Source organism: Lissotriton helveticus, chromosome 5_1 (genome assembly GCF_964261635.1).
Source record: "Lissotriton helveticus chromosome 5_1, aLisHel1.1, whole genome shotgun sequence".
Classification (NCBI taxonomy): domain Eukaryota; kingdom Metazoa; phylum Chordata; class Amphibia; order Caudata; family Salamandridae; genus Lissotriton; species Lissotriton helveticus.
This window is the reverse complement of record NC_136065.1, coordinates 1,259,710,812-1,259,782,900: the sequence shown is the minus strand read 5'-3', so window position 1 is coordinate 1,259,782,900 and position 72,089 is coordinate 1,259,710,812.

The following is a 72,089-nucleotide window of genomic DNA, read 5'->3' as shown; positions in this document are numbered from 1 at the left end:
CGTTGATAGACACTGAAGTGAAAGTAGTGGGCTGTGTCTTGTTCAACCAATTAATGGAATGGGCTGCTAATAAAGAAATCTTATCTGACACTTAATACAGTTTTAGAGTGGGACGAGGTACAGTGGAACAGAACCTGAATTTATATTTACTAATTAGTAACCAGTGGGGAAGGCGTCCATCTGACCTTCATGGACCTCAGCACAACATTTGATAATGTGGTTAGATCAAAACTGTGAGCTAAGCTGAGGGGACACAGGGATGGACGAGGCCCTCAGCATTTTTGCATGATTTGCACTTGGGGCTTGGAGCCTACGTTCAATAGGTTCCCATGGGAGCATGCAAAACACACTTTAAACTAGGTAGAGTGTTCGACAGGGCTGATTATTGGCTCAGATTATTTTTTATTTAATGTATTAACCAACTAGAGCAGTAATATTGAGTGGTCCTCGCATAGATGTGCCTAAGGTGGGAACCAAACTGATATCAGTCTTGCTGTTTATTCTGTTTTAATTGCACAAATATGACAAATTCTGCTATCTTGGCATTTTGATAGATCATAAATTGAGTTGGAGTACCTTGATGAGTGCGCATGTTCAATCATTTAACAGGGTAGCCCACAGAATTGATGCTTTCTCTAAATGTTTAGGCTATGGTCATATGAAGTCTATTTTATATCTGTATAAAGCAAAGTGTGTGCCCACTTTATCATTTGAGGTGAAGATATTGGGGTACACAGCTTGTTCCTTGATACAAACAGCAGAGAACACATTTTAGGAGGATTTTAAGGATACCACAGAGTGTTCCTTCAGAGATTGTGCATGAGAAGCTGAGTGTTGGTTTTATAGAGGATCTTATAAGAATACGCCCTATACTTTTGTGGTCCTCAGTCTGGATAAAAAGCGGCCTAGAGTTCAATAGGAAGATTTTAATTGGCTGTCTCTGTATAGACCATTGTTTACAGATACTATAGTTGAGGTACATTAAGACCATGTTGTGTGAGCTTAGTCAAACTCAACTGTATAGTGATCCAGGGTCGATTTCCACTACAGACGTTGCTCGAGTCAAAGGAGCCTGATTGACACACAACCAAAGGGAAAGGGATGAAGGTTCACAGACTAAAAGGAGCTGTATGCACCACACAATGTTTTCCTCCTCGAGTATTACAGAACCGTACCTCACTTTGGATATACCGGTTTCTCATAGAAGATTACTAACCTATTTCTGACAGAGGGGGTCATTACGATGTCAGGTGGAATCACTTCCGCCCAACACTGACTCAGTCATGAGACCGACAGACACTCGGTCGGCAGTCACGACCGCTCCATTAGGATGCGATCAAACACTGTTCGGTCGCATTCCTATATTTCACTATGGGAGCATGCATAACGGCCACAAATCGCCTGTAATGCATGCTCCCATGAAATGGGTGCAGGTCATCCCTGTACCCCATGGCAGGCACCTCCAGGTACCTGCCACAAGGTGCAGGGATCAATCGGAGGCTATGAAACCATGGGGGCCTTGCCGGGGGTCCTCAAACAAGCTTACCAGCATGGTTTCCATATCGGACAAACCAGCATGGAAACCATGCCGGAAAACGTCATCGTAATCCCAAGGGCAGAAAGGCCCGCCCTTGAGAGTTCTACCCGGTTCTCTGAGCCTGTCGGAAGCCAACTGGAATGACCAGTCAGTTTCCTTTCCGACCGCCTCTATCATAATGAGATGGTTGGAAAGAAAACCGAGCTGCCCATTACAATGCGGCCATAAAATCTCTGACCGTAGGTAGGAGCCTTTACGAGCCATATCGTAATAGGCCCCTAAATATGTTCTCTCAACTTATAGGAGGATAGCATAAGCCCTCTGACCCCATGATCTGTACATGTGACATGATTGCTGCACAAGACATTTTACATATTGTTCTTATTTCTTCTAGGTGGACGAGTCCCGACACAAGTACATTCGCCCTCTTCTTTTGTCTTTGAATTTTAAGCAAGCTAAGCCAGCTTTATTGTATTTGCAGTTTTTAGAGAAGTCCACTGTGTGCTGTTTTGTTTCGCAGTTTTTAACGGGGTGTTTGATGCTCATTTATCATTTATGATTTTGAATGGCAATTATATGAAAGACTTTTACATTTTTCCTCTTTTATTGTACTTTTATGATTTGTTCTGTCAAATCGATTAAAGTTATCTGACTGACAGACTGACTCACAAACTCAATGTAGCCTCACAGGTGTATTCCCAAGAGCTCCATATGTACTCTCATCCAAGCCCTAGTGACCAGCAGATAACCAGCAGACTTGACTACGGAAATACAGTCTATGGCATAATCCTCAACCACCTACTCCATCATCTTCAGACCATCTAGAATGCTCCTGCTAGACTTGTCCCAGGCCTCCCACAGAACACCCACATCTTGCTTCACTTCAGAGATATCTACTGGCTGCCGATACACAAACATTACCAATTCAAACTCCTCACACACGTATATAGGGCACTGCACACCATTGGACCAGCCTTCCTCAACAGCCGCCGCCACCTCCACCAGCCCACCAGACACCGACGCTCTGCCTCACTCCCTCATACAAACCCCATGCATCTGCAAAAGCAGAACAGGAGGCCTAGCATTCTCCTAACTTGCACCCAAAACATCGGCCCTTCCTCTACTTATAAGGGCCTCCTCTTCACTTCTGAAATTCCTCAAGAACCTGAAGACCTAACTCTTTAACTAACACCTAGCTGACGACCTTCACATCCGCTCCAGGACCTGGATAGACCTTGGGTAATAAGTCACACTTTACAAATCTTGATAGCATACAACTTGGGTGCTCTCTTGTCTTTTGAAGTTGTGAAACTTACCTACAACCTTGCTCCCTTTGTCTCAGCAACTAAGACCATTACACTCACATGGGGTAAAGGAGAGAGAGACCTAATGGTAGACACATTAATGCAGACATTGTGGGTCTTGGGGAATGGGCATCATTTCATCACAATGCATCAGGACTACTAGGTCCAAAAAACTGACATCTGTGAAGGCAAAGTGGTATGAGAATTGAGGTGAAGAGTTCAAAGACTCAGAATGGTCCTGCACCCTATATCAAGTGCATCAGATCTAGCTGAATACCTGCCTTAAGCTCACAAAATGTAACTATATCCACAGGACGTATCTAATGCTAATATGCCTGTAGTTCATGTATTCAGAAGTGTCCCTTTCATGTCCCCATTATATTCAAGAGGAGAGTGACTTTGGCCATATGGGCTGGTCTTGTGGAGCCCTCAAACGTTGGTAGGATGAGATTACTTGATGTCTTACAGAACGGACAGGCAAATGAGATTTGGGGCTGCCTAAAACATGTGTGCTAGGGTTTATGCATGATGATCGGCGAATGATCAGGGTGGTGGCAGCACCTTGTGAGTTTGTTTGGGAAAGGCGAGCAGACTGCGAGAGATTCTCTTCTGCTCACTCGCTCTGCGCTGCATTACTTCATTGCTCATTTTTAAATACATCATTTTACACCCAATTGATTTGAGAATTGCGATGTGTGTTGTATTTTAAATTGTATCGTTTTTATATCCTGTGTGCTGCTTACCGGTCTCCCTGTGCCCCGTTCCACCGCGGCTTGCTAGTGCCGATTGCTGTGGAGGGCCAGGTCGGGCGCCATCTTTGGTGAGTACCGGACCCCGGCTGGACTCGAGTTAGCGGTCCAGCTCGGGGAGGGGCTTGGGCCTCAAATAGAATCAGAATTTGCGGGCCTGCGCGAATGATCAGGGTGGTGGCAGCACCTTGTGAGTTTGTTTGGGAAAGGCGAGCAGACTGCGAGAGATTCTCTTCTGCTCACTCGCTCTGCGCTGCATTACTTCATTGCTCATTTTTAAATACATCATTTTACACCCAATTATTTGAGATTTGCGATGTGTGTTGTATTTTAAATTGTATTGTTTTTATACCCTGTGTGCTGCTTACCGGTCCCCCTGTGCCCCGTTTCACCGCGGCTTGCTAGTGCCGATTGCTGTGAAGGGCCAGGTCGGGCACCATCTTTGGTGAGTCCCGGACCCTGGCTGGACTCGAGTTAGTGGTCCAGCTCGGGGAGGGGCTTGGGCCTCAAATGGCGATGCCTCATCGAACGTGCAGCGGTCGCGCCATCTGCGCGCCGAAGGAGCGCCAAAGGAGGGCCCGTCTGTGCCCGTCCGTGCCTCGGACGGGCCCAGGGCCAGCCATTCTGCCCGACATTCTCCTGGTTGGATCTGTCTTGATAGGATCAGGTATTCTCGCAATGATCTCCTGATGCTGAATCTACCCGCTGGAAGGGGTATTTATTTGCGGGCGGGGTGGGACTGCGCTATTGCGAAGTGCTCGAGCTGTGGTTTTTCCCCCAGCCCTCCTTACCCCCGCGCCTAGTCGATGAGACTAGTTGTGCGATAGTTAGGGCCGGGCTGATTAATGCTAGATCTGTTGTGAAACATGCTGCTGACATCTTTGAGATACTGGTGGATGGTGAGCTTGAGGTTCTCTTCATAACGGAGACGTGGCTGACCAACTCGTGCGCCCTGATTATGGAACTTGCAGTCCCTAGAGGTTTTAAGATTGCCAGGGCTGACAGGCCCTCGGGTAGAGGGGGCGGACTAGCTGTTATTTTCAAGGAAGGGTGGCACTTCGCCTCTGAGCAACCTGTTGCAGGGGCTGATGGTGAAGTTCTCCACTTCTCCCTTATTATCACTCCCCACTTTACCTTGGGGGGGTTCACTGATTTACAGGCCTCCGGGCCATGCCAGTCCTTTTATTGACACCCTGGAAGAATGTATAGTGCCACGGGCCCTAAGCTTTCCAAAATTTCTTCTGCTCGGCGACTTAAACATTCATTTAGACGTCTCTGACTCTCTCGAAGCTCGCCGGCTGGGGGAATTCTTGGACCTTGCACAGCTTAAACAATGGGTGGCCTCGTCAACTCACGTTGGAGGTCACCTTTTAGACGTAGTCTGTTCCAACTTCCCCATCTAAGCCTTGAGAAAGGAACGTGGTCGGATCATGATCTTGTCAGGTTCTCGTGGGAGGTGGAGGGTGTAGGTCGATCAGCATCCTCATTTCCCACGAGTCATACCCAGAAGGTCAACCTGGTCGCGTTCGGCCATGCTCTATCCAGAGCTCGCCCTAAGCTTACTTCTGCGGTGGATGAGGCGCTTAGTGGTTTCAACGGGTGGGTGCTGCAGGCGGCTAATGCGTCTATGAAACGTACTACGGTGTACAGGCTTCGACCCACCCCCTCCCAGCCCTGGTTTTCTCCTGAGTTGAGGGAGTTGAAAATGAGGTGTAAAAAGCTGGAGCGAGCTTGGAGACTCGGATATAGTCTGGAGTCAAAGTCCGCCTTACGCACAGCCCAAAAAGGCTACTATGCCACTATTAAGATAGCCAAAGGGAATTACTACGCAGGGAGAATTGCCAAAGCAGAAAATAACAGTAGAGAGATCTTCTCTATTGTTAAAAGTTTTGTATCCCCTGCTGCTGATACTGCTCTACTCCCCTCCTCGGCGCAATGGTGCGAGGACCTGTCTGATTTCTTTATTAACAAAATAACTAGGATCCAACAGGACTTACTCTCAGCGCTGCCAGCGGATTGCTCAGCGGCTGGCCCTCCCTTTATGCCATGCCCCTGTGATTTGCAACAATTTATGGACTTTTCGCTGGTCGCGGACTGTGATGTACTGCCTCTCCTCCAATCTCTTAAGTCGGGCTCTCCCTCTGACCCTTGCCCTGCCCGGGTGCTTTCGGTGGTGGCAGCCATTGTCTGCAGTGAGGTCACCCACATAGTGAATCTCTCTTTATCTTCTGCTGAGGTTCCTTTTAGTTGGAAACGTGCAAAGCTTCTGCCGCTTCTGAAAAAACCTGGGCTGGATGCTACTGTTCCTGGGAACTATCGTCCCATATCACTTTTGCCAGCACTGGCCAAAATATGTGAGAAGGTGGTCTTTCATCAATTGGAGAGCTTTGTTGAGACCTCTAATGCTCTCCATCCAGCTCAATCAGGCTTTAGGGCGGCCTACAGCATGGAGACAGCTTTGGTTGAGATGGCGGAATCGATCCGGGAATGTTTGGACGGAGGCGGCAGAGCGGTCCTGATTTTACTGGACCTCTCTGCCGCGTTCGATACCGTTCCACAAGAGCTCCTTCTAGCCAGGCTGTCTGCTATTGGCATTGGTGGAGATGCCCTGGCCTGGTTGTCCTCATTTCTATCCGACAGGACACAACAGGTCTGGATGCCGCCCCACGCCTACGAACCTAAACCACTCCTCACCGGGGTCCCACAAGGATCCACCCTTAGTCCCCTACTGTTCAATATTTACATCACTCCCCTGGTTTATCTAGCGGAACAGTACGGGGCTAAGGTTATAGGGTATGCCGACGATACACAGCTGCTGTTCACCTGGCCAGATGATCATCTGGATACTACAACAGTTCAACTGTGTTTGTCCTCAGTCTTTCACTGGTTAAGTTTGGCCCAGCTGAAATGCAATGAGGACAAATCCGAGGTGCTCTTCTTTGGTTCTTTCTCCCGCCATTTCAGGAATTCGTTGTGGCCCCCGAACATTCCCAGCCCCAAGGTGATGGGTGGCCCTGCGAAAAATCTTGGCATCTAGTTCGGTGAGGATCTACAATTCGAGGACCACATAAAGAAGCTATCTGACACATGCTTTGCCACGCTGAGAATGTTACGCAGATTCTTTCCTCTGCTTCCTAGAGAAGCAAGGGAGACGGTTGCTCGCGCACTCATTCTGGCAAGGCTGGATTATGCGAACGCCCTGTTCAGCGGTATCCCAGCTTACCTGGTTAAACGCCTGCAGGTCATTCAGAATGCCGCGGTCCGTCTCATATTCAATGTCCCGAGATGGAAGAGTGTTCGCTCACATATGTGTAATCTTCACTGGCTGCCAGTATCTCAACGCATCCTGTTCAAATCTCTAGTGCTCTCGTTCAGAGCAACCCACGATCAAGGACCTGCCTATTTGAAGAAGAGATTCACCTTTTATACCCCCACACGAGCCCTCAGATCATCCACCTCGTTCATAATGACTCATCCTCGCTTTAAGCTAACTAGACTTGGGGGCCAGTCTATAGCTGTAGTTGCTGCCCGTGCCTGGAATGCTCTTCCTCTTCACTTGCGTTCCATGCAAGGTATTGCCCAGTTTAAGAAAAATCTGAAAACCCACCTGTTCAGGAGTGTGACATAAGTTGATTTTCTCGTCTGTTCTCCTCGGCTTCTTCCCAATCTCGCCAGGATACTCCCAAGTAACAGAGCGCGTTACAAAACGGTTTATACATACATACATACATATGCACAGGCCTAAAGCTAATAGATTCAAAAGCAAATTTATCGATCTAGATTCTCCTCTTGCAGATCAGTAACTAGGCAAGAATTGGAGATCCACAGCAGCTACCAACGTTTAAAGGCGGAGAGAAGATTTGTACAAATTTGCCAAGGTGGAAATGGACTCAGATTCACGCTCAGCAAGGGGCATGGGTAGACCAGGATTGAAATTATTTTGGGAATCGAAAATTAAAACTGTAAACCCCATGACGTACACACACCACCTTGGATGACAAACTGCACAGGTATTTATTTCCATAGGGACTATCTCTCGACTAAGTGAACTTTTTAATAGCAGAGTTCAGACCCTGAAGTGCTCATAAAATACGCATGGATGCATTGATGTGTCAAAATATCCCAATATCATTCTGTGATATATCAGTACCGATGGTTGGATGAGGAATGGAGTGGTGGGACGTTTTATGGATGTGGTTGTAGTTGTAGCAGGATCTGGGAATGTGGAGTATATCTGATTCTCAGATCTGTATTTTACTGTCGGATGCACCTATGTGTGGTTGTCTGTACATTTAGAATGTGTAGCCACATTGCAAGCTATATCATTTACAACAAAAACTCTCTTGGGCCAAATACAATCTGAGATGTTCAGTATGTACAGCTCGATAGGAAAAAAATAAAGATAAATGGAAAAATTGATATGTTATGTTATGTAAGTTGAATTCATTTTTGAAGTATGACATTGTATGTAGTATTTGCTTAGACACGTCTCTTCTCCTACAGTATAAGAAACATTTGAGATGAATACTCTGTAAACATTTTATTCGACGGGTTCTGAAATGTTGGTGGACGTTTTAGCTGACTTTAGAGCCTGCATTAACTGAGGCAACTGGACTCCATTACTTCTGAAAATAAGTCCACTCAATGACCTCCCTCTTTCCTAGCTACATATTCTGTTAACACAATGTCCTCTGCCACCCTGACCGGCAGCGTCAAATCACAAATCAGTCGCTTTGTTTCGAAGTTGCCAAGTACTATGCATGACATAAACATGTCCGATAATCATTGGATTTTTTACTTTTTTTTAGATCTGCACTATTAAGACTAGTTCTAGTATGTCCGGGTGGTGCAGTGGTAGTACTGTCTCCATAAAAGTGCTGGCTGGTAAAACTGTGCATCAGCTGGTAATTTATGGAAACTGCTAATGGAGCATCAGCATAACGTGGTATTTCCGTTAGTTGCTTCCAGAACGACCAGGCCCAGATCAGAAATATGGTGGTAATGGTTGCTAGCAGTGGTCTATCCATCCTAGCTTTTTGCCATATTTATCACAAGAAATCCTAAATTGGAGGTTTGGGGCTAGATGTAGGTAAATCTATTTTACCACTTCTTAAATACCGAATTTTACCGATTCGGTATTTAAGAAGTGGTAAAATAGAGGGGGGGAGATGTAGGTAATTCCAGATGTGGAATTACCGAATTGGTAATATTCGGTATTTACCGAATTGGTAAATACCGAATCGGTATTTCCTATTGATTCCTATGGGCTGTGAAGCCCATAGGAATCAATGGGAAATACTGATTCTGTAATTACAGAATCGGTAAATACCGATTTTAGCAAGGGTGCAGGGGGTGTCACTTTGACACCCTCTGGCACCCCAAAAATTGACATGCGCGCCATATGGCACACAGACATGCCCTAAGGGCATGTCTGTCTGTCACATGGCATAGGTGTGCATGCACACATGTGCATGCACACCTGAATTCGGTATTTTAACACCCAATTGGATTGGGTGGTAAAATACCGAATTTGTAGGGCCTTTGGGACTCTGAAGAGTCCCACCTACATCTGAGATTTACCGATTCGGTATTTTACAGAATCGGTAAATTTACTGAATCGGTAAATTTACCGATTCTGTAAAAAAGTGCCCCTACATACCGAAAACCCATTTACCGGTCGGTAACGGCCGAAATCGGCCGTTACCGGTCGGTAAATGGCTCCTACATCTGGCCCTTGGTCTTTTATCATTTTTTAATAAGTAAATTGAGTATTATTACGTTTGTCGACAGTTATTCCTGCAATCTTAGAGCTATGAAACAGGAAAAGTCTTCAGTGGTGAGTGCCACATAGACACATATTACAAAGTTTGGAGCTCCCCTGAAGGTAATGGTGTGACAGAGGGTGACTAACAGCTGGTATGACCCCCACGGCACCAACATCCAGATGTGTGTTTCTGTTTCTTCCTATTTTATTAAGAATATTTAGGTACCACTGGGTGTAATGTTCAAACAGATACATAGCGCTTCTACCGGGCTACAGCGGCCTTTATGGCCTCTCTAACGTTATGCTCTCTTGGTTGAGGTTCAAGTCTATATACCTTACATTAATTCCAGATGCCTGAATAGTTCTCGCCTGTGCTATTTTATCTTCCTACAGAAATAGCACCATCTCAAACAGCGATTGAAATAGTCTACAAGCCAACCAATCCCATTTACACTTTAAGATGCTTTGTTGTTCTTTCACCCCTTCTTAGAGCCCCTGCATCTTCACTCTGCCGAGTGCGGGAAGAATTACCCCCCCCCCCCAAATTTGTATTAGCACCCCCACCAACCTCCCCTGCCGAAATTTGACTCTAGTTGCGCCTCTGGAAAGATTTGTCGTTGATTGTTGAACACCATACCATATAAGTGTAACGATTGATCTGTTAGTAAAATCACATTTTAATACTGCTTCAAAGTCTTAATTATGACTTCGCAAACAGGGTTAATCATGGGCACATCAGCAAGTCAATCAATCAATCAATCAAGCATTTATATAGCGCGCTACTCACCCGGAGGGTCTCAAGGTGCTTGGGGGGGTCCTCTACTGCTCGAACAGCCAGGTCTTGAGTTGCTTCCTGAAGGCGAGGTGGTCTGGGTCAGGCGGAGGTGGGTGAGGAGGGAGTTCCACGTCTTGGCAGCCAGGTAGGAGAAGGATCTTCCTCCCGTTGTGGCTCGTCGGATGCGGGCAACTGCGGCAAGGGCGAGGCTGGTCGATCGTAGTTGGCGGGTGGGAGTGTAGAAGGTCAGGCGGTCGTTGAGGTATCTGGGGCCTTGGTTGTGGAGAGCTTCGTGCGCATGGGTGAGGAGTCGGAACGTGATTCTCTTGCTGACGGGGAGCCAGTGCAGGTCTCTCAGGTGTCCGGAGATGTGGCTGTGTCGGGGGACGTCCATGATGAGTCATGCTGAGGTGTTCTGAATGTGCTGGAGTTTTTTCAGGAGTTTGGCTGTTGTTCCGGCGTAAAGGGTGTTCCCGTAGTCCAGTCGGCTGGTGACGAGGGCCTGGGTGACCATCTTCCTGGTTTCGGTGGGGATCCACCGGAAGATCTTCCGGAGCATGCGTAGGATGTTGAAACATGACAAGGAGACGGCGTTGACTTGTCTGATCATCGAGAGGGAGGAGTCCAGGATGAAGCCCAGGTTTTGTGCGTGGTCCGTTGGTTTGGGTGCGCTGCCGAGGGCAGGGGGCCACCAGGAGTCGTCCCAGGCAGAGGGTGATGATCCCAGGATGAGGACTTCTGTCTTATCTGAGTTCAGTTTCAGGCGACTGTTCGTCATCCACTCGGCTACGTCTTTCTTCCCTTCGTGTAGGTTGGTTCTGGCAGTGGCTGGGTCGTTGGTGAGGGAGAGGATCAGCTGGGTGTCATCGGCGTAGGAGATGATGTTGAGGTTGTGTTGGCGTGCAATGGCCGCGAGGGGGCTCATGTAGATGTTGAACAGCGTGGGGCTGAGAGATGATCCTTGTGTTACGCCGCAGATTACTTCGGTGGCCTCTGATCTGAACGGGGGAGGCGGACTCTCTGCGTTCTTCCGGCGAGGAAGGAGGTGATCCACTCTAGTGCCTTCGCCTGGATTCCAATGTTGAGTAGGCGCTGTACTAGGGTGCGGTGGCAGACAGTGTCGAACGCTGCAGAGAGATCCAGGAGGATGAGGTCCGCGGTTTCCATTGTCGCGCAGGGCTCGGATGTCGTCGGTGGCTGCGATGAGGGCGGTCTCGGTGCTGTGGTTGGCCCGGAAGCCGGACTGTGAGTGGTCGAGGGATCCATTCGTCTCGAGGAAGGCTGCCAGCTGTCTGTTGACTGTCTTCTCGATGACTTTGGCAGGATAGGGAAGGAGCGAGATGGGGCGGTAGTTCTTGAGGTCGGTGGGGTCCGCTGATGGTTTTTTCAGTAGGGCGCTGAGTTTGGCGTGTTTCCAGCTCTCTGGGAAGGTGGCGGTATTGAAGGAGGCGTTGATGATGTCCCGGAGATGGGGTGCGATGACGGCGTCGGCCTTGTTGAAGACGTGGTGAGGGCAGGGGTCGGTTGGTGATCCGGAGTGGATGGAGTTCATCGTGCGGATGATGTCGTCGGTTTTGACCGGTGTCCAGGCGTGGAGGGTGGCGGTGGGGGGTGTTGGTGCGTTCGTGGGGTGCGTCGTTTGTGTGCTGAAGCTGTTGTGGATGTCTGCGATCTTGCTGTGGAGGAACGAGGCGAGCGAGTTGCAGAGTTCTTGTGATGGGGTGATGTCGTTGTTTCCGGCGCTAGGGTTCGAGAGCTCTTTGACGATGGTGAAGAGTTCTTTTGTGGGCGTTGTTTTCTAGTCGTTCCTTGAATGCGGTTTTCTTGGTGGTGTGGATCAGCTGGTGATGTTTTCGAGTGGGGAGCTTGAGGGTGGTCATGTTGTCTGTGGTTGGGTCTCTGCGCCAGGCTTTCTCGAGGGCCCGGCAGTTCTTTTTGGAGCTCTTGAGTTCGTCGGTAAACCAGGATGCTTTCTTGGTGCCGGGTCTGGCGGGGGGGTCTTCAGTGGAGCGAGGTCGTCTGCGCAGTTGCTGATCCACCTCCTGAGGTTGTTGACGGCTTGGTTGGGGTTCGCTGAGCTGGCGGGAGGGTTCTGGCTCAGGGCTATGGCGAGCTGGTCGGCTGTGATCTTGTTCCAGCTTCTGCGGGGGACCTGTTGCGGGTGGTGGTGGTGCGTGGTCCTTCTGAAGCTGAAGTGGACGCAGCTGTGGTCTGTCCAGTGGAGTCCGGTGGCGTGACTGAAGGAGATGTCCTTGCTGGAGGAGAAGACGGGGTCAAGCGTGTGGCCGGCGTAGTGGGTGGGGGTGTTCACCAGTTGCTTGAGTCCGAGGTTGGCGAGGTTGTCCAGCAGGGTGGTGGTGTTGCGGTCGTTGTTGTTCTCGAGAGACCTGTAGTATCTACCATGCAATCGCTTGAGAAATGGGATTGGCTTTTAAATATGCCTCCTTTATGGCCGGAAGAGTACTTTTGGAACAAGAGCGCAAGGCTTCAGGGCACGAAGATGTGTTTCACAAGAACGGGGAGACCGATGCGGGTGATGGTCACAGCCGCCACTGTGATGGTCCCTCAGCACAACACTAACCAGCTCTCTTGAGAGCCCCAAAGGAATAACCTGAACTGGTGAAAAGGTGCAGCATCAAATGAAGGAGGGGTCTGAGCAGCGCAGATTGGGGAGCACCCAGAGAAGTTACATCAGGTAAAACACATATATACACACAGATGTTAGATCTGAATTGCAGAGTTAAGTAAGTATGCTACTACACAACGTCTAGCAGAGAGCAACGATGTGTACAGTCTATGGGGAAGGATAACATCCTATAGGAACAGCTGTTTATTGTTAGAAGAAAAGCTTTTATCATCAATGCAGGGGGAAGTTACTGGGGCAAAGGACACTGGTGTTGGAATCAGGGATATCTAATTGTTGTGTCTGAAAGTACGAGAGAGATCAGCAAAGTTGGGATCTCATTGTGAGAGCAAGAGTGTAAACTATCCAAGTAGATGAGAACTGAACCAGTTGGACAACAACATGTTGAAGTGGCATAAGGTGGTATCAGTGCAGGGCAACCAATGGCATGCGCTAGGAACACAGGAAACATACATGAGATCAGAGGGTTACAGTGGGTCACAGCAAAGGCGATGCTGACAGGATCGATTGAATAAAGTATTCCCTACCTGACATTAGACTGATATTGCAATGTCCTCCACAAGGTCACACAACATGGGCCTTAAATCAAACCATCACATTTGTTATTCCTCTTCCAAAGCTAGTAGTATTACACTGACAAGAAGCACACAGTGGTAAACATAGACAGCAAGCTGGTAATAGTGTGGCACATGAATCAACTCACACGACAGTAGTTAGCTGGACTATCTATGGCATACAATCAAAAATAGAGAGTCTAAAGTGTGAAGCATTAATTACCCAAAATATTATCGGCTGCTTTCAAGATACTTGTGGCACCACAGATATTAATACGGATGGGTATATTACACATTAAGTACCTGCAATCAAACAAAAATAGGCCATCTCTCTGGTGGTCTAGTTACTTTGGTTTCTGCTAAGTTAAAATTAACTGTATAACTCATAACAACAGTGATAAGTATGCCTATCAACATTGTATGTAATACAATAGTTGAGGATCCATTCCTATGTGAAATTCTAGACAGACCATTAAAGAAGGTTTTACATTACCATTAAGTTCAGTGGAAAAAGTATTCATCTAGCTGTTTCCAAACTGAACTTAGCACTGATTAAGTGTAACAAGATAAACCAGTGTTAGTCTATGGTGGGCCAGCTTTGTCACAGGGCAAAACTAGTTTGAGGAGTTTTTACTGCCAGGATATGCAAAACATTAAATATACATGACCTACATTTAGCTACCATGCCCTCTGCCCTACGAGCATTTAGAGACTACCTTAGGGGTGGCATAAGTATTAACAAGGAAGGTTCAGGCTTGGCAAAAAGTTTATTTTGCCTGGTCGACATGGCAGTTTAAAACAGGTTGTGAAAGCAGGCCTATAGACTTGTTTAGCAGTATTACTATACTGGATGGCACAATCAGTTATGCAACCATTTGTAGCAATGAATGTACAGGCCCTAGGCACACATAGTATCAAATCTTAGGGACTTGTAAGTAAATTAAATGTGCCAAATAGGTGTATACAAATATCACCATGTTTGGAAGGGGAACCACAGTCGCTTTCCCGCTGGTTAGCAGGAGTAAAGTGCGCAGAGTCCTAAAGCTAACAAAAATGGGTTCAGCAAAAATAGGACAGTGATGGCAAGAACCTAGGTAAACACCACACCAAAGTTAGTCATTTCTAACAGGCATCAAATACTCTCGTATACATTATGATTAATATAGAAACTTGAACAATGATTCAGGATATGATAATTACAATTCAGCCTGACACTGACCATAACACCCTCATCACTTTTTTTACCTACAATAAATGTGCCTCACATAGCAATAAATTCATAAGGTGTCTCTCATAAACATGTACCATTAAGACTACTAGTAGCCATTTGAGAAATTTTACATCCTGCCCATGACTTTATAACACCATAAATACTGCTCTTCCAGGTCTACTGACAGCTAGAAGAGAAGTGAGAATAGGAATAGTATTGTTCAAACAAATTATTTAGAATGTTTTTTGTTGTTTGTACCAACACACTTGCTCTTTTGTGGATGAGTTCATGCCCCTCTCTATACCCCTCCATAACCCTGAATAATACCTCTTTACTCCTCCCATAACCCCTCCCCTTTAATACTTGGAATGCCCCTTGTTTAATCTTGTACTAAGTAGTAAACTTACATGCGAAAGAATCTCCCCATAGATATATAGGAGAGGTGGAGCAGGAGATTTTCACTCGTAGATATGTGACTAGGATTTTGTGGCACAGTGGCGTAACACAGGCCACCGCATCCCCCGCAGTGCGGGGGAGGGGGGGACTGACCTGCAGGGAGGGCCCTCAGCACAGTACTTAGGCCTGAGCGCTCCGAATTAAATCTGGAGCGTGGGCCCTCTGTGTACATTGCAGGGGGAGGGTGCTTAAACTTTTGTTACGCCACTGTTGTGGCCCTTTAGAAGTATTACTGTAATACCGCTAAATGTACTGCAAATGCAGTTTGTGATTAGGCTCCAATGATTTTTGCTGCTGCCAGCACAACACTGCTTATGCAAAAGGACACAAAGCAGGCAATTACACTTTTAGTTTATACCTAATACAGGGATAAATAGCACTTCTATGCACATTAGCACCTCCTGGCCAGGTGTTGTAATACAGAAGTCTGAGCTCTATTTTCTCTTATCCAAAACCACTTCCTGTTGCATGTCAAATATATATAAACACAGTGTAACATACTGCGGCAATAAAAAAGGTATACAACGTGTTATTTGTCGCTACAAATATCTTAAACTCCTTAATCCAAGTTAATTTTGATGCCTGCTGTGTAAAATACCATGTGTGGTAATACATTTTACAATATGGTAGTGATGTAATTTTCTTATTACAGGTGAGTACTGATATTACAAGTACGCTGTAATAAGTAAATAAATACATAATTTTAAAGACATATTGAAGGCTTTCGTGTACTATATATAACAGGCAGTTTTACGTAGCGCACACTTCTTCATTGGGAGTCTTGGAGCTGGAGATTTACGTTATAAATAGCTCACCTAACTATAACTGCTAAATTTCACTGGTTTTGCATAAGCGAAATCTGAGTCTAACTATAACAGCCCTGTAACCTTTGTTTTTTTCTGTAGATGTTTAATTCTTTTTTTAATTATCTTTCCTAACCATAACATCCCTGTAACCTTTGGTGTTTTAAATAAATTTGTAAGGTTTTCTTAATTTATTTCCTAAGTGTAACCACTAACCTTTGATGCTTTTGATGCTGAGTGTGTGAGTGATTGTATGAGTGTCCAAGTGGGTGTGTGAGTGTCTGAGTAGATTCGTAAGTGTGAGTGGGAGAGTATGAGTGGGGTTTGTAATTTGGGTTTATGAGAATCTGAGTGGGTCTGTGAGTGGGTGTATCCGTCTCTAAGAGGGTCTGTGAGTCAGTGCATGAGCCTCTGAGAAGATCTGCAAGTGGGTGAGAGAAAGTATGAGTGATTCTGTAATTGGATCCCTGAGTGTCTGACTGTGTGTGAGAGTTAGTGTACATCTCTGAGTTTATTTATGAGTGGGTGCATGAGTGCATGGATCTGTGAGTGGTTGTGAGAGTGTCTGAGTTGTTCTGTGAGTGGGTGCATCAGTGTCTGAGGGGGTTCTGTTCATTTTCTGTAGGTCTGGGTAGAGCTTCACTCCACAGAATTCCACAGGGTTACTGAAAAACTCCAACAAATTCTACAAAGTTCTGTAAGCAAGCAGAGTATTGCTCCGCCACCCCTAAATAAGTCCCCTTGGCTACTGACTGTCATTGGAAGCCAATAACCCCTATTTTTGACATTCACAAGTACCCCACAGCAGGAATGCTGAGCCCCCTTTTTCAACCACTCTGCAAACTCGCCTTATGGTACACTACTGGTTGGGGGATGAAGTCCCCTTGGCTGTTGAGGGTTGTTGCATACCAAACACCCCTATTATTGCCATTAATTAGTCCCACACAGCAGGATTGCTGAGAGCTTGTCAGAGGACCCATACCCTTTCTCAACCATTCTGCAAATGCGCCTCCTGGTGCACTACTGGTTGCAGGATGAACTCTCCTTGCTGCTGATGGTTGTTGGGGGCCAGGAACTCCTATTGTTGCCACAAGTAAGACCTCCACAGTGGGATTGCTGCGATCTCTTCCGAGACCCCAGCTCTTTTTTCAACCACTCTGCAAACATGCTTATGGTACACTACTGGTTGGGGTATGAAGTCCCCTTGGCTGCTGAGGGTCGTTGAGGGCCAAGAACCTCTATTGTTGCCTAAGTTAGTCACACACAGTGGGATTGCTGGTAGCTTGTTGGAGGACCCCCCCCTTTCTCAACCATTCTGCAAACGTGCTTCCTAGCACACTACTTGTTCGGGAATTAATTCACCGTGGCTGTTGAGGGTCGTTGGGGGCCAAGAACGCCTATTGTTGCCACAAGTAAGTTCCCAATTTGGGCTTGTTGAGACCTCATTGGAGGCCCGCCTCCTTTACTTGGCCTATGTCTGTTCATTGCTATCCTCTATTCAGCCTCTTTCTGCTCCTTTATGACCTTTATTCTGACTCTTTCTGTGCATGTCTCACCTTTATTTTGTCTCTGTGACCTCTATTTTTCCTCTTTCTGCTTGATGCTAGCCATAGTTTTGTATATTTCTGCTCGTTTCGGACATTTAATCTGCCTCTTTGTGCTCGCTTCTCACCTTTATCTTTCCCAATCCTTCTTGTTGCTGAACTTTATTCTGCCTCTTTCTGCTCATTTTTTACCTTTATGCAGGCTCTTTCTGCTTGTTTCTTGCCTTTACCTTACCTCTTTTTCTTATTGCTGCCATTTATTCTGCCTCTATGTGCTCATTTCTAACTTTTTTAATGCCACTTTCTGCTACTTTTTTGCCTTTATTTGCATCTTTCGCTCATTGCTTGCCTTTATTCTGCCCCTTTCTGCTTGTTTCTCTCCTTTATCTTGCCTCTTTTTTTGCTAGTTTCTAGACTTTATTTTGCATCTTTCTCCTCTTTGCTCTCCAGACCATGCAGGCAGCATCAGGGGCCAGGCCCAGAGGTCCCAGCCGGCTCCCCGCCTGCTGCAGGAGCTGGCATTGCACTTGCACTTGCTTGCAGGGAGCAAATACAGCTCCCTGCATGCAGGAGCATTGCTTACATCTGTTTTCCTGCATGCACATTTGCGTGCAGAGAAACCAATGAAAACTCCACTTTCTGCAAGCAGCAACTGTTTGACAGCTCCTGCTTGAAAGTGGAGTTCTGTTTGCTTTTGCTTTGTAGGAGCTCTCAGCAAAAGCAGACAGCTACCTCCCGAGGTTGGACACTTCAGGAAGTAGCAGCAGATGGCCCTGGGTTGGTGGCAGTCCCCATGACCATCCATGGCCCCCCTCTATGGTAGTACTTAACCCTGGGGCGGTGGTGGCACCCAGGGCTGTGGGGGGCCAAATGGCCCCCACATTAATTTTATATTTAGCCCTGGGTAGGTGGTATTCCCCCACACTGAGGGAGAGACTGGTCCCCCACATTAAAAGAAAATGTTTTGGCTCAGATAATGGCGGCCCCGGGGCTGCGCAGTCCCCCTAATTAGCTTTGCATGACTTGACCCGGGGAGTTGGTGGTCCCCGGGGTCTGGGCAGGCCCAGAGATGTTACCAGTGATGTCGCTGACCATGTCATGAGTGATGTAATATATAAGATCATAGGCAGTGCAATGCAGGGGCGTGAGTCATGGTTATCTCAGCTTACTATCACTGCTGGATTTCTCTATCTTTTTACAAGTCAAAATTGTTAACCTAATGATAACGTCCCTGTAACCTTTTTTTCCTGTGAATTTCTAAGGTTTTTAAATGTTAATTCCTAACTATAACATCACTGTAACCTTAGTTTTTTTTCAGTGAATTTCCAACTTTTTAAATTCTATTGTATAACTATACAATGCATGTGCGATTAGAAAATTAATTTAACTTTTTACTTGACTGTATGCATCACTGTATCAGTAAGTCTCTCATTTACTGTTTAAGTATTTTATTGGATCCAGGAGACGGTGTATCAGTCTATCAGTGGTTCTGTAACAAACTCAGTGACTGTCTCAGAGCATGTTGGACTGGCTGCATCAGTGTCTCAATCAATCAATCAATCATAGCATTTGTATAGCGCGCTACTCACCCGGAGGGGTCTCAAGGCGCCGGGGGGGGGGGTCTGCTACTGCTCGAAGAGCCAGGTCTTGAGTTGCTTCCTGAAGGAAAGGTGGTCCTGGGTCAGCCGGAGGTGGATGGGGAGGGAGTTCCAGGTCTTGGCTTCCAGGTAGGAGAAGGATCTTCCTCCGGTGGTGGCTCTGTGAATGCGTGGAACGGTGGCGAGGGCGAGGCTGGTGGATCGTAGCTGGCGGGTGGGAGTGTAGAAGGTCAGGCGGTTGTTGAGGTACCTGGGGCCCAGGTCGTGGAGAGCCTTGTGTGCGTGGGTGAGGAGTCTGAACGTGATCCTCTTGCTGACGGGGAGCCAGTGCAGGTCTCTCAGGTGTCCCGAAATGTAGCTGTGTCGGGGGATGTCCAGGATGAGTCGTGCGGAGGCGTTCTGGATGCATTGGAGTCTTTTCTGAAGTTTGGCTGTGGTTCCGGCGTAGAGGGTGTTTCCGTAGTCCAGTCGGCTGGTGACGAGTGCCTGGGTGACCGTCTTCCTGGTTTCGGTGGGGATCCACCGGAAGATCTTTCGGAGCATACGCAGGGTGTTGAAGCACGACGACGAGACGGCGTTGACTTGTCTGGTCATCGAGAGGGAGGAGTCCAGAATGAAGCCCATGTTACGTGCGTGGTCCGTTGTCTTGGGGGCGGTGCCCATGGCAGGGGGCCACCAGGAGTCATCCCAGGCGGAGGGCGATGAACCCAGGATGAGGACTTCCGTCTTGTCTGAGTTCAGTTTCAGGCGGCTGTTCTTCATCCACTCGGCGACGTCTTTCATCCCTTCGTGTAGGCTGGTTCTGGCGGTGGCGGGGTCGTTTGTGAGGGAGAGGATCAGCTGGGTGTCGTCGGCGTAGGAGATGATGTTGAGGTTGTGTTGGCGTGCGATGGCTGTGAGGGGGCTCATGTAGACATTGAAGAGGGTGGGGCTGAGTGATGATCCTTGTGGTACGCCGCAGATGACTTCGGTGGCCTCAGATCTGAACGGGGGAGGCGGACCCTCTGGGTTCTTCCGGTGAGGAATGAGATGATCCATTCCAGTGCCTTCTCTTGGATTCCGATGTTGTTGAGGCGCTGCACTAGGGTGCGGTGGCAGACCGTGTTGAATGCTGCTGAGAGGTCCAGCAGGATGAGGGCTGCTGTTTCCCCGTTGTCGAGCAGGGATCTCATGTCGTCTGTGGCTGGGATGAGGGCGGATTCGGTGCTGTGGTTGGCTCGGAAGCCGGACTGCGAGTGGTCGAGGGATCCGTTTGTCTCGAGGAAGGCGACAAGCTGTCTGTTGACTGTCTTCTCGATGACCTTGGCAGGAAAAGGGAGGAGCGAGATGGGACGGTAGTTCTTGAGGTCGGTGGGGTCCGCTGTTGGTTTCTTCAGGAGGGCGCTGAGCTTGGCGTGCTTCCAGCACTCCGGGAAGGTGGCGGTGTTGAAGGAGGTGTTGATGATGTCCTGGAGTTGGGGTGCGATGTTGGAGTCAGCTTTGTTGAAGACGTGGTGGGGGCAGGGGTCGGTTGGTGATCCGGAGTGGATGGTGTTCATCACGCGGGTGGTGTCTTTGGTGTTGACTGGGGTCCAGGCGCGGAGGGTGGTGGTGGGGGGCGTTGGCTTGGTGGTTGGGTGCGTGGTCTGTGCGCCGAAGCTGTTGTGTATGTCGGCGATCTTGTTGTGGAAGAACGAGGCAAGTGAGTCACAGAGGTCTTGCGAGGGGGTGATGTCGTTGTTTTCGGCGCTGGGGTTGGAGAGCTCTTTGACGATGCTGAAGAGTTCCTGGCTGTTGTGGGCGTTGTTGTCCAGTCGTTCCTTGAAAGCTGTCTTCTTGGTGGTGCGGATCAGCTGGTGGTGCTTGCGGGTGGCGTGCTTGAGGGCAGTCATGTTGTCTGTGGTCTGGTTGTTGCTCCAGGCTTTCTCGAGGGTGCGGCAGTTCTTCTTGGAGTTCTTGAGTTTGTCGGTGAACCAGGAGGCTTTCTTGCTGCTGGGTCAGCTGGGAGGGGCCTTCAGTGGTGCGAGGTTGTCTGCGCAGTTGGGGATCCACTGTGTGAGGTTGCTGGCTGCTTCGTTGGGGTCCGTTGTGCTGGCAGGAGGGTTCTGGCTGAGGGAGGTGGTGAGCTAGTCGGCGGTGATCTTGTTCCAGCTCCTGCGATGGACCTGTTGCGGGTAGTGGTGGTTCTTCTGAAGCTGAAGTGGACGCAGCTGTGGTCCGTCCAATGAAGTCCGGTGGAGTGGCTGAAGGAGATGTATTTGCTGGAGGAGAAGACGGGGTCAAGCGTGTGGCCGGCGTAGTGGGTGGGGGTGTTCACCAGTTGCTTGATGGATCTGTGATTTAGTTGCATGAGTCTCTCAGTCGATATGTGAGGAGGTTTATGAGTGTCTTTGTGCATTTGAAAGTAAGTATATGACTGACTGGATCTGTGAGTGGATACATAAGTGTCTAAGTGCATGTCTCAGTGGGTGAGTAAATGGGTGCATTAGTGTCTGAGTGGGTAGGTGAGTGGGTGTGTGTATATCTGAGTGAGTCTATGAATGGGTGTGTGAGTCTCTGAGTGTATGAGTAACTGCATGCATAAGTCTCTGAGTGGGTTTTTGAGTGACTATATGGGTGTGTAAATGTCTGAGTGGGTCTGTGAGTGCATGTATTAGTGTCTGAGTGAATCTGTGAGTGGGTATACAAGTGTCTTAATGGGTCTGTGAGAGAGCATAAGTCTCTGAGTGGGTGAGTAAACAGGTACATGCATGAGTGTCAGAGAGGGTCTGTGACCGGGAGGGTGAGTGCCTTGGTTGGTCTATGAATGGATGCGTAACTCTGAGTGGGTAGGTGAGTGGGTGTGTGTATATCTGAGTGAGTCTTTGAATGGGTGCGTGAGTCTCTGAGTGTATGAGTGAGAGACTGAGTGCACATCTGAGTGAGTCTATGAGTGGGCATGTAATTCTCTGATTATCTGAACGAGTGTCTGAGTGCATAACTCTCTGATAGGATCTGTGACAGAGTGTGTAAGTGACTGTATGGGTGTGTGACTCTCTAAGTGAGTGTGTCAATGGGTGCATGAGTTCCTGAGTCAGTCTGTGAGTCGGTACATGACTGCCCAAGTGGGTCTGCGAGTGGGTGTAAGAATCTCTAAGTGGATATGAGACTGTGTGCATGAGTCTACGAGTGGGTCTCGAAGTGGGTACCTGAATCTCTGAGTGGGTCTGTGCATAGATTCATCACTCTCCAAAGGAGTTTGTGAGCGGGTGCATGAGTACCCGAATGGGTATGTGAGAGGGTCCATGAGTATCTGAGTAGGTATGTGACTGAATATATAAGTGTGTGAGTAGCTATGTGAATTGGTATATAAGTGTTTGAGTGAGTTTGTGACTGCGTACATAAGTCTGTGACAATGACCAGCAAGTGTACAAATATTTATATCTTTTAAAAACATATTTTCATTAGTATTTTGGTGTCGCCGCAATAGTTGCGACGTCCCCTCGACGGTACACAGGTGCTGCTCTGGTGGTTGTGGAGTTGTTGTGAATATCACGTGTGATAAAAAAAACAATTTTGGACACATAACTTGTGTCACTAATACCACCATTTCTCAAACATGGGATCAGAGTACCTTCACCCTGACCACTTATTTTAGGTTTCACCAACATTTACAGCCCCGGGAAGCGTTCCCGATTGATAAAATGGCAGCCACAACTTTCTTTTCAGGTCGTGTCCAGCCAATCCCAGCATTCTAGCTGGCGCACTTTCACGATTTACCTTGAACACACCATGATTTCACCACGATCACAGCAAAACCACAGAAAAATATTGGCGGCCAGATATATCACTATACAGTTCAGTTTTATTTTCCCAAAAACTACTCATCGGATTTGCATCATCTGTGTAGCAACATCTGAACATCTATCTTTCTGCCAAATTTGGTGTAATTCCGTTCAGCTGTTTGACAACGCCTTCCATCGACAATTAAAAATTACAAATGCACTCTTATTTTGTGCTCATATTTATCTGTCCCTAATGCACTGATCACCCCTAAACTTTCCATGACGCACAGAACCTACTTTGACAATTTTTGGGGAAAATTTCATGCAAATTGGTCAAATGACGCCAAAGGTATAGGCAAGTCAAAAAATGCTTTTACTATGGAAACCTGGTCCTAAATATAACTACCTACTTGTGACCGTCAGTAGGTAAAATATGCATATATATATATATATATAGCCGGTAGATAGTTATAGTTAGAACTTAAGATTCCATTGGAATAGTGTTTTTTATTTTGCCAATAACTTTGACACTACTTGATGAATCTTCATGAATTTTTTTTAAAAACTTTCCCTGTTTGGTATAGCTGCTGTGTGCAAAGATTTGGGGTGATCCGTCAAGTGGGGGCTGAGTAAATAGGTGGGTCCCAAAACATATTTTCCCTATGTTATGTCTATGGGGATTTTTCATTTTTTGAACATTACTACAGCCGAAACGCTGAACGAAATTATACCAAATTTGACAGATGGCTAGATGTCGGTCCAGAAAGTGTGCTTTTTGTAATGTAGTGTTAAGCCGTTCCGTCGTTTTAAAGATATTTAAGTTTTAAAAATATGGATATCTGAGGGACATCCCACATTCCATGGGTGTTGCTGGGGGCATCACCAGCAACATCCATGGCTTTTTGACACTTCCCCAGGTTTACGAGTCTAAGGCAGCGCCAACAACCCATGCATCCCCAGTGGAGGCGTAAGGAAGGCACAATGAGGAGAAATATATTTATTTCTCCCCATTTTTACTCTTTATTTCCTTGTTTTTCCTCTTTTTTTGTGTGCCACGATCTGTAGCACGGATATAAAGAGGAAAAATCCTCTTGTGATTGTTTTTGTGCAGAAACATTTCCCTTCCTGCACAAAAAAAATCATCCCCACAAAGCAGGCACCCTTGTACCATGGTGCAAAATGTGCCTGCAATGGTATACAGCAGCCTATTGTGCCCTGGTGCAGTGGAAAAGGACAGGAATGTGCTGTATCTAATAAATACAGGACTTTCCTGCCCTTTTCTTTTGCCCTAGGGAAGTGCAGCAACAGGGCCGGCTGCACTGCCCTACAGCAAAAAAACATAAATGAGGTCCTCAGTTTTGTCAGTATTCTTGAGACTTCATGGCAAGCTTCACTGGATAACTTCTGGTATTCCAGTTTATTGTCATGTTCAACAGGTAGCATAAATAGTCGATGTAAAGTAATTCCTTCAATGTTATGTACAGCTAATCCAGTTGATTCTGCTACTACACATGATAAATTTAATTCTGCGTTCCTCTGTAGGTAAGCAGTGAGAACTTTAATTAAAAAGCTTTTCCCGGTGCCAGCTTTACCACTGATGTGTATAAGTATTGACTTAAATAGTGAGCATTTACATTCTTTGTTGTCGTGGAGGAATCCATGCTCTGTTTTCTCATTTACCTCAATAAAAATTTCAAGAGACAAATTCCTGCATATAAACCATCACTGGCGTTTTGCTGTTTCTATGTGTGCCACACAACACAGCACACATTGAAACAGCAATAACAAGGAGAAATAAAACATTTCTCCTAGTTTTGCCTGTTCTATGAGTGGTTGAATGGGTATCTGAGTAGGTTGATGAGTGGGTTTTTGAATGTCTGAGTGGGCCTGTCAGTGGGTAAGTAAGTGTCTGAGTGAGTCTGGGAGTGAGTTTATGATTGTCTGAGTTAGTCTCTGAGTGGGTGTGCCAGTGTCTGAGTAGATCTGTGAGTAGATATATAACTGCCTCAGTGGGTATGTGACTGCCTGAGTGGGTGTGTGGTTGGGGACATGAGTCTCTGACTTATCCTGTGAGTGGGAGCAATAGTATCTGAGTGGCTCTGTAAGTGGTATATCAGTGTCTGAGTGGGTCTGTGAATGGGTGCATCAGTGTCTGAGTGGGTGTGTGAGTAGCTGAGTGGGACAGTGAGTGGGTGCAGGATTAAATGAATGAGTATGTGACTGAGTGCATGAGTGCTTGTGTGGGTCTGAGAGTGGGTGAAAGAGTATCTGAGTTGGTCTGTGAGTGGGAGTGTGAGTCTCTACATGGGTCTGTGAGGGTGTGTCTATGTCTGAGTAGGTCTGAGAGTAGGTGCATGAGTGTCTGAGGGAGCCTGTGACTGGGTGTGTGAGTGTCTCCATGGGTCTGTGAGTAGATGCAAGAGTGTCTGAGTAGGTCTCCCAGTAATGTGTGAGTGGGTTTGTGAGGGGATGAATGAGTGTATGAGTGGGTCTGTGTTTGGGTGTGTATCTCTGAGTGGGTCTGTGAGTGGGTGCATGAGTATCTGAGTGATACTGTGAGTAGGTGCAAAAGTGTCTAAGTGGGTCTCTGAGTAGGTGTGATAGTGTCTGAGTATGTCTCTGAGTGTCTGCATGAGTCTCTCAGTGGGTCCATGAGTGGGTGCATGACTCTCTGAGTGGATTTCTGAGTGGTTACATGCATCTCTGAGTGCATGTGTGAGTGGGTGCTTGCATGTCTGAGTCAGTGCGTGAGTGGGTGTGTGAGTGTCTGAGTGGGTGTGTGAGTGGGCACATTTTTATTTATTTATTTTATTTATTTATTTAAAAGGTTTTATATAGCGCTGACCAGACCCGGAGGCATCAGAGCGCTTTATATGGGTATCAGACAATAAATTCCAGGTTACAGCTTTACAAAGGTTACACAGTTATTAGAACATGGCAATTTTAGTTACAAGTATGGTTGAGACAAACAAAAAGGAACATATTTGTAGGGGAAAAAGCTGGCAAGGGGAGATATTCTGAGTAGTGGGGGGGTAAGAGCAGGGGAAGTAGACAAAGAGAAGAGGAGGGGAGGGTTAGAGACACGGCATGGCAAGAGGAGGGGGGTGACAGGGACACAAACCGGTAGGCGAGTCTAGCTGCGTCCAAAGTCCAGAAGCTGTGATCCCAGGGGGAGTGGTATCATTTCCCCATTTCTGTTGCGAGAGGCTCCCTAAGCGCAGTGGACTCTCTCAGAGGGGTCTCTGAGACTCCAAGGACTATTTACTGGATCCTTCCCCAAAAAGGGGAGAGGGAGTGCTTTGGCAAAGGGTGCCATACCATACCTCAATTGTGAGTGGCTCCCTTGGCGCTGTGGACTCTCTCAGCGGGTATTCTGAGACTCCAGCGTATATAACGTGGATATTTCCCCAAAAAGGGGAGAAGGAGTGCTTAGTCAAAGGGCACAAAAGGACAGGGGGCTAGGTGGTGAAATCAGGCAAGGGGAGATATTCCAGGGAATGGGGGGGGGTAGGAGCAGGGGACGTAGACAGAGAGTGGAGGAGGGAAAGAGGAGGGGAGGATTAGAGACACGGCAAGGCAAGAGGAGGGGGAAGATGATGGGGACACAAACCGGTAGGCGAGTCAAAGCTGCACCCAAATTCCAGTAAGATGTGAACCCAGGGGGAGTGGTATCATTTCCCCATCTCTGTTGCGAGAGGCTCCCTAAGCGCAGTGGACTCTCTCAGAGGGGTCTCTGAAACTCCAAGGCCTACTTTACTGGATCCTTCCCCAAAAAGGGTAGAGGGAGTGCTTTGACAAGGGGAGCCATACAATACCTCAATTGTGAGTGGCTCCCTTTGGCGCTGTGGACTCTCCCAGCCGGTATGCTGAGACTCCAGCGTATATATCTTGGATCTTTCCCCAAAAAGGGGAGAAGGAGTGCTTAGTCAAAGGGCACAAAAGAACAGGAGGCTAGGTGGGGAAGAGGTACAAAAAGGGGTGGTGAAGAGGGCAAGGGGAAAGATTCAGGTGAGAGGGGATAGGAGCAAGGAAGTAGACAAAGAACGTAATAATGCTGAATAGGAACAGATAGATAGGAGACAAGGAAAAAACAGAGTCACAGAAATACGATGGGGGGGGTGGGCAAGACAGGGAGCTGGGGAGAAAAACTGTGCCCAAAGTCCGGCTGGGTAGGTGACAGTCAGGGGATGAACCAAGGCCGATCTCCTCAATAGCTGAACAGAGCAGCTCCACAGCGGATCAAACATAGTGCTCAGGCTCCGCTGTCAGGAAGGGGATCTGGGCTGGGCACTGCCAGACCAGTTCCTGGTCTTCGGTATGGGTGTCCACTGTTTTTTCAAGGTCATCTGCCCTCTCCCCAAAGTCTGTTACCTGCTGCACTGGGTCTTCCTGGGCAGTCCACGTCTGATCCAGTGTATCTTCCTCCTGCTCCTGAGGGACTCCAGTCTGGCCGCCCCTGGGCTTGCCCATGGTGGTAGAGACTCTCCTAGCACCCCTCCACTTCACCTCTTTTCCAGTGCATAACTGTCTGAGTTTGGCTGTCAGTACGTCCATGAGTATCTGAGTAAATGTCTTAGTGTGTATATATATTTTTCCCTCACAGGCCCCTATATCGCTCTCCGGAGGTGAGGGTACCTTTACTCTGCCCCCTTCTACTGTATTTCATTTTTTTTTGTCTACCAGGGACTTTTCCCCAACATCTAAAATGGCAGCCACAACTGTCTACTCATGTTACAGCCAGCCAATTATGGTGATTCCTGTTGGTGCATGGGTTTGCGAAGCGCCGGGAAAGATTCACGGAGGGTTCGCACCTCTTGAGATACAAATTTGTTTTTCATTTAATGTCTCAAAAACTACTGAAGAGATTTACACCAAATAATGAAAGGGTCACTTTCTGGACCAAGACTGACCTTTCTGCCAAATTTGGTGCAATTCCGTTTAGCCGTTCAAGCTGAAGTCATGTCTAAAATATCTAAGGGAATTAACATGGGAAATGCACTTTTTTTGAGCCCCAGCTTTACATTAATCCTGGGCAGGTGGAACTCTGCGAAGCGGCAAAAAAACTTTGCTGTGCTACGCAGAGTTCCGCGAGTGGGCAGAGTTGCTTGTCCCGCCTGCTTGTGTGACGTTTCCACAATATATCAACATGGATTGCGTGTTTGGGTGGAAATATCGTGCAAACTGCATCACGTGGTCGCATTGGGCATGGCCATCTTATTTCTTACTCTGTTTATGGTGCTGGGGCCAACTTTTTGATCCTTATTAAATCTTTGCAATCCTTGCTTTCTAAAACTTTTTTTCCAATCTTTTTTATTTATTATCTTACCCTTTGTCTTTCTAAGTGTGTATTTTTTTTTAACTTTGTTTTGTGATTTTGATGAGTTCTGTACTTTTTTATTTTTTAGCTTTACTATTCCTTATTACTCTCCTTCCTTCTTATTTCCCATTTCTTTTTTATCTCTCTTTTCCCCCAGCCCCATGGCAGATAAGGGTACACCAAGGTGTGCAAATAGCAGCCACCTTCCTTGCGGAACGTGGCACCAGGAGCCCTGTTTTCTGAGGTGGAGGTGGAGGTGGAGGTGGCATCGCTGTTTTTTTATATCCTTGAGGACTCATTTAACTTTGCTTACAGTTTTGAATTCGTCACATCAGTGAACATAATTCCCCAGAATTAAAGAGATTTTATCAAAACAGTTATTTTTTTATCTTAGACTTAATCTTAGAACAAATTCAAATATCTTTTCACAACAGAGCATAGGATAATGATGCATTAATCACTTCATATATGGCATCCAAATGTCTACTGCCTCACTTAATTCATTAGTATACATGCAGTTCACAAAACATTCACTGGGAATTGTATACACAAAAGAAGTGTTGTTACATCGACGTTTCAGTCTCTTAAACTGTAAATCCACGAGACCGAGTTTGTTGAGCATGGGACTAATTGATACAGCGTTCCCAAAATAAAGACTGGCAGATTCAAGTGCCGTCTTCTCGTATCTACTATTAAAGTGGTGGAAGGACACTACGGTTGAGGTCTTAATTACATGGCGTCCCTATTCATGGTGCAACATATGTCCTGAGGATGGTCTTGTGGATTTACAGTTTAAGAGACCGAAATGTCGACGTAACAACACTTCTTTTGTGTATACAATTACCAGTGAATGTTTTATGAACTGCATGTATACTAATGAATTAAGTTTAATACATGGCTAATTGTTAATATTGTCCATATATTTCCTGTGTAAGAGGTGTCAAACACTACTGTATATGTTGTAAATGACATCTGGACCAGAAGCAGGACCTGTTGGACCTGGTAGCGGTGAGGTTTCGTGGCTAGTTGAGTAGCTAAGTAATTAATAAATGTGTATTATTACTTGTGTGTTCTACAGCTAATATTTTTTTCCCAAATAATAGCGAGCATGCTGGTCACATGCAGGTAAGTTAAGTTTTCAAATATTATGTGATAGTATGATATTCTATACGGGCGCTTTACCTACTTGGCGCTACCTAACCTAGTTATCGTACTTGTTGGCACTCATTCTTGCTGATGTGATTAGTGATGATTATGTAAGAAGTTCTGTTATTAGTTATTTGTAATTTCAAAACCGCAGGGTGCATGTCACACGGACAGTGCAGGGATGTTTGTGAACAACAACATCCATTTTTCAATGGAAGATTGTGCTGCGGGCCTTTTCTGCCTGCCGCACAAGCTTCCTTTGACAATTAGAGGTTTGCAACCGCCCGTTGGCTATGGTCGATCGCATTGATTGGTAATAGCGCGGCCATGACCGCCGACCTAAGGTCGGGCGTCTACAGAACCTCAAATTGTTGTAATAGTTAATGAGGGCCTTAGGGATTAGTGAATTGGCCCTCAAAGGGTGTTGAGAGAGTGCAAATGAGATTTGAAAAGTAACAAACATCATTTGTTGCAATTTATTATAAGTAATTCCAAAATGTAGTGTACTAAATTTGGAATAGGGCTAGGTAGGTAGGTTTTGGAATTTTGGAATAGGATAGGATGGTCCGCGATATTCTACGATTAGTTGATCTGATTTAGAAAAGTTCAATGTTATTGCGATTGCGTTTGGCTGTCAAAAATATTTTGGGGAGATATATCTTTACCACAAATCTTTTTTTGTCTTTATGTCTTACACCAACATCCAGGAGCAAGAAGAGGACTGCAGAGGATGAGGGTCCGAAGCTGGAAGTACCCCCAGAGTTCCTCGGCCGATGGCTCTGCTAGCCTCAGTAAGTCTTCCTGGTGTTTACATTAATATATTTTTTCCCCTAACTTTTTAGCTCCTTTTCGAATAACGTGATGTGTGCTGGTTTTATATATATTTTTCCAAATCCTCTTCAACCTAACTGTTTCAAAATTCTTGTTAATCCTGCATTATCCTGTTTCTGTACTTTATTTCAAACTGTCTCCAGTCTGTAGTTACTAGTCTGTCTGTAGCTTAATTTCTTCTGCTTTGTCAGTCAGCTTTCCCTCTGCCCTTATGTTGTGGACAGCCTAGTGGTAGCACTCTATGGCTCAAAATAACCCATTGCTCACATACTACTACTACTACTCCTCTGCCGTGCAGATTTCTAGCCCATTGCCTGAATAAGGTATTCTATGCATGTTTGTTGAGATGAGAAGGCTCATAATGAGAAGGTGTCTTCTTAGCTAGGCCTAGTATTATTGGCAGCAGTTGGTGAACTGATGACTGTGCACCATGTCTGGGAAGAAGTATGAGGAGGATGGCCCCATTGCATTTGCCAACCAAGACCATATGCTATTTTTTCTAAAAACATCAGATTCATCATTCAATAGCTCCAGCCACTTTTTAACAGCTTGTCTTAACTTGGGGCTTTGTTAAAAATAGCCACCAACAAAATGCGCAACCTGTCATTTTTTATATGAGATACTGTCTGTAATGTATCCAAATTGTAATGAATGATGTGTGAGGTTTATTTGCACTGGTCACCAGTGCTCAGGCCAGCAGTGACGGCGCCAGCCAGTCTGCCGATGAGGCAGCAGAATAGGGTGAGCCAGCGGCAGTGACGGGTGGTGGTAAGTCATATTGTTTGCTTGTTGACAATTAATTATATACTCACTGCAAAAGTGTAGTGTGGTTGACTTGTGAAAAACAGGTGAATACAGCAGGAGTTGAATTGAGTAACTAATGGCTGCTCCTATCTTCAACTGTATTCATAAAAAGTGTGGTCCTGGACAAAATTCTAGATATCAATTAATGTCAATCTTAATTTTTCACAAAACAGATCATTAAATTGAGTCTGTAACCTAGAGGAGGAGATATGTTACTTGCACAATACGCTGTGAATGCAATAAACCCAACACAACTATATCAAAGAAAAACATGTAACTAATTGTCACATTTGTATCACAATTTTATTTACATATTTAATAAGAGAGAAGAAGGGAAAGGAAAGGGTTGCTCAAGTGAATTTAGAGAAGAGAAAAGCTCAAGGCACAAGATTAAGGTAATTCTGTACAACTAGAAAACAATTGAGTTGCACAATTAAGGCCTACCCATACAATTCTATATACATTATTTAACAAGGGACATAGAAGAAAATGAAGGTATAGGCCTCAAACTAAAGGGGCATAATCGTCGACGTTTCGACCCTGGCGCAAAACGGGAAATTCACGACCTCTGCTGCGGGTCTTCTTCAGGACAGTAACGGAGGGAGGGGGGGGGACACCTAAAAAGTAATTAAATGCGAATTAGAGTTACTTTTAATATAAAAGGATTCCTTAGTAATTGAATTAAAAAGGTGTTGGGTACGTTACCACCGAAAATATGTGGAGGTGTATCACGCCAATTCAACTAGACTGGCCAACTGAGGAAGATAGAACAAAAAAGAAGACTGACTGTAAGCCCATCTCCAAAGGCTCAGTCGTCCAATATCTATAGGGCCGAGTGTCAATTGATAAAACGGACTGAAACTCACCTCTTAGTGATGCGTCAATTGAATAATGGAGGGTTGATTATAAAAAAGGTTCAGGTTGAGTCGTTCTAAGTGAAGGGAAATGAAAGTAAGGGGCCCAAGTTAGTATAATAATTAAAAAATACCTCCAATGATTCAGAAAATGAGCCTTCAGAGTCACTACCACAAGGGTAACTTACCCGGATCTGATATCTAGGTGGTGATCTTGGGGGTCATAGGTTTACAGGAACTGTTAAAGGTAACCAGGACCAGATGACTGTCGAGGTCCTATAGGGAAACAAACATAGAGGGGGGGCGCTAGAGGGCGCACAAGCAGCATGGCCGCACCTCTGTGAGGCTCCTGCAGCCTGTGCCAAACTCCGCTAATTATCCTGCATTAATCACCTCCAATGCCGCTGAAACTTGGAGCGATTGTAGAAGACCCTTGAACCGTCACTCGTTGCGAGTTTGAGGCGATTCGGACACCGGGGTGCGGAGATATCCCGATGAGAGTGTAGTACCGACAGTGGAGGCGGAGCCTGCTCGATCTTGTGGTGGGACACTGTGACTACGAGACCCCGGGACTTCCACGCGGTGTGAAGGCCACGACCGTTGGACAACTGAGCTCCCCGCGATTCCCTCTGAAGCTGACACGGGGCAGCGGGAGCAGAACAGCGTAGACTGAGGCAAGATCTGCGGTAAGAGGCGCCGGAGGCATAGACGAGCCCGGCGCCGGTGGACAGACTTCGCGCTCCTGCCGGTGGTCTGCGGACCCCCCCCCTCATCCCTCCCGTTGGTGCGAGCGAGGAGGTTTGCAGTGCGGTGCCATAGGGGGGAGTTGCAGGCGGGGGAGTCCTACTGCTGCTTGAGTGGCGGCAACCGCCGAGGGAAGAGGTTACCGCAAGCGGCGCTGAAACGGCCGACACTCTGTGTTCGGTTGCTGCGAAGGAGCTGGCTGGAGCGGTATGTGGTAGGCGAAGGGTGTCCTGCAGGTGCACTCACTACTCGGCGGCCCCCTGGAGCAGTACCGACTGCGAAAAAACCGTGAGTGCAGTGTATGTGACACGTTGGGATATTGAATGCTCATTTGGCCTATAAGTGTGCACTCACGACTGTTAAGGCTGGCGCTGTGATAAGGAGCACTGCAGGGATCACTGACGCATATAGGAGACAGGCCTGTACGAGGCCAAGACAAGCTTATATAGTGAATCCTGGCGCCAGATTGACCGTGATTACTGGCTTTGCACAAGGAACATGGCGGCATGACCTTCGCAATTGATTTATGCTGTTGTAGTGGAACTGTCGCTACTTAGAGGCTGCACGTGGAGTCGGACAATAAAGGCTGGCGCGGTGCTGACGCAGCAGCGCAGAAAGGTGCGACTGCCGCGCTTCTTGCAGGCTGTCGGCACTCCAGAAGGCGCTGCAGATCTTGAGTGCTGAGCTGGGGCAGTGTGTGACACCGGGGGAGCGGAGCTGATCCTTGTGTACTGAGTACCCACTGTCTTGGATATAACATACAGCTGTGGAGAGACACGCGAAGATAGAGCGGGGTATGGTTTGCAGCAAGACGGATCTGCAGGAATCGGCGGCAGGGGTAGTGTGTGGCCAGAGTCACGGATACGGCAGGCGGATTTGCTGGTGGACGAGAGAACTGGACGCTGCGACCATAACAATACATGTACAGAGCCTCTAAGTCGCCGCAAGGCGTGAACAATCGGACGTATTCATTAACTGCGGAGAAGGCAGCGAGGGGTGCCGCCATGGGCCGACAAGATAATCGACAACCGAAAATATCCTTTAACTCGGCCCCGTCGTCGAAGAAGACTGTGAGGACGGGGACGGATTCGAATGGGGCTCAGAGCCCACCGACAGCGGGACCTAGCTGCGGTGCGGCTGTACCGGACATGCATATACTACTGCAGGAAATGAAACAAGGGTTCGCGGCGGTGGTGGATAAGGTGGATCGGTTATCCTCCAGGATGGACGCTATTGTACAGAAGATGGACGTTCACGAGGAACGTATCACGGAGGCGGAGAGAAGGATTTCAGATAATGATGATACTACGGCGTCCCATGCTACTAGGCTGTCGCGAATGGATAACATCCTCAAAGTGATAGCCGCAAAGAACGAGGAGTTGGAGGCGCGCAGTCGCCGCAATAATGTCTGCGTGGTAGGTGTGCCGGAGTCTACAAACACTGGGCGTATGGAGGAATATGTAGAACGGATTCTTCAGATGGACGCTTTTTCTAAGCAGTTCATTGTTGAACGTGCACATCGCTCCCTTGGTCCTCAGCCCAAGCCAGGGGCTCCGCCTCGACCGATAATAGCTCGACTACTAAATTATTGGGATAGGGACACTGCACTTCGAGCTGCAAGGAACGCTAAGCAATTGACATGTGATGGGGTTAATTTTTCACTATACCCGGACTTCACGCCTATTGTGCAGGAACAAAGGAGAAAGTTTTTGGTTGTGAAGAAAAAACTGAGGGATCTACAAATAGACTATGCTCTACTATACCCGGCTAAGCTTAGGATCACACATCAGGCAAAACAGTACTTCTTCTTGAACCCGCAGCAGGTTGAGGATTTCCTAAAAACATTGAGACGCGAGCGTGGGAAACGTCCTGCGGAGGAGGAGGTGGCGAATGAGGAGGACTGATCTGTGTGTGGGGATTGCTGAGGGCTCCTCTAGCCTGCTGTGACTTAAGGTTGGGATCGGGGTGCGTGCTGTTATCATGACACCGCACTCGAAACTCTGCTGAAGTACTGCAAATATGGACCATCGGGTGCGACGAAGACGGCATTGGACTATAGGTGGTAAAGTATGCCAGGCAACACCCCCTCCCTCGACTTGCCCCACTAAGGGCGGTTCAGGTTTGGGGACGAGGAGCGGGGGGTGTTGAAGTGTGTACCTTGGATGACCCTACTAGGGTGTGCCCCTTTGACATTGTTCGTTACACTGCAGCTGGTTGGGTGTTTGCTAGCGGTGATGGGTGGGGGGGTGTTATGAATGCTGGAGAATTGGGGATACTTCAGTGGGTGGGGGGAGGGGTAGGTTCAAAGTTGGGGACGTTGCTCGTAGGTTGTCTCGAGGTGGGTGGGGGGGGAATGGATGGGGTTATATCTGACCAAAGTCCTTGTTGGATGGAGATGTTGCAGACTACGAAGGGTTGGACTCACCGGAGTGGATGGGCTGGGTGGGGTGGGTTATGTTCGGTTGAAGGGGAGGTTATTCGGATGATGATTGACTGCTCGGGAAATGAGTGGGAAAGTGGTTTGGGATGGGGGTGTGCGGGGGTAGGCCTGTGCTAGTTGGGGGGAGCCATGAGGGAGGGGGGGTAGCGAGGGTGTTTGGTTGCACTGGACAGAGGATTCACACAAAATTGCAGATGCTTTGGAATGTATGGGCTGGCACGTGTGGGCAGTGGGAGGTACGGGCGGGGGTACATATCGATGCTGCTGATACCAATGATGATGGCTGATATAGCAGGGAGCAAACTGATGATAATGTCCTGGAACATGCGGGGCATTAACGATTCTAGAAAAGGTAGAAATATACTTGCATATCTGGACAGGCACAATGTACATATAGCCTTGTTACAAGAGACACATTTCTGCCCTAGATCTGATCCTAAATATGCTAGTAAATGGGCCTCGGTCAGGAAGTTCTCCTCTTATTCCTCGTACTCTCGGGGTACTGCTGTACTAATCAAAAACTCACTTGCCTTTCAGTTGTTGGGAGAGATCCTTGATCCTGATGGACGCTTTGTGATATTGTGGGGTAGATTGGGCATGGATACTGTTGTTATAGTAAACTGCTACGCTCCCAATGTTGACACACCGGAATTCTTTACCACGATTTGGGGACATGTATTGGTAACGGGAGCTACACATATTATTTGGGGAGGGGACTTTAATGTTGCACTAGTGCCAGGCATGGATAGATCAGATGGTTGTGGTCAGTATAACAGGCAAGCGAGGGATGTGCTACTGGGCGTCATTGAGGAAGCGGGGCTGGTGGATAGTTGGAGATACACACATCATGCACATAGAGAAGGCACGCACTTTACATCATACGCCAATACATGGGCTAGACTAGATTACTGCTTTGTGTCGAGGGGGCTTTGTGCGGGTATAGATAGGGTCACACTTTTGCCCAGAATATATTCAGATCACTGCCCAGTATTGTTGTCCCTGATGATTCCGGGTCATGATAGAATAAGACCTCCATGGAGATTGCTCCCTGCTATGCTGCTAGACACAGTCTTTAAAACAGAGCTGGGTGACGAAATCGAGGAGTTCTTCCCCAGGAACAAGGATTCAGTTAATAGTGTAGAGACGGTGTGGGAGGCGTTCAAGGTCACGGTCAGGGGAATTTGCATTTCCAAGGGCGGAGGGATATTGAGAGACATTCAGAGGACGTTAGGCAAGTTAGAGCACAAGCTTAAGGAGCTTGAACTAGAGATGGCAAGAAGAGGGGACTCGGAACTGCATAAAACATTTAGAGAAAAACTTTCCAAGTTTGGGGAGGAAGCTGCGAGAGAAGTTAAGTTCAAGGGAAAGTATTGGACAGCGCGGCGGTATTGCGAGGGAGAGAGGCCTGGAAAAGTACTGGCTGCGATAACGAGAAAGCCACGCTTCAGTGCCACTATATTAGAAATTGTTACAACAGAAGGCACACGTTGTCAGGATACGAGAGGGATTCAGGAGGAATTTCTGTTACACTATAAGCAGCTGTATACTTCTCAACAAACTGCCGAGGTAGATATGGGGAGCTTTCTTGATGATATTGCACTGTGCTGGCTCAGTGATGTGCATAGACAATTCCTTAGTGCACCATTGGAGACTGATGAGATACGCGATGCGATTATGTCGCTTGCTAATGGAAAGGCGGCGGGATTAGATGGACTCCCTGCGGAGTTTTATAAATGTTACATCGATATCATGGCACCGGTCCTTAAGGAAGTCTATGAGGAGTCGCTGGAAGTTGGGGAATTGCCGGGATCGATGAGGGAGGTGGTTATTACCTCCTTGTTGAAACCGGGTAAGGAACCGACGGTCACAGACTCGTATAGACCGCTATCTCTCATCAATTGCGATGCAAAGATCCTTGCCAAGGTGCTTGCAACACGACTCTCGCTGATTATGCCTAAAATAGTTCTGCCGGATCAAGCTGGTTTTGTGCCGGGCCGAGCCACTACCCATAATCTTAGAACATTGTTCTCTTTGATACAGACGATTGCCCCGGAACTTCCTGTCGCTGCTGTCTTTTTAGACGCGACGAAAGCGTTCGATTCGGTCGAGTGGATGTACCTATTTACTATATTACATAGGATGGGGTTCCCCACACTGTTTGTTAACTGGATCGAGCTGTTATATACCAAGCTGACTGCCAAAGTGGTAGTAAATGGATTACTGTCGGCCCCGATGCGGATAACGAGGGGCACCAGGCAGGGGTGCCCTCTCTCCCCTTTGCTCTTTGCTATGGCAATTGAGCCTCTGGCATGTCGAATCCGCCAGCTGCATAGAGACAGTGCCTTTCACTGCTTTCAACGTCAAATTGGGGTATCGCTGTACGCTGATGATATCACGCTTTATGTGAAACATCCTCAAACCAACCTTAATCCTATTTTACGGGAGTTCCTAGTCTTTGGTAGGCTGTCGGGGGTGCACGTGAATTGGAGGAAGTCCCAGTTTTTCCCGCTCACGAGTGCCGTTACGAAATTCCAACTGGACTACCCGCTTGAATGGTGTGATACGGATCTTAGATACTTGGGTATAGTGATATCTCTGGACAAGGACGAGACACTCAGATCAAACTATGGAGTAGACATCTCGAAATTGGCTGATAATGTTACGCGCTGGAAGGCTTTGCCGTTGTCGATGGCGGGAAGGGCGTCGCTTATAAAGATGGTGGTGCTCCCGCAATTCTTATACCTATTCCAGAATGTACCATACTTCCCCGGCGCTTTTTTCTTTAAACAATTACGCTCAGAACTCCTTCGTCTCTTTTGGGGGGGCAAACAACCTAGGCTGCGTTGGACCATCATTACCCAGCCTTATGAGAAAGGAGGTTTTGATGTGCCAGACTCTGAACTCTATTATGTCGCTGCCCAAGCGCAATACGCCTATCATTGGTTGAAACCCACACCATGCATGCCACAAATCGCCGCAGAGGATTGGATTGCGCGCCCTCTTCCTCTTAATGGCCTCATATTGGGTACGGTCAAGGAAATAGAAACACCGTTTACCACGGTGACCTGCACCATTGACGCGTGGAGCAGGATAGTAAGGCTCGTCGGTGCCACGCAATTATACTCCCCGGTACTTCCTCTTACGTATCACCCTCGCATATCGCTCTTGCAGGAAACGGGATTTCAACTGATGTGTAGATGCACGAAACTTGCAATGTGGGGGGACTTGTTCGTCAACGGACGGTTCCGTACCAAGGAACAGCTGTTTAATGCAGTTACACCTACGCCTCTGTAGGTGTTCTATTACATCCGCCTTAGACAGGGCTTAAAGGAAGTGTTGCCCAACTTTCCAGAGGAACCGGACGTGGTTGTATCACTGAATGCCATGCTTTTGTCGGACGGCCGTCATCTTGTCTCTAGACTATATAATAACATTAGGATACAGCGCCAAGGGCCTGAGTGCTCGGCACGACGACACTGGAGTGTGGACTTGGACCGGGATATTACTGACGACCAATGGCATTATTGTTGTGCGGTCACGGCTAATATTTCGTCTAGCAGTAGGCTAAAGATCATTCATTTAAAATTTTTACAACGTTTCTATTATACACCTGAGAGAAAACTACGTTTTCACTTGGCAGATACCGATAGATGTGAGCGCTGCAATACGGCAGGAGCGGGATTCTTCCACTTAGTTTGGGAGTGCCTAGGAATTTATGACTATTGGTCGCAGGTGCAGGCTGCTCTACAGGTTATGACGTCCGGGGCGCTTGACAGAGACCCGTTAATTATGCTATTGGGATACACTCGAAATGTGCCCAAGCCTATTCGGAAATTCACGGATGTCGCACTACTACTAGCTAAGAGACGAGCTGCGTGTCGTTGGGGACGGGGAAGGGCTCCTAAGTTTAAGGAATGGCTTGATGACCTGGTTTACTGTCAGGATCAGAATAATATTTATGCCGAATTGACACCAGTACAGAGCAGGCCAAAAGATATTTGGGGACCACTGCAGGTATATCTGTTACAAACTGCGGAAACATCCACGGACTCAGAGGACGACAGTCGAGTGTAACGGCTATAACTATCACCTATACGAGGCCCTCATCTGTGACACTTTAGGAGGCACACTAGTGTGAACTGATGCGTGAAGATATGGGGAATAGATTGAGGGGAGGAAATGGCCCATACTAGTCCATAGCCTGACTGGGAGACTACTCGAGGCTCTACACACGCTACACTTGTCATGCCTTGATATTGTAAGGAACTGCTCTATTGAAATGACTCTGGAACGCTGTTTAACAGTTGTATGACCGCTTGATGCCACTACCCATGTTATATATCTATATGCATGCCAATTACTGTTAGTCACTGTGCAGGGTTTGCTCCAATGTACTGCATAAGTTCTGCTATGGGACAGCTACCTGCCCGTGGTGCCCACTTGCCCATGTACAGTGCCTATGTGATAGTCAAACGATTGCAATGTGTACCAGTGTGACCTATTTGGTTGTTTCATCTTTGTGCTGTTTGCCGAGGAAAAACTTAATAAATAAAGATTTAAAAAAAAAAAAAAACCATAGAGGAGAGTGATTGCCCACTCAGTTTAGTCATAATTATACAAGATGTGTGTCAACATAAGACCATTTTCTTATATTTGTGCAGCAACAGTTATCCATATGTGTGCAATTGCTACATCACTAAACAACACAACACAATAAATAATACAAATCTATACATAAACACATGAAGATATCTCTATATACAGATCACAACAATTGCATAAGCAAAACAAACGAAGATATATATAGTGTCATAGCCCTATGGATTAAAGATACATACTAGTGGTATTCTAACAGTCTATCTGGATATCATTCAATAGGGGTAATATAAGAAAATCAATTTATACATGGATAGATACATTTGTGCAATTTTATCATGTGCTGTCAAGCTGATGTCTCTCATGCATTTTTTGAATTAATTTAATTCGTCACTAATTTAGTTATAGATTGAAATTGCCGTTGGCTGGTACCTTGCTTAAATATTTTGTGCTGGTCTTATGTTGACACACATCTTGTATAATTATGACTAAACTGAGTGGGCAATTAGTTTCCTCCCCACTCTTTAATGACGCATATTTGAGCAACAATGCTCCTTCCAATGCCTATCACGTGACTTCAGGTTGCACGAAACACCGGATGCGCCGTCTACTTTTTGCAAACCACGAAGAGACTTGGCTCACGGATATCGTTCTGCCGCAAATAACCCATTTCGGTGGCCTTTGGAATCTTACACTGATTAGAGGAATACCAATAAGGTAATTTGACTACGGAACGCACATGGACTAATGTCAGTCGCGTTACAGGCTTTGGACTCACTCTCCTCTATGTTTGTTCCCCTATAGGACCTCGACAGTCATCTGGTCCTGGTTACCTTTAACAGTTCCTCTAAACCTATGACCCCCAAGATCACCACCTAGAAATCAGATCCGGGTAAGTTACCCTTGTGGTAGTGACTCTGAAGGCTCATTTTCTGAATCATTGGAGGTATTTTTTAATTATTATACTAACTTGGGCCCCTTACTTTCATTTCCCTTCACTTAGAACGACTCAACCTGAACCTTTTTTATAATCAACCCTCCATTATTCAATTGACGCATCACTAAGAGGTGAGTCTCAGTCCGTTTTATCAATTGACACTCGGCCCTATAGATATTGGACGACTGTGCCTTTGGAGATGGGCTTACAGTCAGTCTTCTTTTTTGTTCTATCTTCCTCAGGTGGCCCGTCTAGTTGAATTGGCGTGATACACCTCCACATATTTTCGGTGGTAACGTACCCAACACCTTTTTCATTCAATTACTAAGGAATCCTTTTATATTAGAAGTAACTCTAATTCGCATTTAATTACTTTTTAGGTGTCCCCCCCCTCCCTCCGTTACTGTCCTGAGAAAGACCCGCAGCAGAGGTCGTGAATTTCCCGTTTTGCGCCAGGGTCGAAACGTCGATGATTATGCCCCTTTAGTTTGAGGCCTATACCTTCATTTTCTTTTATGTCCCTTGTTAAATAATGTATATAGAATTGTATGGGTAGGCCCTAATTGTGCAACACAATTGTTTTCTAGTTGTACAGAATTACCTTAATCGTGTGCCTTGAGCTTTTCTCTTCTCTAAATTCACTTGAGCACCCCTTTCCTTTCCCTTCTTCTCTCTTATTGAATATGTAAATAGAATTGTGATACAAATGTGACAATTAGTTACATGTTTTTCTTTGATATAGTTGTGTTGGGTTTATTGCATTCACAGCGTATTGTGCAAGTAACATATCTCCTCCTCTAGGTTACAGACTCAATTTAATGATCAGTTTTGTGAAAAATTAAGATTGACATTAATTGATATCTAGAATTTTGTCCAGGACCACACTTTTTATGTATACTATTACCCAGGTCCTTTGACTAATTGGGTCTACCCCATTGTTTTTCAATGATGTCCTATCTTCAACTGAGCAGAGAAAGTTTAATGAACAAGACCTTTAACTATGGGTTGATGGAAAAGGGAAGTATGGAAGGACAAAGAGCTCTTCAGCATCATGAAGGAACTCTCCAACCCCAGTTTTAATACCAACGACATCCCACCGTCTCAAGACCTGTGCGACTCACTGGCCACCTTCTTCCATCGCAAGATCGCAGACATCCACGACAGCTTCAACGCCCTCACCACCCCAGCAACTGATGAGATCCCCGCTCCCACGACCACCACACGCACCAACCGCCTACAGGCCTGGACCAACATCAACGACAACAACACCATCAAGATCATGAACACCGTCCACTCCGGATCCCTGGAAGACCCTTGCCCACACCATATCTTCAACAAAGCCAGCAGCACCATCGTACCCCACCTCCAGAAAACCATCAACATCTCCTTCAAGACAGCGACTTTCCGGGAGAGCTGGAAGCACGCAGAGATCAACGCCTTACTCAAAAAACCCAAGGCGACCCCAAGGACCTCAAGAACCTCCGACCCATCTCCCTGCACCCGTTCCCAGCGAAGGTCATCGAAAAGGCCGTCGGCAAACAACTGACCAGCTTCCTCGAGGAAAACAACATCCTGGACCCGTCCCAGTCTGGGTTCCGCAGCAACCACAGCACCAGAACTGCCCTCATCGCCGCCACCGACAACATCAGGACCCTGCTTGACAGCATAGAAACCACGGCTCTCATCCTCCTGGACCTGTTAGCCGGCTTCGACGCGGTCTGCCACCGCACACTAAGAACACGCCTCCACGATGCCAGAATCAAAGAGAAGGCCTTGGACTGGACCACCTACTTCCTCTCTGGCAGAACTCAGAGCGTCCGCCTCCCCCCCCTCCGCTCCGAAGCCACCGAGATCATCTACGGCATCCCCCAAGGCTCATCTCTCAGCCCAACGCTGTTCAACGGCTACATGGCACCGCTCGCCCACGTAGTACGACGACATGACCTCAACATCATCTCCTACACCGACGACAACCAACTGATCCTCTCCCTCACCAAAGACCCCCACACCGCCAAAACCAACCTCCCCGAAGGAGTGCAGGCCATCGCCGACTGGATGAGAAACAGCTGTCTCAGGCTGAACTCAGACTAGACGGAGGTCCTCAGCATCGGACCCCCCCCCTCGGCCTGGGACGACTTCTGGTGGCTGGCTGCACTAGGAGCACCCCCTATACCCACCGACCATGCATGCAACCTAGGGTTCATCCTCGACTCCACCCTCTCCATGACGAAGCAGGTCAACGCCGTCTCCTCCTCCTGCTTCAACACCCTCTGCATGCTCCGCAGGATCTTAAAGTGAATCCTCACTGAAACGAGAAGGACAGTCACCCAGGCCCTTGTCAGCAGTAGACTGGACTACGGCAACGCACTCTATGCAGGAGCCCCGGACAAACTCCTGAAACGGCTCCAAAGCACCCAGAACGCCTCGGCCCACCTGATCCTCGACAACCCTCATCGCAGCCACATCACACCCCACCTGAGAGACCTGCACTGGGTCACCATCAACAAGAGGATAACCTTCAAGCTCCTGACCCACGCACACAAGGCACTCCACACCACCAGACCAGCATACCTCAACAGCCGACTCAGCCTCTACATCCTCACCCGCCAGCTCCGCTCCGCAGACCGTGCCCTCGCCACATCCCCCGCATCCGAAGAGTGACCACCGCCAGCAGATCATTCTTCCACCTCGCCGCCAAGACATGGAACACCCTCCCCATCTGCCTGTGGCAGACCGAAGACCTCTTAACCTTCAGGAGACTTTTCAAGACCTGGCTCTTTGAACAGTAGCAGCATTCACCCTCCCCCTCCAGCACCTTGAGACCCTCATGGGTATGTAGTGTGCATTATAAATAATATGATTGATTGATTAATTCAAGGACAGGTGAAATTTAATATATATGACAGAAAGAGAAGGACTTCAATAAAAGCTGGGTTAAGAACATTGCACTGGCTGCCTGTCGGGGACAGAGTAAAGTTTAAATCTCTGTGCATCGCTCATCAGGCTCTCTGGAAAATGGGCCCAGAAATGAACTGTTCTTTGATTTCCCCTTATCTGCCCAACAAGGCGCTTCGTTCCTCGTCTGCATCTCTGGCCAAGATTCCCAGAATCTTTAAAGCCAGAGCAGGAGGACGTTCCTTCTCTTATAATGTATCAAGACTATGGAACACCCTTCCTCTGCACATGAGAAGCAATCCCAACCTAACCAGTTTCCGGAAGCAGCTTAAAACTTTTTTGTTTCAGTAACCAGAATCTCTGTTTGTTCATCTGAGGGCACTCTTGTTTAGTCACAGCGCCTGGACGCCTGAGGGCAGCTGTAGCGCTTTATAAATTTTATTTTCATTTCATTTCATGAGTGGATGAAAGCGCTGGATGCATATACTATAGCTGGCTGATAGCTAGGATGCATGTCTGGATGAAGGATAGATGAAAGGTTTATGGGTGGGAAGCCTGCCTGGGTGGTGAAAGTATATGTGTTTAAGGATGCCTGTCTGGGTGGGTGATTGGAATCCTGTGGTGGTTTCTTTTGATTGAAATAAACTTAAGGAGGCATGGATGGGTTCTTGACAAATGTATGTTGCTGAAAGGTTTGTTGAGATGAAACTAGAGTGAGACAGATAGGCATGTTTGGATGGTCGGCTATATGGATGGAAGAGTGGTTTTAATGGTGAAGAGTCGATTTAGAAAATATAAAACTTAAATTGTGGTTGAATAATAACAAATAGAATACTAGAAGAACAATGCAATGATGAATGGAAAAATCTTTGGGAAGGAAAATATAGGATTATGTTGCTCCTCTGTAGTGGTGTTCTTCTCACCATTACTTGCCTGGAATGGCTTTTTTGTGGTGTTTTTCAATTAAAGGGGTGAGGAGGTGGTGTTTCAGACTCCTCCCTTGACTCACAGTAATTTTCAAGCGCAACATATTATGTATCCATCCGGCCCACCCATCATTATTTACCACACTTCCTCCTTACCCATGGCATACCTATTTAGATGTTTTGCTAAGAGCATTGTTTACAATTTGTCTTTTTTCTTTCTTGATATGTGGCTACTCCTGCTGATGATCCAAAACCAATTAGCAGGCAGGACATTGCAGCCCGGACCTGTGGCGGAAACTGGAGGCCATCAGGGCTGAGTACCAGTGGTTGGGGGCCTTGGAGGATGAAGAGGCAGAAGCTGCTGCAAATGCCCCGAGCCCTAGCCAGGCCACAACAATAACAACAACACCACACCGTCACCATGGTCCAATGGATGCCCGCAACATTCCACCCACACTGCTGCTCCCATTTATTTCTGCCAATTTGAGCACAGCATCATGCTAAGGCTGGGGAATAATGAAGCCAGGCATGGGCAGATGGAGAGGCATCTGAAGAAGCTCCTAACCCAATGTTTGTAACATCTTGATTCCCTGTTTTAATTCTTTTTGGTTGGTTGGGTGGGAGTTGGGGCATTGTTGGGTTTTCCTTTATTTATGGACAGTTTATTCTTGGGTACTACTTGGACATTCGTTGGGGGTAGGGAGATGGGTGGTCCAGTTGTGGGTTTGGTAGCTTTTTGATTTGTTCAGGGAATACAGTGTTCTTACTTTTAAATTATGAATGAATAAAAAAAATGTAGTGGGGTTATTGTTTTAGTTCACAATGCTGCCTTTGCCGCAGCCAGTTTTAAAAATCTGTTGATAAACAACAAAATAGCTTGCGGTACCTTCCATTGTCCTACTACTCTTTCCTCCTAGTCTCTGCTGTCTCCTCTGCTACTATATATTATTATTAACCCCTAAGGACTCTGAGGGTGTGGGGGTAGAATTTCCATTTTAATGATTGACGTCCAACAATGAATCAATCAACCACAGTTCACTTCTCTTACCTGATTAGATGAATCAAGGGCTGCATGGTTTACCAAGGTGCCATGGTGTTGGTAGTAATAACAGCATGCAATGCTAATATTTCTTTTAACATTGAATGCAAAGTGATCAGAAGTGAAGCGAGGTCCCACTCTTTCCTAGGCAAACTTGAATTGTAGGATAAGGACTCCGAGAGTGTATACTATTCATCGCAGGGAAGTTAACAAATGGAAATAAAAACTAGGTAAATGCTGTTATTATTTGCAAGCTTAGAAAAACAATGACAGTCACCAGAGACTAGACTACTAGAAGAGAATATGATAAGCAATGAAAAACGGAATTTATCAGAACAATGTTGAGCTACTATGAACTGTACAAAGTGGGCAAGCTTAACCTGGGATGCAAATTAATACAGTGCCGGGATGATAATGCTGGCAAAGAGATGTTCCTCTGAACCAAAATTCGGCTGTTGGAGGAAAAGGAAATGAAAGAACAAATGAGCACAGCTATACCAAACCAAATTGTCTGTCAGCCCCAGAGAGACCAAGTTACATTATTATTTATGATCTGTCTTACTGTTTTTTTAAATATATCGATTATATTACAAAATAAACTTTCTGTAGGATTCAAGTAAACAATAGACACAATTCAAATGATAACTAAAATAAAATATGATACTGTATTGCCAAATTAGGATTGGGAGTTGCATCTGCATTGATTCCTCTTGTACGGTCCGCCAATGTTTGGTCCCTGGCAAATGTGGTCTGATAAGGTAAGCATTGGTTTTCCAGTTTGGTGCCAGATAAGACGACCTGTAGATTGAAAAACAAAAAAAGATATTGAAGAAAGAATGACTAGGAGAAATAAAGAAGTTAAAATAAGGAGGACTAAGAGTGAACCGTAAAGACTCAGAGGAAATCCAAGAGGAGTAAAGAATAGTCCTTTAGCTTTTGCAATAATTCATGTTATGCCTGGTGTGTGAACAAATTGGTGAGGTCAATTTTACACCAACCAGCAAAAATCCAACAAAATATGCTTCATGTAATGTAATTATTGGTATCGGGCAATCATCATTTCATCACAACATAATATAAAACAAAATATGTAGCCTAACAGCAGCACATGCATAATACGAATATTTATCATTCATGATTAAATGTCTGTCTCTAGGCCCCCACCCAACCAACACTTTCCTTCAAATGTGAGCCAGAGAGCACTGAGCAGCACACACACCCCCAGCAACATAGCATTGTCCCATGTGTATGTCTGGTGTGTTGTTTATCTTTAGGACTCTTCAAAGTCATCAACAATCTTTCAAATTGGTTGCTTTCAGTGATTTTGAAAATGACCATCCTCTGGTGGCAGTCCTCGAAGTAGTCACGCTCTCGCCCACACCCTGAGTAATTCCATCATCTCTGATCCACCTGAGTCTGACTCCGAGTATGGTGTCCAACTCCATACCAACAGTGTCCAGAGTCCTGACTCTAAATTGTACTACTACAGGCCAATCTATTGAATTTTTGTTAGTCGACAACAAGAAGAGAAAGATTGAGCCCCCTTTTGTGAGTCTTTGAGGAGTATAAAACATAAAACAATAAAAAACAAAGCAGTGTGGACTGTGTGGAGTGAACCCAGTGAAGGAATTTTGCTATCCTATCTCTCAAAGGGGAAGAAAAAAAATAACCTTCAGGGGATAATTATTGATCAGCCGTCATTACTTGGGCCACCAACATTGTGAATCTCAAATCTGAATCATCACTAGCATTTTAAGCGTAAAATGAAACACGCTCACACTGCCTTCCACCACATGAATCATCTATTCTCTTTGTTTTTTAAATATCTTTATTCATTTTTTTCCATTTTATACAAAGCACCCCCCCCACCCTAAAGACCAAAAGCCATACTCGAGCGAAAAACAGATGTTTACATACATAGTTCGGCGGAATGTTCCCTTACATACAAAGGTGTGAAACGATTTTGTCACATATACATATTATAGTCACAATAAGCACAATTCTTGGTGGGCTACTAAATCTTCATATGTACCCAGAGGTCTATGAGGAACAATAGTCAGTCCTAAGTGTGGCTTTGAATCCAACGTAACAGTGATTCCCAGATCATCATACCTCTTTTCCGTTTGTTATGCCCTTTGTTTTTATAAATGGCAACCTCGAGGCTACATGTCGCAAGCAGCCTAGCCCCCATTGTAAGAACGCCGATGGATTCGTGTCCAGCCATGATGAAGCTATACACAGCCGCAAAATGGCATTGCCACAAAGATCAGCCCCTGCATATGTTTCGGCCGGCTAGTATTTGCTACACCCAACATGATCTCTTCTGTTGAAATACTCACTCTTATTTGGAATATCTCAGATAAAAAAACAGATATTTCTGTTATCAGATTTGACAATGCATTACATGAGGCAAACATGTGAACAATATCGGCCTCAAACAATTGGCATCGAGTGCATGTAGTTCCTTTCCGGTCCCCCATTTGGCTATTTTGTACGGGGTATAGTATAATGAAAAAAAATTCTATAAAATTGGGCTTGTAGTTTTATTGACATCAAGCATGTCCGAGATAGTTCATAGGGTGAGGGGGGATTTAGGGTAATACTCCTAGTTTGACCTGCCATACAGCCAACTGTTTATCCATGTCATCTGGAAATAAAGAGTTCAGAGCCTCATATATTTCCCCAATTTTAAGAGTAGATTTTTTGCATAGATTCTCTATAGTTTAGCTTATTTGATATTTTACCCGGCCTCCCCCTTTTTTTGACAAAAAATCTCTAACCTGTAAGAATTAAAAAAAAATCCCTATGACTGATATCGTACCCAGCGTGCAATTCATCAAAGGTCTTTAACCCACTCAGTGTGTAAAAACAGCCAAGCTACTGCATCCCTGCCTCAATCCACCTATCCATACAGCTATCATGGAAGATCTGTGGGAGATCATCATTATTGCTTACAGGGGGAATAGTGAGAGTAGCACCCAAGCCCGAGTAACTTCCGAACATTACCCCAAACCTTTTATATACTAGATATGGTCTTGAATTTGACTTTCTTGAAGTAGCTATAATTGACATGTCAGCACAGACATCCTTCGCAGCCCTCCGCCATGATAAGTTCTTGCGGAGTGGGTATGTTACAGTCATTAGGTTCTTTAGAAATGAGTATCACACAATATCTAAATACGGTAGCCCAGTAGTTTTGATAATGTGATCCATCTGAGGGGTCTTTTATATCCCCATATGAACCTCGAGAACATAGACTCAATAGAATTGAATAACTGGGGAGAAAATCCCAAGCCTTTTACCCTAGAAAAGTATAAAAATCTGGGTAGAAAGAGCGTTTTGACCACATTGCATCTGCCGCCTATAGTTAAGTGTAAATTATTTAATCGGACCAATTCTATTTTTGTGTGCTGGATCAGTGGTTCCACATTATTACTAACTATTTTTTTCATTGTATTGTAGCACTTATGCTAACCCCTAGGTATGTGGCTTTATCTGTAGCTCTTACATACCTCATCCTGATTTTGTCATTGAGCACGATCTGGGTTTTGCCGGAACTTAATGTGTATCCGGAGACTACTCCGAACGTTTGGACCTCTTCTTCTATCAAACTTACGGCCCTGATGGGATCACAGGTGACAAGAGCAATGTCGTCTGCATATGCTTGAGTTTTCGTATCGTGGTTGCGTGCCCGTATAGGTGGTATTCACATATTATTTTCTAGCCTGCGTACAAATGGGTCGAAATAAATTGCGAATAGTAGAGGAGAACAGGGGCACTCCTGTCTTGTCCCCCTAGTAATGGTAAATCTTTCAGATAAAACCCTGTTAATCAAGACGCTGGCACCTGGATCAATTTAAAGCCTATGGATAGCCTTTATAAATCCCTCACTAATTCCACAGTGCGACATGGCTGCTCATAGACATTTCCAAGAGACCTATCGAACCCTTTTTCTGCGTCGAGTAATATAAGCGCCTTAGGGTCTCCTGTCGTCTCTGTATAATCGAAGAGAGAGATTACTCTTCGCACGTGGTCAATTGTAGATCTCCCTGGGATAAACCCATGCTGGCAGTCTGAGATGACTTTGTATATGATTGGCGAAAGTCGGGCGGCTAAAAGTTTAGAATATATTTTAGAATCCCCGTTTATTAATGTTATAGGTCGATATGACCCCATTTCCAGAGGATCCTTATTCTTTTATAAGAAGACCACGATTTTAGCGGATGACCATGAAGCAGGTGGATTCCCCCCCTGAATGATATAAACAAATAAATACAGCATCATTACTTTGAGTTGGGCTGCGAACTTGACATAAAACTCAGTTGGGATTCCATCTATACCTGCTGCCTTCCCGATAGCTAATGTGTTCATAGAGAGAAGGATTTCTTCCCAGTAGAGGGGGTTATCTAGACTGTCTTGATCCTCTTTCTCAAATCTATCTCCTATATTTAGATCTTGATATGTCTCAGGGTCATCCTGTTTGCTTTCGGCTTCTTTGTATAGCTCCTGATAAAATCTTTGAAATGAGACTCTTATTTCAGAGGATTCAGATCGCAGACCGAGTTCTGGGTCCTTGATTTCCTTCACTAAATTAGCTGACGTCTCTTCTCGGGTACGAACCGCCAATTGATGACCCAATTGTTCACTTAATTCAGAGGTTTTTTCTTTATAGATTGTTGCCTTGGCTACAGCCTTCTCCGTTAGTATTTCAGAAATATAACTTTTAGTGATTGCCACTGACTCAGTTCGTTATCTGTTACCCGTCCCTCTTGAACAGCTTTGATCAGATCTTCCTCGGCCCTACCCAGATTCTGCTGTAAAGTCGCCATCTTTTGTTTCCCCTCTTTATTGGACCTGAAAGAAAATTGCATTGTTTCTCCTCTGTTACCTGCCTTTAGGGTATCCCAGACCACATCAGTTGCTGCACTACCCAGGTTACCTGCCAAGAAAGCTGGGATCCAATCTCTCATGTACTGGCAATATTTCTCATTCCGCAGTAATACTCTTTCAAATTTCCATATCCTTGTTTTGGAGCTATTTCTACCACATGCTAAGCTTAATTCTAACGGGTTATGGTCCGATAGGACCCTTGGCAATTTTTCTATTACACGTGTAGACTTCAGGGGGTTAGAGATGAGCATATAGTCTAGCCGTGGGTGTCGGGAGTGTGGATGAGAGTAATACGTGAATCCCGCGTACCCAGAGTGTTTTAGTTGCCAACCATCGATCAGCCCATCTAACACACAGAAATATCTTAGTTCCCGGAAAACGTTCGGTTTCCTGCCTTGATATTTAAAGTCTGGGCCCAAAGACCAATCTCCTGGCAAGTGTAGGTTAAGATCCCCACACACAATCAGGGGGAGGGGCCAATATACTGGTTTATTGGCAACGCTGACCAACACATCTGGGTCGTCGCTAACATTGCCGTAGATGGTGCACAGTATCATCTTACTTTCCCCATTATCATAGTGACATTCAGTAATTGCCCATCGCCCAAATTTATCTGCTAATGATCGTGTGAATTGTAACCCCCCTTTCACCAAAATGGCCACTTCCCTGGTTCGCACCCCCTGTGTCGAGACTGTGATGAGTCGATACCCAAGTGTTTTGAGCAGATATTGTTGCGACCCCTCAATATGCGTCTCTTGTAGACATATAATGTTAGCCTCAGTCAACTGTAATCCTAAAGCTACTTTCTGTCTTTTCCTTACATCATTGAGGACACATATGTTAATCAAGACAATTATTAGCCTAGCCATGCTAGTGTTTGTTTAGCCATCAATTGTTTACTGTAGTAGTATTTAAGCCATGATAGTGCTTTTTCTACAATTCTCTTTCCGCATTGACCCCACTACCCTGCACCTTTTGGACACACCTTGTGTTTAAAAAATACCTTGGTCTTACCCACCCTCCTTCCCCCCCTGCCCCCGCATTATCCAAGCCGTCAGGCGTAATCCTGAGCCTGTGTGATAGCATCTAACCAACATCACCCACTCTCCACACCCCCCCTTTACTCAAAACCATGAAAAAAACACACATCTTGCCCTGGCAAATTACCCGGTTTTCCCTTATCTCTGCTAAGGTGAGAGAAGAGAACAAAATAAGAAGCAATCCAAAAGAGAAAAGAAAAGTAAGGGGAAAGGGAGCTCATAATTAGTTATACCGATATATCTAAATACTGCAACAATAATCCGTCTTATCTAGAAAAGTTATCCGTTACTCCCTGAAGCCCCTGTTTTCCCTCCAATGATTTCCTTCAGGGTCTGCTCTGAATGTATCTCTGAGGTAAAAAACAGGGTTCGACCCTGTGATACTACTTTCAGTGTAGCAGGGTTCTGGAGAAAGGCGACTGCCCCGGCTTTCTGAAAGGGTGGGATCAGCTGCCGTAGCCTCCATCGTCTCTCCACGGTGGCATGTGCAAAATCCAGTTTAGCAAAAAAATTAAAAGTTTTCACAGTTCCGTCTTTTATTTGGCCTAGCAAGGTCGTATACTGCCTGACGTAGTAGAAAGTTGTCGAAAAATATCAAAATGACTCTGGGTAAAGTTTGATCGCTGCAAGGGCGTTTGGAAAATGAGAACAGGAATCTGTGCACACGCTGGATTTCTTTGTCCCAATCCCACTGTGCCAGCTCGGTGAACGCATTTTTGAAGAGGTTGATGGTAAATGTACGTATATCAATCTCTTCACTATTCTCGGGGATCCCAAAAATCCGTAGATTATTCTGCCGTTGGCGGTTTTCTGCCACATCAAGTTTCCACGTGATATCGTTCACCGCGCTTCCTTGTGAGGTCACCTGGGTTTTCAAGGTATCCACTGTATTTTCCAGTGCTTCCGTCCGATTCTCCACCATGCTCATTCTTTCGGCTATTTCTGTTCAGGTCTTCCCAATTTTGGGCACTGAGCCCTGTAGTTTTTTTGCAGCCTCTTGTGCAAGCCGATTTTCTGATTTGACGTGACTCTGGAATACACTTAGTGATTGTAAAATCATCTCTAGTGTGGGCTCGGGTACCTGCACTGGATCCCTATAGGCATCTGTGCCCCCTTGGGATCTCTTGTCTGCGCTCATTGTTCCATGAACCCCCAGTAGGGAGAGAGGCTTGGTGTCCAAATAGTCCCACCCGAGTTCGGGCTCTTCCTCTGTATCAATCTTCCGATCAAACTTTCTCCCCTCTGAAACCCTTTTAGATTTCCTTTGCGACCTTTTGCCCCCTTGTTGGCTACCATTGCTTGTTGATGTGTCTGCACACCCGTCATCACTACTGCCACTGTGTGAGTCCATAACTTCAGAGTCACCAGACTCTTCATTCAGTGAAAAAAAAATTCCAGTAGGATCAGGGGACATGTAGCCCAGTTACGTTTTATCTAAAAGGGCTTCCTGTGTACCATCTGCCTGTTTATGTAGAGGCTGCATAACTTGTTCACATACTCTAAGGACATTTGTCTCTTCCTCTTTTCCATCTGTGTTCATTTGGACACTATCGGGACTATTAGGTATAGTAGTCTGTAACCCGCTGTCAATAACCCTCTGACCGTTTTGCGGTGTATTTGCTGTCGTATTGTTCGTGATCAGAATGGTTGTCTCATTGCTTGACCCCCATGATATTCGCGCATCATTTATTTTGGGCAGGTTCTCTAGGATCACCCTCTGCCTTTGCTCTGCTTTCTCCATACTCATTGTGCCACTGGCCTCAATATTCATATCTTCATGTGTTTTCTTAGGGAACAGGCTTGTGATCACAGTTTGTTTTTTATCCCCTGCTGCAGGCAGGGTGCTAACTGCGGGGGGTTTAGCATTTTTGCTGACAAATTTCCTGCCTTTCTTACCCGTATTTGGGCCGGATTTGCACTGCTTGGCATCAGCTTTCACATTAGCCTTCACCTCAGACCGTGTGACTGCCATCAGAGCCGGTACTGTAGAGCGTGTCTTGCTCCGCGCTCCTCCTTTAGCTGCCATAGCGAGCCTCGTGCATGCTTCTGTGTCTCTGGTGTCTTGGTCGGCACCTTGGTTACTACGCAGCCCAGGTCTGCTCTCGTCGGTTTCACCCCAGCAGGAGATCGCTGTGAGCAGTAACCGGGCTAGCGTTTCCCAGCACGGACTGTATCACGGACTGCGGCACCGCTGATCAGCCTCGAAACCTCCTCATTTTTCGATCGGCCCCCGATCGGATTCACGGCAGCAATACCAGCGATTCCAGCACCCAGGACCAGGGCGCATTCTTGGCCTGCACTCGTTAGAGGGTTGGAGCGGTGTGGAGGTGAGTTACTGAATTCTCACTCAGCCGCCATCTTGGCTTTGACGACTCAACATTATGAATCATCTATTCTCAATCTCAACACACATGATAATATGAACATATTTCACAACAAGTTTACATCGCAACAAACAACAATCACTCAGTGTGCAATGCATGCCAGCATTTACCTGTTCTTCCGGTGTGCTCACCATGATCGATTGGTGGCACATTGCAGAATGCGGATCCTCCTCCTTTTGTTTGCAAAGAAAAGAATTGCCAGTGTAAATCAAATTATAATAATGTCACATGTGGGGCAGTCCCTCTAGGGTAGAAAAAGAAGGGATAGATAGTCACGTCCCAGGGTTGGAGGCAGGCACGCATTTGTTTACTCTCTGCCCAATGTCTTCCTTGATCGAAATGGCTTTGAAGGGCGAGTCAGGACTTCTTCACAGCACACAGTTGCAAGTCCAACTCCAATCCAGCAATAAAATGTGTCTAAGAGTAAGATGGTACGGATAAATTGGTCAACCGGACACACACAAATAAATGAGTAAATAATGTTCCATAGCTATGTATTATTTATGTTTTTGGTCGTCAAAGAAAGAAAGCTTAGTAGTCATGGAAGTAAAGCTCATCCTCAAACTCTAGTAGTTTGCCCAGAAGTAGGTCATCTAACACAGCACTTCCATGACCTGAGTCTCCCTCTTCTTCCTCCTGTGGTACTTCACGTATGGTGTAATCCAGTGGTATAAAGTGCTGATTCATTTTGATCATGGTTAATCCCTCCAACTTTTGGTTCGAGAGACTTGTCCTTCTCACTGTTACAATGGCACCAGCAGCACTGAAAAAAATGCTCAGCGGAGACACAGGCTACAGGGCAAGCCTGATAGTTTATTGCCAGACTGCTGATCACTGGCCAGAGGGACCTCTTCCTATACCAATACACCGATGGGTTTTGATTAAGGTAGACCTCTATTGTGTCATCCAGATAGACCCAGACCATTTGCTCAATGTTAATTGCTGGTGCTCCACTTTGCGCAACCTCTATTGCCTTTGCCTTTGCCTCTGTGCTGAACTTAAGCCCTGCCAGTAGAAACCACTCAGTTACAGATTTGGGGTCTGATACTCCTGGTCTTGGTGCTGTGGATGGTGTTATTGTTGTTGGTTTTGGCTGGTGTGAGGAAACAGCACTGCCCTCAGGTTCTGAACTTGAAAGCTGCATCACAGGACTTGTGCACTGGACCAGTGGGCCTCTAATTCCCTGATGTTAGTTTTCCAGCTCACTGCCTTGCTCAGCTATCCATGTTTTGTATTGTCGAACATCCAGTCTGAAAAAGGAGTGAATGTGGACAGTCATGGTTTGTACAGTGGATCAAGAATTATGGTCAGATGTACATTTTCGAGGACACAATTTCATTTTTCACCCTTGTTTTAGCAGACATGCGAAGGATTAAGCTCTCCACCAAGTCCCTTTTTCCTCCACACCTGCATACATTGCAAACACCTCCTTGAGCTGTGCCAGTATCATGTGAAATAAATGGGATATCTTGGCCCATGGTATAACCTCCTCTTTGCTGACTTCCCGTGTGAACACCTCAAAAGGAAGCAGCATCTCTATCAGGCATTTAACTAGGCCCCATTGGTCCATCTCAATGATCATTGCTTTTACAAATTTACATCTCCACTTTGCATGACATATTCATTGATAGGTCTGTACTGCTCAAACACACATTCATGCATGTTTTAAGTGGAGTTCCAATGTATTGGCACCTACTGTATGAGTGCTTTAACAGGCATTCTGTTATAACGCTGAATGACCATCAGCTGTTTCCAGGCTTTCAATGAATGGCTGGAATGAGTTGCTTACTTGGTATTCTCTTTTGAGAATGTCCTGTATAATCATGTTGATACAGTGCGCCAAACACAAAACCTTGAAATAACCACCATGGCCTTAACTATATTACTGCCATTGTCCATGGTAACAAATCCAATCTTAAACCCGCTTGGTCACAGCCATTCAAAGACCTTTTTGTTAACGTCTTCCAAAATGTTTGCAGCTATATGTGATTTCTCCATTGCGAACATAGCTACTGTGGCATGCTTCTGAGCAGCATTAAAAATCTCAGCAGTGTCAACACCTGCAGATTTTTTTCTCGAGCCACCACAAAAGAGATCCAATGTGCAGTGATACACATGTAATCAGTCGCTTGGCAGCTGGTCCTCATGTCTGTTGTTAGGTGGATAGTGTGGGCAGCACTCTGCTGCAAAGCTTGTCCAAGCAATTCAAGCACATCGTGATGTATCACTGGAACAGAAATTCTGGCAAAATGGGACCAGCTGGGATCCTTCCATTTTGGGCAGATGGCTGCTACAAATTCAAGAACACCCACCCCTTCAACAAAAGAAAAAGGAAGAAGCTCCAGCACTAACATTTTAGCCAGAATTGCATTGTTCAGACTTTCCGTTAGGTGATTGCGTTTACACTGCCCCTCTGGCCTAAACATGGGAGGAATAGTAGCCTGGATTATTTTCTTTCCTGATGCCACTGATGCAGGTGACTTCTTGAGACCAGGCGGTGGTAGGCTCAACATGCTTTTCAGCAGGCAGTCACTGTCTTCTGTTGCCTTGGTGTCTTGACCTGAGTCTTCTGCCATTGCGATGTTGCTGATATGGGCGATATTACTGCACTGCTGGGGAGAGGGCTGCTTTGGGTAATGAAGATGTCTTCCCCTTCTTCTCCTTCCACCGTGATTGGATTGGATTAAAATTCCCTGCTCAGCTGGCTTTCACTCCTTTCTCCAACAACACTTGCTGTTTTTGCCTGCTAAAGTGTGTCTCCCAAAGGATCGGATGGTGCTTTCTCAAATTAGTCCTTTGGCCCCTGGTACCATCATTTGTACCAAGCTTAGTCCGACCGACACTTGCTTCACAACGGAAGCATATGGCAATGTTCACTTCCTTCTGGATAACAGAAAAGAAATCCCAAACTGGGTTGCTCAACTTTTTGATTCTGCTGGTGCCACTGCCAATGTTGGATGAACTGGAGGTAGGTGGGCCTTTTGATGTTTGACTTTCTGCCTCTGCAGTACCTACTTCTACAGAGGTGGTTGTGATTGTAGGTCACTCCTGGGACTTGGCAAATATGGCAGCTGGCCATGTTTTTATCTGTGGTGCCACTGCCACATGCCCCCTGGGAAGCTGCTATGGGGTAACATTGGTCTCCACTGGGGCTTGGCTAACATCAATCATGACTGGCTCATCGTCATCCTCCTCTTCTACATCCGCCTCCAAAATGCTAAGGCTTTCTGGAAAATTCCTTTTTCCTAGCCTAGTCTGAGTCATCTTGTGGCTTGTATCTCTCTCAGACTGAGGCAGGATCTAAGTGGCATCTTGATCATCAGAAAGGGGACTTGAAGATGAAGATGATACACCACTAACTCTCTATTTTCTAGCTGAAGATATAGAAGAAAATGGATCTTCTGGAGCAGATGGCTCTACTTCCTCAGCAGCATTAAGCTCAATCCCTTGAACTGCTCATACCTCAGGAGGAACTACTATTGGCGGTTGTGGCTATTGTTCTTGTTGTTGTCCACTTCTCTGAGTTTCCTGCAATGATTGGGTACTACTTTGCAATAGAGATAAGTCAATGTCAACATCACTTCTCATTGGCGTTGCCGTGAATGGCTGCCTTTGTGACAGACATGGGTTTGGGCCTGGATTGGGGGTGGGTTCCCTGATTTGGGGGTGCTGCTGCACCCAGCTTGCTCCCCAGAGGCTTGTGCAGCAGGCAGTTTTTTGTTTTCTAAAAACACATCTGGGGCCACATACCAATGGCAGTGGTGGTGGTAAGCTTCTTCTTCTCACCGGCTACTTTCTTGGTAGCAGTTTTGGGCTTAGATGTGGCTTCTTTCTTTCAGGCTATCTTGAAGCTGGTAGTTAGCTTTGGCACTTAGCTTCACAAGTTGAAGAGATGTCTGATGTTTGGGTCACTCATGCGTCACGCTGTGCACAGGCCTTCTTTCTGGCAGTACTGTGAGTGATGTGTTGTTGTCTCTAGTTGTTGTCTTCTTGTTGTGCACCTAAAGAAAAAAAGAAGTACATCAGTGAACATGGCATTGTTTCTGTTCAATTAGTAGCACAAACAAAAAAATATAATTTAGTGTGTAGTCACTGGCACTGCTGTGCTGTTACTCCCTTGATTAACAATGCAACGTAAATATTGTATCTACTCATTCATAAAATGGTAAACCACCCCAACAAATACTTGCATGGTGACTGATCACTCAGGAAAAATAAGAGAGAGCAAAAACAACAACAACAACATACAGATGAAACTGTGTGCTTTATGTGCGGCTTGTGACGTCAAGTGACTCACAATGGGTGAGGTGGCACTGACTTTAAGGGAGGTGCACCTGACACATTGACTTAGGCTGGGTCGCCAGGCCCACATTTCTTCCCATCTGAGGAACTTACACTGGCTTCCCATTCACTGCAGAATTCAGTTTAAGGCCTTGACGTTGGCCTATAAAGCTTTACATGGCTCGGGTGCTCATTACATCAAGAGAAGAGTGAGCTTCTGCACACCTGGGAGAGTCCTTAGATCATCAAATCTTTACTTGATGAGTGTACCCAAATTTGCGCGCTCTCGCAAAGGTGGTCGGACCTTTCAAGTTCAAATTGCCCAATTATGGAACAAACTTCCGACCACTTTAAGGCAATTGTCTAACATCTGGCTCTTTAGGAAAAAACTCAAAACATGGCTATTCTTGCAATAAACTCCTTGTATGTTTAGAGTTGCCCTGCCTGGCTTTATTTGTGCGTGGTCTGCTAGCGCCGGGACACTCTTTTGAGTAGCTGCGTGCTCTATAAATATGTCATAAAATAACATAACATAACATAACATAACACATGCCAATGGAAGGAATAATCAACCCTAGACAATAAATGCTGTTGTGCACCTATAGCAGACATGGGGTTGATTTGATTGAAGCAAGAGGAAGTCGGAAATGATATAAACAAAGATTGAAAGAATAATTTACCAATTAGTTACTTTAAAAAAAACGGAAAAATGTATTTTATTAAACAAAAGTGAAGGTATCCTCAAAGATATATTGAAACAGGGATTCTGTGCAAACACAGAACTGTGCACAGAGACTTAGGACATCGGTGAATTAGGGTGTGTCAAAACTCACCTTAGTACACAAAATCCTCTACCAGACTAGCAATCAATGTCACATTAGCTCTTCATCCTATAGCAAAGAAACCAATGATTAGACAACCTAGAACATGCGACTAAGAACCATCTCAGGAATGGTGGGAAGTGAGAACACTCTTTTGTTATAGGCTCATACCAGTCCACAACAGGAGTAAAATAGAGACACTGTAAGGTTAAAATGTTTATTTTAACATTGTGATCTCAAGCGCAGTATTTTAATCAACATCAGCATACAAATGGATAATAATAATACGGAGAGCATGGTTACAATTCCATAAAATACAAAAGGAGGAATCATGTTACAACGATAGTGCAAACAGGTGATAAAAGCGCCTATTTTAAACACTCTCCCTATCTAGCAACTATGTATTATAAAACTATAGAAGGTCTCTTGAGCTTTCTTTGGGGGACCCCATTTACCTGTCTGCTCAGTAAGTGTAAATTACATCAGGACCGGTTAGTCTCTCTGCATGCCTGGAATCTCCCAAATGTGTTCAAATCTGGCAAGTGTGCTATGATAAAGGCGCCAGAATCCTATTCGGCTTGAAGCTGTCAAATTGTTGTGTCTAGAATGTATTACACGGACACGCTGATAAACAGGCTCGCAAGTTAGGATAACCTTGGCGGCTTAGCACTCACTATGCAGACTGGGGACACGATGTATGTCTAGAGATGTCGAAAAACAAACCTTTTCCCATGTGTTGACCTTCCTGAAAGCTAACTCAGCAAAACAGCCAAGCAGTGTCGTGTGCAGAAGCAGCAAACGGAAAAATGGCACTTAAACTTCAAACGAGCCATGCTAACTTAACATGCACTCAGAAAGACGCCCATAAACCATACAACACTCCCCCCTTGTTTGGGGAACACACAGCACTCAGGGCAAACATGATAGAATGCAGAGTTCAAGTTCGAGGAAGGCAGAACAAAGTTCAGAAAGTTCACCGAATCTGAGTTATAGAAATAAAAAACCAAAATATATCAAAATCAGGGAATACAAAATACATTTGGACATGGTGTAGGAAAATGTCTCAGCAAGACAAAATTAAGAAATATTCACGAGTCTAGCAAGTGTCTATGAAGCAAGCATGGGTGGATTTTGCGAATTGGCAATCCGCGAAATTGCGTATTTACGGATTCGCAATCTGCAAAATCGCGAATTTTGCGGATTCCTTTTTTTTTTGTGTTCGCAAGTGTTTCTGCCATTTTGCAAGGGTTTTTTACCAGTTCGCAAACGCGAACTTACTTGTCGGGTAGCAACGGTCGCGACCATGTTGTTTCTACGTCTGGTTCATCACAGCACCCTCTGTTTCACCACTGCCACCCTCTGTTTCACCACTGCCACCCTCTGGCTCACCCATGCCACCCTCTGGCTCACCCATGCTACCCTCTAGTTCATCACTGTAAATTATGGGGGGAAAAGCACACCTGCCCTGCCTCAACTGACATGAATGAATTAGGGGCTGATTAATGTGTCACTGAATTTGAACTTCCAGGCTGGCACCTGCTTCCTTATCTGTAATTGCTTTCTGTGGCAGTGTAATTTTTTTAACAGGACCTTTGTTGTATACTTGTAGCTATTCTCTGAGCCTGCTGTGAGGGTCAGAGCAGGTTCATAGAATAGTTGCAAGTAGGCAACTGAACTCTGAAGGGGCCCCTCAGGAAGCACTACAGGGAATGGTTACTAATGATAAGATTGAACTTTTGCACCTGCTGAGTGCTTTCAGTTTTGCAAAAATCCAAATATCCAGCAGCATCCACAAAAAGTAATCCTTCCAGGTCAAGATCCAAATCAAAGTGACCAGCACATGAAGAAAGCACTGGGAGGAGCCTGCTGGACAGGAACAGGAAGTTGGAGACTGTGGGGCACTTCCTTCCTCCCACCCCCCCCCCCAAAATGGACTCCTTGCAAAAAAAAGTGCAGGCAAATGTCAACCTGAGGAGTTATTCTGATAAAATTCATAATTTTCAAGGTTTATGCTGCCTGCTGGTGGATTTCTTGTGCGAAATTGCAAATTTTGCAATCTCGCAATTGCGAGATTGTCACTGCCCGCCGCATCTACGTGTTCGCAAGTGTTTACTCCCGCGAAATTGTATAGTAATCTAGTTGGCAAGTGCGACCAAGCAAAAAATCCGCTTCGCACGGATTTACGAATTTTCGGCAAGTTCGCGAGAGTTCGCGGATTGTGAATTTGCCGAAAATCCGCAAAATCCGCGAGCGGAACGTGTTTTACGCCCATGCTTACTATGAAGTTAAAAAATAAGCAATACTTCAGTCCAACAACGTGTAAGCACCAAATGTTGCAACTGCTTCCAACAAGAAGTTGTTGTTTTCACCCATGAACATCTCAGCCATCCAAGTAAGCAAGGGGAAAGAACATACATGTTCCTCGATTGCCGGAGCCTCTAGCATAATCAGAGGACAACTCAGGCTTACTTCAAGATGACTGCGATCCAGAAAGTCATTGGCCGCAGTCCAAATGTTCCAATCGCCTAGAACCCCATGTGCAGCTGCGAAGGCCATAATCCCGGTACCAGAACAGTCTATTTCATGAGCAACTAAGGGACTCATTAGTAGAACAAAATCCAGATCAGGAGACACCGTGTTGCAGAGGCACAAATCCAGGTCCCATTCGAATTCACAATCCAGGCAATGGAAAACAGGCTGCACGCAAGCGAAGAAAGAGAACCGGAAGGTTAAACCATTCGCTATACTCAGAGTCGCCAAAGGCAGCGCTCCGTAGTATTCTAGCATCCAGTCACGCAGGTGGAGCAGCCAGGACTAAACGTCAAGGGGCACATACTGTGCATCCATTTTGCAATAAACAAAAGAAAAGCAGAATGCCGTCGCCCAAAGCCAGGAGCAATGGGAAACCTCCAAAGACACTCGAAAAAATCGAATGAAATATTGCAGGGATCACACAGAATATATTCTGAAACGAGGTAACAAGGCCAGCGCACACTACTTGAATGAGCCAAGCCAGTAGTCGATGAGGCATTCAAGATTGTGTGGATCAAAGCACCGAAGTGCAAGGGCAGGTCCGTGTTTAATAAAGCATTCACTTCTGTATGAGTATTTGCAACGTGAAGGACGAACGTCGCAAGCGCAGATGTAAGGGGAACTTCCTTCTGGGACAAAAGAGCTCTTATTCTGCTCATCTTGTTGAACTCTGCTTTCAAGGTCAGAATCGAGTGCCAGATGGAAGAATCAAGCCTGCCATGTGGAGGAGGGAACAACACATTCTTGCAACAAGTAACATGAAGGGAAACGGTAACAATGTAAGCAATACCGGCGTGCAACCCACAACACTCCTCATTGTTTAATAATAAATAACTACCATTAGCAAGCAGTGTGAATGTAAGTGTAATGGTCGGGACTGGGGTGCCTTTTAAAACACACGCTAAATTTGATGCAAGCATATTGCAAGAGCCGTGCAACTGAAGATTTCTGCATGTTAATGAATAATCGGGTGAAGAGACACAATCTTCGCCATTCAAAAACACTTCTTTACCATCCCTCAAACATCTGTAGGTGAATGGGAGGTTCCAAACTTCATGAAGATATGATCCACCCAGGGGCTCAAATCTGCCTATAGCATAGTGTTTCATGCAATTTTCAAATTTGAAACGAGAGAATGGCAATGTTATTAACCCGTGGATAAGCCAAACAGACGAATTCGCCTCTGCTACTGAAAAAGGCAATGGTTCTAATTTCTCAATATGCAACAAGGAAAACGTGGCATCTTTCATTGACATAAATTGCTGTTTCAAAGTCAAATTAAAAGGCAGAAATAACAGGCTCATGTTCATGTAATCCCATGGAACGCGACCATTCTTAAGTCTTTGCAAAGTCCAGGCAAACTGCATGACAGAACACAATTGATTTTGCCCATGATATGACACTGCAACATCTTCTTGTACAATATCAACCACAGATGACACAATATTATCTAAAGTGTAAATTCGGGAAGAAAGGGTGTTAATGCTATTGTCTACAACAGCAAGCTCTTTTTCTTAAATTAGCTTGATCTATAGCTCTAAGCCTAGAAGCAGCTTCAATTTGAGACAGTTTCCAAACTTCATTGTAAGCAGCATATATCCATCTTTTCGATCTGCCACCCGCAGGGCCTTTTACAAAATCATTTAAATCAACAGTGTCAGAGAGCTTGGACAAATGCAACTTAACAGATGCTAAGGCAGAATGTCTAAGCCAACTCTGGCACAATTTGCCTATTGAACAGGTGGTGACTGAATGGTGAGTCTGGAAACGGGGATCAACTCTAACCGCCGTGTAGCCAAGGTTCAGACCCAGAAAGCGGTGCTGGCAAGAATCCGCACTTTTTTGCCATAGCAACCAGCCTTCGGGATCAATGCTGGAAACATTAAAAGAGGAATTACTAAACAGTGCCTGGATTTCACTCAGGGGTGTAATGGTAAAATTATTCCAATGGGGGTATGCACCCAAATCCGGAAAAGAAGGAACATTACATTTTTTAGAAGTAGCCAATCCAAAGCATGTCTTTTGTGAAATAGTATCATTCAGAAACAACATATGGTTTGGGATGAGACATGCACAATGCAAAGTCTCAGTGCCTTGCACTTGCCAACTTTTAGAACCCCAAACAGATTTAAGTTCAATAGTATCTCTCCACAGTTCATAGCCCCCAACAGCCAACTGGTCAATAAAGGACTTCGAATAAAGTAATTTGGTGTGGGTAAGTCTAACCTTGGAAAATGACTCTCCAGTCAATTTAAAATAAAATGCATTAGGGTTGGATTGATCAAAATCAGTAAAATAGGAAAACTTTTTCAGGAACGTTTTGGAGCTACCTTCCACTGGTGCAGGACAATGTTCCCATTGCGTGAAATTAACCATGCTCCTGAATGAGCCAGTCTTATGCAGAAAGTGATTGCCAAAATGTTGGTAACAGTACAAATCACCATAATTTACGGACTCTAAATATAAATCTTCAGCATTGAAGGCAGCATAATATTTCAAATCAGTAAATAAAGCCTCAACCACTTTAACATCCCAATCATCAGCGCGAATATTCTGTTTAACCACATCCCCCATAGAAACACGGAGAACATTGGGAACATTAATAACCTCTGTGGGACCATGAATCTGGAACTTTACAGCATCCCCTACAATCCCATCTAAAATGGGCCAAGCAGTTATATTAACAAAAGTCTGGTCCCTCTTCATGATGTGCGAAGAGGAGTGGGGAGCCAAAGTTCCATCAATCACTCGAATTGACGTTCTTTCTTCAACATAGTGTCCATTGATAAAACGAAAAAAGATACCACAAATCCTATGGACATGAACGAAAACATTGCAATCAGCACCAGCAAAATGTAAATCCAAGGTGGGATCAAAAAATGTTTTTTAAACCAGGTAACAAAAATTGAAACTTTTGAAGGGGTCTTTGATGTGCATGAGCCAGTGTCAAATGAAAAACGGGATTGTTTAGCGACACAAGTTTCCAAATCAGACAATTCATAAAGTCTGTCAGGGGGAGCCTCTCTAGTGTCTGCTGTTTCAACTACAATGAAGGTGTCAGTCGCTCTCACCTTCAGTAGTGGACGCAGCACCTCTCGAATGATGGTAATCTCCGCCGCGCTGTCCAGCAGGGTCAGAGCCCATGTCAGATTCCGAAGCTGCGTTCTCACTATCTGTGGCATATCTGGCTGTCACAGCAGCAACTTTCTTCTTTTGAAACTGGGGTCTTTGACGCGGTGAGTCGTCCTGCTTGCCTCTTCCGTCAGCCTTACGAGGCTGCTCACGGCTCTGGTGGGCATCTTGACCTCTGCTGCCACCTCCTCCAACGGTGGCTGTTACCGATGTTTCCTGTAAAGAGCGCGGAGAACGTTGTTCAGGAACCTAAAACCTTCTCATGCGACTTAATAGTACTGCGGTCGCGCAAATCATATTTACGCTCAACAGGGGCAGGTATAGGCGAAGCGGGACGGGAACCCTGTTTCTGCTGCTACTGCTTCCCCTGTTTCTTGTTCTTACTCCAATTTTGTTTCTGAACTTTTGGGCGGTCATCTTCAATGGACAACCCTTGCTGAGTTTGCTGTTGCTTTTCTTTTTTCGCGAAAGGCTTAACACCTAAATTATTACGGCCTACGGTCTTATAAGACTCCATAATAATTTTTGGCAACTAACAGGGTTTATCGGCATCTGGGACCTCGCGCAGAGCATTAGCGACCTGGAAACTTACAGCATCCCCCTTGACATTAGCAAGGACGAGTTCACGTACCATATCAAACGCTCCTACGAGGCGCATTCCCAACTCCACTGCTGCCTCTGGTCCGTGCTCATCCTGAACACGCTTGATCACAGTGGGCAAAACAGTCATCGACGGGGTGCCGAAGCACTTAGTATAAACGGCCGCAATAATCACCCCCCAAGTTGTACACTCAGTTACGCCAGGCACTAAGTCTTTCTGCAAACTCACCATGAGAATCCTGTATTTCTCAACAGGATTTGTATTAGGGAACACTGCTTCCAGTTGGTCATGTTTCTCGGCAAGCCAAAAAGGCATTTCTTCCTTATCCTGGGGACGCTTGCACATGACCCCATTAACGATGACAGGACTAAGTTTGAGTCCGCCACCCCCAACTGGATGCACTGCACCACCCAGGGCCCCACCCAGGAGGTCGTGAGTAATGTAGTGAACCAGACCCCTAATTACTGCCACCGAAGAGGCATACAGGGGATGCAGTTGCACGGCTGGCAAAGCACCCGCCTGGGGATGCGGAGTGTAAGCAGCCAACACAGGCCAAGTAGCACCTGGAATAGACAACGGCCCTTGTCTGACTGCTGTAAAAATGTGTGGGAGGGCGCCATTAAAAGAAAACAGCATGCTGCCAGATTGAAATCGGAATTTCTACTGTCCGATATGGAGCGTACACTGCAGGAGCATCAGCGTGGGTGTAAGTGTGAAAAACACCAGAATTAGCATCCACAGCAGGAAACGTGACCCAAGAGTAGTACAACTCAAACGGGTACGCCACGTCAGCAGAGGCTACAAAAATCACTGCCTGTCCCTCAAGAGAAACAAGGTATTCCTGCAAATGAGTACGCACAGCTACACGACTGTGAGCCGGGTTATCAACCACAGCCATATCGAAACAGTAAGAGTGAAGTAAAAACAATACTGGTACGCACAACTGGGTTGTAATCCAAAGAAGAAACCTTCGAGAATTAACAAGCTTAAAACAACCTATGTAAATATAGTTAGGTTTTTTATCCGTCACTACCGTCAACCAGAAACGATAGTGAGGGGGTCGTAGACTGATATAAGCAATACTCAAGTGTCTCACAATAAGACCACACTGGTTGGCGGCGCCATGTAATAGGGATTCTGCGCAAACACAGAACTGTGCACAGAGACTTAAGACATCGGTGAATCAGGGTGTGCCAAAACTCACCTTAGTACCCAAAATCCCCTACCAGACTAGCAATCAGTGTCACATTAGCTCTTCGTCCTATAGCAAAGAAACCAATGATTAGACAACCTAGATCATTCGACTAAGGACCATCTCAGGTATGGTGGGAAGTGAGAACACTCTTTTGTTATACACTCATACCAGTCCACAACAGGAGTAAAATAAAGATACAGTAAGGTTAAAATGTTTATTTTAACGTTGTGATCTCAAGCGCAGTATTTTAATCAACATCAGCATACATATTGATAATAATAATACGGACAGCATGGTTACAATTCCATAAAATACAAAAGGAGAAATCATGTTACAATGATAGTGCAAACAGGTGATAAAAAGCGCCTATTTAAAACTCCCTCCCTAGCTAGGAACTATGTATTATAAAACTATAGAAGGTCTCTTGAGCTTTCTTAGGGGGACGCCGTTTACCTGTCCGCTCAATAAGTGTAAATTACATCAGGACCGGTTAGTCTCTCTCCATGCCTGGAATCTTCCAAGTGTGTTCAATTCTGGCACGTGTGCTTTGATAATAGCGCCAGAATCCTATTTGGCTTGCAGCTGCCAAATTGTTGTGTCTAGAATGTGTTACACGTACACGCCGAAAACAGGCTCCCACGTTATGATAACCTTGGCGACTTAGCACTCACTGTGCAGACTGTGGACACGATGTATGTCTAGAGATGTTGAAAAACAAACCTTTTCCCATGTATAGACCTTCGTGAAAGCTAACTCAGCAAAACAGCCAAGCAGTGTCCTGTGCAGATGCATCAAAAGGAAAAATGGCGTTTAAACTTCGAACAAGCCATGCTAACTTAACATGCACTCAGAAAGAGGCCCATAAACCATACGACAATATTTAAAAGTTTTTTATTGAACTGCTATCTGATTGATCAACCATCAATGCAGACTATGGCAAAAAGTGCTCAATTTGTTTGGACGCACAAAATGGCTGCCAACCAGGGCCACATTGTCATCAACAACAACACTGAACAGGAAGGCATTCAATGGGAACAAGGAGAAGAGTCCAGAAGACATGCAGGCCTTTAGGGAAAGCACACTGGATGGAGTCACAAAATGCTGCCAGCCACATGGTCAGTTTGGTCACAAACAAGAAGACGGAGGCCTAGAAAAAAGAACGCATGCAGGCCAGTGGCAAAAGCACATTGGCTGCATACATAAAGTGGCCCTCAGCCACATGGTCACTACAAGAAGCTGGAGGCCGAAAACAAATAACACATGAAGCTTATGGTAAAAGTACACTGGCTGCCTACACAAAATGGCAGCCAGCCACATGGTCACAAGAAACTGGAGGCCTAGAGCAAAGAACGCATGCAGGCATATGGCAAAGGCACACTGGCTCCTTACACAAAACGGCCCTCAACCGCATGGTCACATCAAAATGCATGCAGGCCTGTGGCAAAAGCACACTGGCTGCCTACACAAAATGGCTGCCAGCCACATGGTCACAACAAGAAGTTGGAGGCCTAGACAACGAACTCATGCAGGCCTATGACAAAAGTAGACTGGCTGCCTACACAAAATGGCCACCAGCCACATGGTCAAAACAAGAAGCTGGAGGCTTAGAACAAAGAACGCGTGCAGGCCTATGGTAAAAGCACACTGGCTGCCTACACAAAAATTGCCACCAGCCATATGGTCACCCACAAGTCACATCAAACAGCACATATAGGCCTAGGCCAGGTCAGTGCACTAACTATACAAATGGTCCCTGGACAGTGGCCCCATGGCATCTAGAACAAAGGTAAATGTTGGCCTATGGCAAACACAGAAACACACACACTGGCCAGACAAAGGAGGCATGGTAGAACACAGGAAATATAACTCAGCAATGCAAATAAACCAAATTATTAGGCTACATTTTATTTTACAAGACTCATCCTTCGAACGCATTACCCTACTTAGTCCTGACTTCTATACACCATTTGTGTAAATAAAAACCATGAAGCCACAAAAAAACACATTTTGTATTTCAATCCAAATCCATCCATGGCCTAAATGCTGTAAACACCACAGAAACTGTTGTTTCATGCACCCATGACTAGCACTGGGCATGCTGGCTGGAAGGTCAATTGGCAGACTAGGCCACAAAGTGAATTCAATCAAAATTACAAATGTAATAAAAACATGTAGAAAATGTGGAACTTTGTGAAACATTTTTCCTTTCCAAAAGAAGAAAAATGAAATGCAAAGAAATCACTGGCACCTACTGAAATAACAGGCCACCCACCACAATCAATTTTAAAAATTGATTAAAAGTACAAGTAAATCCAGGTGCATGGCTCCAATCAAACAAACAACACCAGTTTTTCAACTTACTTGTGAAATCTCAAATTCAAAGTCCTTAAATCCAATGGTATATGCAGCAGCAGACACAAAGAGTGATCCTTCCAGCTCCAAATCCAAATGAAAAGTGGCCAGAGAGGGACTAAGAACTGGGAGGAGCCTGCTGGACAGGAAAAGCAAGTTGAAGACTCTGGGGATCGTCCTTCCAATTGAAAAAAAAGTACAAAACACAAAAAAGACTCCACGCACAAAAGAAAACCGCCAAATGTCAACTTGAGAAGGTTTTTAACCCCAAATCGTCAGTTCAGGAAGATTTTGATGCTGCTTGAGGATAGAATCTTCCCCAGATTGCAGCCGCAGTAGATCTGCACGTTCGGGATCGCTTATGGCAGTGTGTGTGCGTTTGTGTGTTTGCCATAGGCCACCATTTACCTTTGTTCCAGATGCCATGTGGCCACTGGTCAGGGGCCATTTTGTATAGTCAGTGGACTGTCCCTAGACTTGCATGTACTGTTTGTTTTAAAGGCCTCCTGCCTCTTGTTGTTTTGACTTGTGAGTGACCATATAGCTGGAGGATATTTTGTGCAGTCAATATAACAAAATGGGAGAGGAGAAATGCAGTGGATTCGGTCTCCCTGAACGGAATTACATAAACAAAAAGAATCCACACAAAGATGTTATTGGGGTGGTCCCTACGATGGTGGGGAGCACACAGTGTTCTTTAAATATCCCTCATACACCAAAAGGACCCTTGGTGTCATGCTTCATCATTGGGGTCTTCGCACCCCTCTACGGGATGCGGTGTGCTACTAACCGACGTGGGAGCACTTTTATTTTGGGCTATGTGTGCTGTGTATAGGGGTTGTATGATAAGTGAGTGGTGGGTTCGAACATGTGAAAAAGTGAATATTAAAAAGTATCTGGCACATGAGGTCTAATAGCTTTACTGGGCCTCTGTGCTGATACTATTAAAAGGGGTGGATATCCTAATAGAGTGTGTGTTTTATGTTATATGTATGTGTGTACTGTATTTGTCCTTTTTCTTACAGGGCACCCCATGGCAATAGAATAAAATATTTTGTCTACATGGTACTGCCCTCACATTTTTCTCTAGGTCACTGAACCAGCATGTTGAATGTTTGTGAGACTATGATACCATATGCTTCTTTTTTGTGTTCTTTCTCCAAACTTCCTCCTAGGTTCTCATTGCAGATATCTATGATTACAAAAGTAGGCACATATCAGCCATTTTTTTCAGGCTTGAGTAAACTGAATCTTGTTTATTCACTAAACCAAGTGACCCTGTGACGTGAGTAAGGTGGGGATCTGTGCACCCTGTCCTGAAGGAGAAGCCTAGTTTCGAAACATGTCAACGCACACATGAGGGGTTGTACATTAACATACAAAATACCTCAAATCCACCCCTTTTAATAGTATCAGCACAGAAGCCCATTAAAGTTATTAGACCTCCTGTGCCAGATACTTTTTCTATATTCACTTTTTCAGCTGTTCGAACCCACCACTCACTTATCATACAACCCCTACACACACCATACATAGCCCAAAATAAAAGTGCTCCCACGTAATCGTCGGTCAGTAGCATGCCGCATCCCGTAGAGGGAGGCGAAGACCCCAATGATGAAGCATGACACCAAGGGTCCTTTTGGTGTGTGAGGGGTATTTAAAGAACACTGTGTGCTCCCCACCATCGTATGGACCACCCCAATAACATCTTTGTGTGTTTTTTTTGTTTATGGATATTTTGTGTAGGCAGCCGGTGTGCTTTTGCCATAAGACTGCTTGCATTCTTTATTCCATGCCTCCAGCTTTTTGTTGTGACTATGTGGCTGGTGACCATTTTGTGTTTCCCGCCAGTATGCTTTTGGCATCTGCCTGCATGAGTTCTTTGTTCTAGGCCTCCAACTTCTTGTTACATTAAATCTGTGCCACAATTCTTGATCCACTATACTAGCAATTACTGTCCACTTTCATTCCTTTTTCAGACGAGGATGTTAGAAAATACAAACCATGCATAGCTGTGCAAGGCAGTGAGCTAGAAAAAGAACAGCAGGGAATTAGAGGCCTACTGGTCCAGGGCACAAGTCTGTGTGGGGCAACATTCAAGTTCGGAGCTTGAGGGCAGTACTGTTGGCTTACAGCAGCCAAAATCAACAATAAGAACACCATCAACAATAAGATCAGGACCATCAGCCCCCAAATCTGCAACTGAGTGGTTTCTACTGGCAGGGCTTAAGTCCAGTGCAGAGCCGAAGGCAAAATAGGTTGAGCAAAGTGGAGAACCAGCACTGATCATTGAACCAATGGTCCAGGCCAATCTGAATGATGCAACAGAGGTCTTCACTGATCAAAACCCATTTGTGTAGTGGTATGATAAGAGGTGCCAATGAGCAGTGCTCAGCACTCTGGCAATAAACTATCTTGCTTGCCCTGAAGCCAGTGTCTCAGCTGAGCATGTTTTCAGTACTGCTGGTGCCTTTGTCACAGTGAGAAGGAAACCTCTCTCTCCCCAAAACATGGACAGATTAACCATGATCAAAATGAATCAGGACTTTATACCACCAGATTACACCATACCTGAAGTAGCACAAGAGGAAATGAGGGAGACTCAGGTCATGGAAGTAGTGTGTTAGATTATCAACATCTGGGCGAACCACCAGAGTATGAGGATGAGCTCTACTTCCCTGATGACTAGGCTTTCTTTCTTTGACGCAAAAATAAAAGATATAGCTAAAGGTAATTATTTACTTTATTATTTGTGTGTGTCTGGTTGACCAATTCATTCCCACCATCTTACTCTTAGACACATTCTATTGCCGGATTGGAGTTACAGCTGTGTGCAGTGGAGAGGGCCTGACTCACCCTCCAAAGCCATTTCCCTCAAGCCTGACATTGGATGTAAAATACAAACAAATGTGTGGCCTGCCTCCAACCCAGGCCATGACTATCTATCGTTTCCCACCCTAAAGGGACAGCCCCACATGTGACATTATTAAAATTTGATTTACACTGGCAATTCTCTGCTTCATTAACAAATGGAGGATCTGCATTCTGCAATGTACCATTAGTCAATCACAGTGAGCACACCGGAAGAACAGGTAAATGCTGGCAGGCATTGCACGCTGAGTGGTTGTTGTGATGTGCCATCATCATGAGTGTTGAGAAGAGGTGATTCAAGTGGTGGCAGGCACTGTGACACTGGGTGTTTGTTATGCCTAATGTGTTTGTGATGATTGATATTTATAATGTTGGTGGCCTACCGATGGCTGATCAATAGTTTTGCCCTTAAGGTTATTTTTTTTACCAATGGGCAAAGAATTCCTCTCGCCCGGCAGAGTTCGTGGAGTTTTGCTCACTCAGTAGTGGAGTGTGGAGTCCTGAAAAACTCCATGAAGTAACATGGAGGGGAGTTATTTTTCTCAAACAGCTTGCCAACTCGCTTGCGAGAAAAAGATAACTTGCAAGACCTCCTTCTGACAAGATTTTCCAGTGCGGGTGGTCGCAGCAGGTCGCTACCACTTGCATTGAGAAAATTTCCATTCATGACGAGGAAGCTGCCGCTTGAGTAGAATGTCTACTCGAGGGAAAGAAAGCAGCAACACCCTTATGTGCGACACGTAGTGCCATTCACACAGATTTTACAGTGCTAGACAGACT